The sequence below is a fragment of the Vicia villosa genome, linkage group LG4 (assembly GCF_029867415.1).
Source record: "Vicia villosa cultivar HV-30 ecotype Madison, WI linkage group LG4, Vvil1.0, whole genome shotgun sequence".
Classification (NCBI taxonomy): Eukaryota; Viridiplantae; Streptophyta; class Magnoliopsida; order Fabales; family Fabaceae; genus Vicia; species Vicia villosa.
Window position 1 is genome coordinate 91,615,103 of NC_081183.1, and position 72,089 is coordinate 91,687,191.

The window sequence follows — 72,089 nt, forward strand, 5'->3', positions numbered from 1 at the left end:
GTATCTTGTACATTACCTATCCCCAATCTCTTGTAGATAGATAACGGCATAAGGCTCACACTTGCTCCCAAATCAATTAGAGCTTTCTTGAATGACCTATCCCCAATTGTACAAGGAATAGTCACGGAACCTCGATCTTTCTTCTTCACCGGAATCTTCATACCCTGCAAAATAGCACTACACGTTTCGGTTAGAATAATAGGGTCACGATCGATGATTCTTTTCTTGGAGATGATGTCCTTCATAAATTTTGCATAAGTAGGCATTTGTTCTAATGCCTCCAAGAATGGGATATTAATCTCTAGCTTCTTGAACATCTCCAAGAATTTTTCAAAATTCTTCTCATGTTTTCCTTTTTTCTTGTTCCTTACTGGAAAAGGAAGTTTTACTGCCGGCTTCTGTTTTTGTTCAACCATCTTCTCTTTCGGAGTTGGTTCCATCACCACCACTTCCTCAGCTTCGGACTCATTTTCTCTTATCTCTAAGTCTACCTCCAACAATGGTTCCTCTTCCTCTTCATTATTTTCAACTACACCTTTCCCTTTACCGCTCCTAGTAACAATAGCACTCACATTATTATGATCTTTAGGATTGGTAACTGTGGCACTTGGCAAAGCGCCCGGCTGTTGAGTGTTTGCTAGCTGCTGCGCTATTTGACTCATCTGAATCTCTAGATTTTTAATGGAGGAACCCGTATTCCGGAAATTACTCCTCGTTTCTTCCTGAAACTGAGAGCTTTGAGCTGCCATTTTTTTCGATGGCAATCTCCCAATCTGCTTTCCTGGGGGCTTGTTGCTGAGGTTGTTGATAATGTTGTTGAGGAGGTCTATACTGTTGTTGCGACTGTTGACCTTGATATGGAAGAACCCCTTGTTTAGGAGCACTCCCTGATTGGTCCTTCCATGAAAAATTCGGATGATTTTTCCACCCCGGATTGTAGGTATTTGAGTAGGGGTTGTTTTGTTTCAAGAAGTTTATTTCCTCCACTTGGTGAGCTGTAGCAACACACTGAACAGTAAAATGAGGTCCTCCACATATTTCACACCCTACCGGTTGACTTGCTTGAGCCGGTTGAACTTGTGCTACTGTTTGTTTTTCAAGACCCATCTGTTTCAATCTCCTCTCAACTTCCGCAGCTACCTGATCTTCAATTTTCACAACTTGCATTGACAATTTCATATCCACTAATCCTTCAGGTTGGCTAACACTACGGTCATATAATTCCAAGTGTTCATTTGCCGCAATAGCTTCTATGATTTTTTTAACACCGGTGGCTGTTGCACAGTTGGATGAGCCACCAGCTGCTGTGTCAATCAATTGCTTAGTCTTCATTTTAAGACCATTCAGAAAATTCTGCATTTGTTCAGTGACATCCTTGTTGTGAGTTGGACATGCCACCAATAACCTCTTGAATCTCTTATACGCATCTCCGAGTGATTCTCCTTCCTTCTGTTTAAAGTTAACAATATCATATCTCTTACGAATATAAACAGCAGCCGGAAAAAACTCATTTAGGAAGGTTGACTCCATTTGTTGCCATGTGGTAATACTCCCAGCAGGTAATGAGTAGAACCACTCTTCAGCGTCATCCGCTAATGTGAACGGAAACATAACCAACTTCTTTGCTTCTTCAGAGTGTCCTTCTATCTTCAGAGAAGTTGTCATGGTAAGAAACCTTTGTAAATGCTTGTTAGCATCTTCATTTATTCTTCCCGAAAAGGGTTTCTTCTCCAGCTGTCGAATCGTTGCTAGATGTAGCTGAAAGTGAGCCACGTCCACCGGTTGATTCACAATTGTCATTCGGCCAGCTGGTGCATTCGCTCCACCATAATCACCTAACAACCTTTCTACAGGGTCCACCATCGTTTCTGCCTCTGAATCTGAATGCTCAGAATGAATGGAGAGGATTTCCTCGTTATCAGATTCAGAAGCTGACAGAATTTTTTCTAACGCTTCCAGTCGTTCTTGCTTTGCTTTTCGAAGTCTCGCTCGCAATGATCGTTCTGGCTCTGCGTCAAAAATAAATTATGCTGAGGCCTTACCTCGCATACAAAGATTAGACGATTGTTAGTAATAATCAAATGAAATAACAGAAAAATAATTTTAGTTGCAAAGCAACAAAAATTCAATTGAACTATTCTTCAACTTATAATTTGGCAGTCCCCGGCAACGGCGCCAAAAACTTGACCGGTAAAATAGCAAGTGTACTATTTTTTTACCGATGTAGTTATAAGTGGATAAATTTTCCCAAGTATCGAACTCGCGGACTGCGTAGGAATTATATGTTTCAGAATAGTGCAGTTGAATAAAAAGTCATCTGGGAGTTTGGTTTTTATGTTTAATTTAAAAGAACAACTTATGCAACGAAAGAGTTAAAATAGTTTGATTAATGAAAAAAATTCGGGAACAAGTCAGGACAGATGTATGAATCGCTCTGCAATGAAATAATTACCAAATAACAGATTAACTTTAGAAATTCTCACTATCGACACCGAACATTGATTTTCCCTAATTCCTTAGTGAAAACTTCTTGAGATTAAAACCCTCTTTCAATTCCTTAACAAGATAATTTTATCTCAAGATTCTAAAAGACATAGCCCAGATAATTTGATCGCTACACATTAAACCCTTATTCCTAAGTGATTCTTAATTATAGCGTTATGATTAAAAAGGCGTTGAGGTAGTTTGTCCGACGAACCCTCAACCGTATATCAACACATATATTTTCCAATATAAAGAAGCAATAAGCACTTTTAATCATAAACTGAATTTCATAAAGATAATCCGAAAATTAACGGTAAATTATATTCATTACATCACATGATTCAGGGACATCAATCCTAACAAGTAAAGAGTTTAGCTACTCATGGCAATTATCAAGATAACAATGATTAAAGATGAAGACATTACAATTGGTTGAACCGGAATTGATCTTCAACCGCGGATGCTCTTGAAGATTTCTTTGCTCCAAGCCCTAGTGCTCTCAATCTCTATTTTCACGTTCTTCGACCGTCAAAAAGTAATTTTCTTCTTTCCAAACAGTGACTAAATACCTCACAGCAAATATTCTCATACGAAAAGTCCATCATACCCTTACTTAGGTGACAAATTTCATAAGTTAAAAATCAGAATTTTTCTGCGCACATGTCTGACACGGCCGTGTCATGGGACACGGGTGGCCGTGTCAGACCCCTGACTTCTTGGTTCCAAGATTTCTCAACTTTTTCTCTTCAGCATGTCTGACACGGCCGTGTCATGGGACACGGGTGGCCGTGTCAGATCTCTGACTTGATGCTTTCAAGATTTTCCAATGCCTCCTTTCAGCCAGTGTGACACGGCCATGTCACATGACACGGGTGGCCGTGTCAGACCTCTGGCTTGCCAAAAATCGCCTTTCCTTGACTTGAATCGTGCCCTATTCCTGCAATACTTAAACACTACCTGTACAAGATCAAAAGCAAGAGGAAAAACAACAAAAACTAGAAAAGATAACACAACCAACTCAAACATAAAACTAAGCAAAACTAACAATAACCAGACTAAAATAACTTAAATTACCACCGGATGAAGTGTTTTTCCATTGATCAGAACATAGAAACAAGGTGAAATTGGTGGCCGATCATGGTATAATAATTATTTAATTATTTGATTATGTGTATTGTTGTGTTAATTTGGCTAATTGGGTTGTTATAATTATTGGTGGAATAATGAAATAATAGCTAATGAGCCTAATTAGTGGAGATAGAATAGGTAGCTAAGACCATTAGAGAGAAAGGAGATTGTAGGAGTTGAGTTAGGTCATTTTATAACATTAGCTTGTGGGTAAGAAGAGAAGAGAAAGAGAGAGAGAAAGAACAAATTGGGGGAAATCTTGAAGAAGAAGGATTTTGATTTGAGGTAAGGGGGAGAATTTTCATTATCTTGAATGTATGAGTATGCAATGAGTAGTAGTACGCTAGGTATCTCATTTCTCTTCATTTCATAGATTTTCACATGTTAGGGTTATGTTGAATCCATGGAATTTGTGGTAGTAAACCATGTTAATGATGTTTGTATATAAACCCATGGTTAAAAATATGTTTAGAAACCTTATATGTGTGCTAAATCGCTGTTGGAAAGAGTTTTGTTTGGCTGAAATCGCATTTGGGTTGGTATTCGAGGTGCAGAAAATGCACAAATTTTTCTGTTTCTGGTGTGTTCCGCCATGCAAAGGAATTGTGCCGTCGAGCGAGCGTCCTTCGTGCAAGAGGGGTAAAAATGTGGCCAAGTTTCTGCCTTGGAGCGTCGGGCGAAATAATTGTTCCGCCAGGCGAAAGTGCCATGTTTTGCCAAATTTCTAACGTGCATAACTTTTGATCCGTAACTTCGTTTTATGTACCGTTCAAAGCATTAGGAAGATAATTTAATTATCTATATGATAATATTGGGTTGGTTAGGACTTAATTATCTAATTAAGATATTTTGTGTGAATGACATATGATAATCGTTATGTGTATTTTGATTTGGTGAATTCTGTATAGCATTTGTTTACATGTTATGTGATGTGATATACATGATGTGCGTGAATATGTATATTCTATTTGGATGTGTTTCTTGAGCATGATTGCCTGATGCATTTTGTACAATTGGTGGATAATTCAATGTGTGGAATTGTTGTGGTATGCGGTATGTTAAGATTGTATGGATAATCTTAATTGCATATGCTATGTGATAATTGTACATGCATTCATGGGGAGATTGTACTCTGGTTGACTTGGATCCTTTTGTGGAAACATAAGCGGCTTTGTTCCTTTTGTGGATTAGGAAGCGGTTGACTATATGTGAAGGATAGAAAAACACTTAGAAGGGGGGGGGGGGGGGGTTGAATAAGTGTAGTCTAAAAACTTGCACGATAAAAACAAATTGCACAGTTATTTTTATCCTGGTTCGTTGTTAACTAAAACTACTCCAGTCCACCCCCTTGGAGTGATTTACCTCACCTGAGGATTTAATCCACTAATCTCAACAGATTACAATGGTTTTCCACTTATCCCGCGACTAAGTCTTCTATAGTATCCTGATCACAACCTGATCACTCTAGGAACAACTGCTTAGACACAAGCTAAGACTTTCTAGAGTATCCTGACCACCACGTGATCACTCTAGTTACAACTGCTTAGACACAAGCTAAGACTTCCTAGAGTATCCTGATCACACTTGATCACTCTAGTTACTTACAACTTAATGTAATCAAATTCTAAGAGTATTAAAATGCTTCTTAAAAGCTATAATCACAACAATGATATTTATCTTAAAGTTTAAGCTTAATCTCACTAATATATTACAACAGCAATGTAGTGAGCTTTGATGAAGATGAAGTTTGAGAGCTTTTAATTTGAACAGCGTTTCAGCAAGTTTGTATTCACAGAACTCGTCTTTTTTTGCTTCTCATCAGAACTTCATATATATAGGCACTTGAGAAGATGACCGTTGTGAGCATTTAATGCTTTGCGTATTCCGTACATCATTGCATTTAATGTTTCACTCTTTTGTCAACTACCTCGAGCCTTGTTTACGCTGTGTCTACTGACGTTGCCTTTAATAGCTTCTAACGTTCCTTTTGTCAGTCAGCATAGCCTGCTATCTTGTACTTGCTTCTGATCTGATGTTTGTGTACACAACATTTGAGTATCATCAGAGTCAAACAGCTTGGTTCAGAGCATCTTCTTGTCTTCTGACCTTGAAGTGCTTCTGAGCGTGATACCATGAGAACTTCAGTGCTTCTGCTTCTGATCTCAAGTTCTTCTGATGCTTCCATAGACCCATGTTCTGATTCTGCTTTGACCATCTTCTGATGTCTTGCCAGACCATGATCTAATGTTGCATGCTGAACCTTCTGAGTCAGTGCTTCTTGCGCTGAATTTGTGCATACTCTTTTTATAATTCCTGAAATGGAAATTGCATAGTATTAGAGTACCACATTATCTCATACAAAATTCATATCCTTGTTATCATCAAAACTAAGAATATTGATCAGAACAAATCTTGTTCTAACAATCTCCCCCTTTTTGATGATGACAAAAAACATATATAAATGATATGAATTTGCGATCAGAAAAAGCATACGGCTAAAGACAATTACACAGCTATAGCAAAAGCATATAGATAATGTGTGAATATGTCTCCCCCTGAGATTAACAATCTCCCCCTGAGATGAATAATCTCCCCCTGAAATTAATACTAGAAGAATTTTATAAATATAAGACTTCCCTGAGTATTTCAGTAGAGACGTTCACATATGCTTGATCTTCAAAACATTCATGACTTCTGATTCTTGCTTCCATAGGACAGCTTCAGAACTTGAATTTCTCTGATCTTCAGAACATTCACAGCTTCTGATTATTGCTTCCATCGGACAGCTTCAGAACTTGAATTTCTTTGATCTTCAGAACATTCACAGCTTCTGATTCTTGCTTCCATCGGAGATCTTCAGAACTTGAATTTCTTTGATCTTCAGAACATTCACAGCTTCTGATTCTTGCTTCCATCGGACAGCTTCAGAGCTTGAATTTCTTTGATCTTCAGAACATTCACAGCTTCTGATTCTTGCTTCCATCGGATAGCTTCAGAGCTTGAATTTCTTCTTACATCACTTCATGCTAGATTGTATCAGAACATTGTTGAATGTACCTGAGCGTCATCAGAGCATCTCTACATCCTGAAATGTTACAGAACAAACAAAACGACAAAAGTCAGCATGAATGAATCAGAACATAGAATATGTTTCAGAACACATAATATGTATCAGAGCCACATAATATGTATCAGAACAAATAGACATAATGTTTCAGAGCATATTCTATCATCAGAATATATGAACATTCTTCCTTCTTGCTTTTGATCTTGAAGCTTTCTAGCACTCAGCTTGCTTCAATTTTCAAAAGCTTGATTCTTTATAGAATTGCGTTTCCTCATGGTTGAGCTTTAAAGATGATCTTAAATTCCTACACAACACTTAGAAACACAGAGATCTTGCAAATCCTGTTAGTGGTGTAGGGACTTTCTTCCCGGTAACTGATAATATTAATCAGATCATTTATCACCATTTTCTCCCCCTTTTTGTCATAACATCAAAAACATAAAAGATTCAGATGAAAAGCAAAAGACAATAGGAAAGAAACAGAATTAAACTTTTTCATTGATTTGAAATAGGAAGTACACAAAAAGATGCAGAACAAGCAGATACAACAAGGAAAGAAAACTACAACGACCAAAGACTAACACCCTAGCCTAGACACAATCTGCGCCAGCATGTCATGAATCCTGTCAGTGCTTGTAGTTTACCTTGCCATGAAGGAGCGAAACTCAGCATTGGTTGCTTCTTGCTTGTCCAAACGAGAAGCCAGCATGGCTTGATTCTGATGTAGAGCTTCCAAAGTCTTCATCAGAGCTGAGGGTTCACCAGAACTTCTGCCAACAGGGACAGCAATCTCAGCAGGGCGATCTTCTGGAAGGTCTTCAGCTTCTGCACCTTCCATCTCAACATCTGAGTTTGACTCAGAAGCAGCCTCAGCATATTCTGGTCCAGGCAACTCAGAAGCTCCAACTTCCAACGCCTGAAGAATAGCTGCTAGGTTTGTTGGAGGAGTAGGACCAGCAACTTCTGCAGGATAAACCACTTCTGGAAAGACCATGTGAGGAGCGCTTTCAGAAGGGTTCATTCTGAACCAATTAAACAACCATTGAAAATCTCCAGTTAGCACTGGATTCCTTGGTCTCCTTACCACGATGTCTCTGCAGGGATTTCCTTCTTCCATCTCATCTGCAGGTATCCTCTCTTCAAGAACTCTTCTGTTCCTGATGAGATGGTGATAGCTGCTTTCACCAGCTTCCAAAAGAAGACCACGAGCACCAGGTGCTTCAGTCATGATCTTTCTCTGGACATCCATAGCCCTAACCAGAAAATCCTGGCGAAAGGCTTCCCAGAGGTTGCAGGTAGCAGGCTCATCCAGATGGTTAAGGTGTGCAGCACCCAGAATCTCCAACCAGCTATTTACATCTGAGTGTAAAAGCTCTAGATAGGTATGAGTGGTAGGTGTTGGAGGGTTGACGGTGAATCTGGAATCAGGATACACACAGCTGTAGGGGTTAGGTGTTCTGGTGGGAAAAGGGTGTGAGAGAGATGAGGAGATATCTGTGAGATGGGTTGAGGAGGATGGGATATCAGACGGTGATGATGGTGGTTGCAGAGAGATGAGTGAAGAGGATGAGGTGGTGGAGGTCTGTGAAGAGGGAGGTGATTGAGGGATACCTTCGAGGGGTTCAAACACACGTCTAGAGTAGTTTCTAGACAACATAGCTTCAAATGGATTCACCTTGAGAGGATCGTAGGTGATCCTTGTCCTTTTTGGTTCGTTTTCAGATTCTTCGGTTGCCTTTCTCTTTTGTTTACGATCTGTTGCTTGGTTTGATGAGCTTGACGAAGGATTCATGGTGAAGTTGCAGATAGTGAAGAACCACTAGGGTTTATGATATGAATGTAGAGTGAGAGAGAGCGAAAAATGAAACTGAATGTAAGAGAGAGAAATAAAAGAGGAAAAGAAACGTTTGAAGAATATAAAAGAAAAGAAATAAAAAAGAAATGATGGATAGCATTTAATGTTATGTGACGTGAGGAGAGATAATTATGACAAAAGAAGTGATTAGCACAGTTACCTAAGTAGGCGTCCCCTCAACTGCACGCATGCTTGTCCAGAAATAGTGAATACATGTTCATTTTTTGGAGAGACTGGTGACAGCTGTTTTGCTTTAAAAAAGCTTCTGAACCAACTTAGATAATGACACGTTAGAGATAACAGAATCAGAGTTTCTAATTGATTAGTATCAGAACTTCTTATGGTTGCCTAGTCTTAACACATTTCAGAAGATACTCATACAAAGATCTTCTCATCTTCTCATTCTGGGCACAAGTCCATACTGATATTCTTCAGAATGAACTTAAACCTATCTTCAGCAAGGGATTTTGTAAAGATATCAGCCCATTGATGGTTTGTATCCACAAAGTTTAAAGATATAACACCCTTCTGAACATAGTCCCTTATGAAATGATGTTTAATCTCAATATGTTTAGCTTTTGAATGTAAGATAGGATTCTTTGATAAACATATAGCAGAAGTATTATCACAGAAGATAGGAATGTTACTCTCATATATCTGATAATCTTCTAGCTGACTTCTCATCCAGAGCATTTGTGTGCTACAACCAGCAGCAGCAGCATATTCTGCTTCTGTTGTTGAGAGGGCAATAGTAGCTTGCTTCTTGCTGTACCATGAGATCAGATGACTTCCAAGAAATTGACAACTTCCAGAAGTGCTCTTCCTTTCAATTCTATCTCCAGCATAGTCAGCATCACAGAATCCTACTAAGTTGTATTCTTTGGATCTTCTGTAGACTAAACCAACATTAGTAGTACCTTTCAGATACCTCAGAATTCTCTTAACAGCATTTAAATGAGATTCTATCGGATCTGATTGGAATCTAGCACACAAACAAACACTAAAGAGAATGTCAGGTCTAGAAGCAGTTAGGTATAGAAGAGATCCAATCATACCTCTGTACAACTTCTGATCTACCTTCTTACTTACCTCATCCTTACCTAGGACACATGTTGGATGCATAGGAGTTTTGGCTTCTTTGCTTTCAGAAAGATTAAACCTCTTCAGAAGTTCTTTCACATACTTCGTTTGGTGAACATAGGTTCCATCAGAAGTTTGGTTGATTTGAATCCCAAGGAAATACTTGAGTTCTCCCATCATGCTTATTTCAAATTCAGCCTGCATAGACTCAGCAAACTCCTTTCCAAGTGTAGCATTAGATGTTCCAAAGATGATATCATCAACATATATTTGACAAATTAAAATATCCTTTTTAAAGGTTTTACAAGAGAGAGTAGTGTCCACTTTTCCTCTAGTGAAACCATTTTCCAGAAGGAAAGAACTTAAACGTTCATACCAAGCTCTAGGAGCTTGCTTCAATCCGTATAATGATTTCTTTAATTTAAAAACATGATTTGGAGACTTGGAGTCTTCAAAACTAGGAGGTTGATGGACATAAACTTCTTCATCTATATAACCATTTAAGAAGGCACTCTTGACATCCATCTGATAAAGAGTGATGTTGTGTTGAGTGGCAAAAGAAATTAATAGACGAATAGATTCTAACCTGGCCACTGGTGCAAAGGTTTCTGTGTAGTCAATCCCTTCTTGCTGACTATAGCCCTGAGCAACCAGTCTGGCTTTGTTTCTTACCACTTCTCCCTTCTCGCTTAGCTTGTTTCTGAATACCCACTTAGTGCCGATGATGTTAAATCCTTTTGGTCTAGGAACCAAGTCCCATACATCATTCCTTGTAAACTGATTGAGTTCTTCTTGCATGGCAATTATCCAGTCTGGATCTTCTAGAGCTTGATCAACAGAAGTTGGCTCGATCAAAGAAACAAGACCTAATTGACAATCAGCATTGTTCTTAAGGAATGCCCTTGTTCTGATGGGATCGTCTTTCTTTCCAAGGATCACATCTTCTGAATGAGCTGAAGCAAGTCTAGATGATCTTCTGACTGTTGGCTCTTTAGAAATCCTGAGATTCTCTAAAGAAGCAGCAACTTGATCTTCTGATCCATTGCTTCTGAGACCATCAGCTTCTGGTGCTTTGCTTCTTGGTTCTACAGCTTCTGATATAACAATATCTATATCTGCAAAATTCTCAAGCTGCTTTGGTTTTTCAAGACCAAGCTTATCATCAAACCTGATATTGATTGATTCTTCTACAATCAATGTTTCAGTTTTGTATACTCTGTAGCCTTTAGAGCGTTCAGAATATCCAAGAAGGAAACACTTTTGTGCTTTAGAATCAAACTTACCAAGATGATCTTTAGTATTTAGAATAAAACAGACACATCCAAAAGGATGAAAATATGAAATGTTGGGCTTTCTGTTCTTCCACAATTCATAGGGAGTCTTATTTAGAATAGGTCTTATAGAGATTCTATTCTGAATATAACATGCAGTGTTTATCGCTTCTGCCCAGAAATGCTTAGCCATATTGGTTTCATTGATCATGGTTCTGGCCATTTCTTGTAGAGTCCTATTCTTTCGTTCTACAACTCCATTTTGTTGTGGAGTTCTAGGGCAAGAGAAATCATGGGCAATACCATTTTCTTTGAAGAACTCCTCAAAGAATCTGTTCTCAAATTCGCCACCATGATCACTTCTGACCTTTATGATTTTGCACTCCTTCTCAGATTGGATCTGAGTGCAGAATTCAAAGAACACTGAATGAGACTCATCCTTGTGTTTCAAGAACTTTACCCATGTCCAGCGGCTATAGTCATCTACGATGACTAATCCATATTTCTTCCCTCTGATTGTTGCTGTTTTGACTGGTCCAAACAGATCAATATGCAAGAGTTCTAGCGGCCTTGAGGAACAAACAACATTCTTAGACTTGAATGCAGGTTTGGAGAACTTGCCCTTCTGACATGCTTCATAAAGAGCATCTGATTTGTATTTCAAATTTGGGAGTCCTCTGACCAGATTTAGTTTGTTAATTTGAGAAATATTTCTCAAACTAGCATGTCCTAATCTTCTGTGCCAGACCTATTTCTCTTCAAAAACAGACATAAGACAAGTAACCTTCTGATCCTTAAGATCTTGAAGATCTGTCTTATAAATGTTATTCTTTCTCTTGCCTGTAAATAGGATTGAGCCATCCTTCTGACTTACAGCCTTACAAGACTTTTGATTGAAGATTATATCATAACCATTATCACTTAATTGACTTATGGACAATAAGTTATGCGTTAATCCTTCTACAAGAAGTACATTAGTTATGGAAGGAGAGTTACCAAGACTTATGGTTCCAGAGCCAATGATTTTGCCCTTCTGATCTCCTCCAAACTTGACTTCTCCACCTGGTTTAAGCACCAGGTCTTGGAATGTAGACCTTTTTCCCGTCATGTGTCGCGAGCACCCAGAGTCCAGGTACCATGACATTTTGCTTTTTGTCCTCTTTGCAGCCAATGATATCTCTTCAGAATCTGATTCTGATGTAGATTCTGATCCATCATCTTCTATAGCTATCAGCGCGAAGTTGGCTTGCTCTCCTTCGGAGTCTGATTCTGATTCAGATTCAGAATCATCCCATGTTTCCATAAGACCTTTCTTCTTATGAAACTTCTTCTTGGGATTCTCCTTCTGAAGTTTTGGACATTCATTCTTGAAGTGTCCAGGCTCATTGCACTCATAGTAGACAACCTTCTTCTTGTCAGATCTTCTGTCACCAGAAGATTCTCCTCGTTCAAATCTCTTTGAACTTCTGAAGCCTCTGAACTTCCTTTGCTTGCTTTTCCAGAGTTGGTTTACCCTTCTGGAGATCATGGACAGTTCATCTTCTTCTTCAAATTTTGATTCTTCAGAATCTTCTTCTTTAGCCTGAAAAGCGTTAGGGCATTTTTTAATATTTGATTTTAATGCAGTATACTTACCTTTCTTTTGAGGCTCATTTGCATCCAGCTCTATTTCATGGCTTCTCAAGGCACTGATAAGCTCTTCCAAAGAAACTTCATTCAGATTCTTTGCAATCTTGAATGCTGTTACCATTGGACCCCATCTTCTGGGAAAGCTTCTGATGATCTTCTTTACATGATCAGCCTTGGTGTAGCCTTTATCCAGAACTCTCAATCCAGCAGTTAGCGTTTGAAATCTTGAGAACAACTTCTCAATGTTTTCATCATCCTCCATCTTGAAGGCTTCATATCTCTGGATTAAAGCAAGAGCTTTAGTCTCCTTGACTTGAGCATTTCCCTCATGGGTCATTTTCAATGACTCATATATATCATAGGCCGTTTCCCTGTTAGATATCTTCTCATACTCAGCATGAGAGATAGCATTCAGCAAAACAATTCTACATTTATGATGATTCTTGAAATGCTTCTTTTGATCATCATCCATCTCTTGTCTGGTAAGCCTTACGCCACTAGCTTTCACTGGATGTTTGTAACCATCCATTAGGAGATCCCAAAGTTCACCATCTAGACCAACAAAGTAACTTTCCAGTTTGTCTTTCCAGTATTCAAAGTTTTCACCATCAAATACTGGTGGTCTAGTGTAACCATTGTTACCATTTCCATTGTATTGCTCAGTAGAGCCAGATATACATGTGAGTTCTTCACCAGCCATCTTTTACTGAAGCGTTTTTCTCTTCCTGAATCTTTTCTAGATACGGTTAAGTGCTTGCACCTTAGAACCGGCGCTCTGATGCCAATTGAAGGATAGAAAAACACTTAGAAAGGGGGGGGGGGGGGTTGAATAAGTGTAGTCTAAAAACTTGAACGATAAAAACAAATTGCACAGTTATTTTTATCCTGGTTCGTTGTTAACTAAAACTACTCCAGTCCACCCCCTTGGAGTGATTTACCTCACCTGAGGATTTAATCCACTAATCTCAACAGATTACAATGGTTTTCCACTTAGCCCGCGACTAAGTCTTCTAGAGTATCCTGATCACAACCTGATCACTCTAGGAACAACTGCTTAGACACAAGCTAAGACTTTCTAGAGTATCCTGACCACCACGTGATCACTCTAGTTACAACTTCTTAGACACAAGCTAAGACTTCCTAGAGTATCCTGATCACACTTGATCACTCTAGTTACTTACAACTTAATGTAATCAAATTCTAAGAGTATTACAATGCTTCTTAAAAGCTATAATCACAACAGTGATATTTCTCTTAAAGTTTAAGCTCAATCTCACTAATATATTACAACAGCAATGTAGTGAGCTTTGATGAAGATGAAGTTTGAGAGCTTTTAATTTGAACAGCGTTTCAGCAAGTTTGTATTCACAGAATTCTTCTTTTTTTGCTTCTCATCAGAACTTCATATATATAGGCACTTGAGAAGATGACCTTTGGGAGCATTTAATGCTTTGCGTATTCCGTACAGCATTGCATTTAATGTTTCACTCTTTTGTCAACTACCTCGAGCCTTGTTTACGTTGTGTCTACTGACGTTGCCTTTAATAGCTTCTAATGTTCCTTTTGTCAGTCAGCGTAGCCTACCATCTTGTACTTGCTTCTGATCTGATGTTTGTGTATATAACGTTTGAATATCATCAGAGTCAAACAGCTTGGTGCAGAGCATCTTCTTGTCTTCTGACCTTGAAGTGCTTCTGAGCGTGATACCATGAGAACTTCAGTGCTTCTGCTTCTGAGGTGATCAGTACATGTTTGTATGTATTATTTTGGATTTTCATTGTGATGGAAACAACATGTGACACCCTTTTGTTTATGCATTTATTTTACTCTGTGTATATTTATATTGAATATTTGGGGTTAGAAAAGGGGTGTTACATAATGCGCCAATACTGTCCATGGAGTATATGAATAGAATTTTCAATCCTTATCTAGATCAGTTCGTGGTTGTGTTCATCGACGACATCTTGATATATTCTAAGTTTGATGCAGAGCATGATGAGTATCTTAAAGTTGCATTGGAGGTATTAATAGAGAAGAATCTTTATGCCAAGTTTTCCAAGTGTAAATTCTGGTTAAAGAAGTGAGTTTTCTTGGCCATGTGATTTATAGTGGAGGGATTGTTGTTGATCCGTCAAAAAGTTGATTATGTGTTACAATGGGAGACTCTGAAGTCTGTTAAGGAGATGAGAAGTTTATGGGTTTGGGTGGTTATTATAAGAGGTTCATCGAAGGTTTTTCAAGATTAGTGTTGCCTTTGACTCAGATGACTCGAAAGTTCTAGGATTATGTTTGAGACTTGAAATGTGCGGAAAGTTTCTAAGAATTCAAGAAGAGGTTGACGACTTCCCCAATGTTAATTTTGCCGAACCCAAGTGAGTCATTTATGGTGTATTGTGATGCATTAAATATGGGTCTAGGAAGTGTGTTGATGCAAAATGGCCTGGTTGTTGCTTACGCTTCTAAAAAATTGAAAGTTTATGATAAGAATCATCCTACACATGACTTAGAGTTAGAAGTTGTTGTGTTTATGCTTAAAATTTCGAGGCATTACCTTTTTGTTACCAAATTTTAAATGTTCGATGGTCACAGAGAAGATGGCTCAAATTCTTGAAATATTATGATTTTTCTTTAAATTACCATCCGGGTAAAGCGAACATGGTAGCTGATGCGTTGAGTAGGAAGTTCTTGCACAGGTCAATAATTTTGGTTCAAGAATTATAATTGATCGAACAATTTAGAGATATGAGCTTGGTGTGTGAAGGAACTCCTAATAGTGTTAAATTGGGTATGTTTAAGTTAACTAGTGGTATTCTAGAGGAGATCAGAGAAGGCCAAAAAATTGACTTGGGATTGATGGACCGATTAGAGTTGATTAATCAGGGAAAAATTGGCGAATTTAGAATTGACGAGAATGGCGTAATCCGATTTGGAGACAAAGTTGGCATTCTAGATGTGCCAAAACCTAAAAAGTGTATTCTTAAAAGTCACCGAAGTGGTTTGAGTATTCATCCCGGTGCTACTAAGATGTATCAAGACTTGAAGAAATTGTTTTGGTGGCTAAGTATGAAGAAACAGGTAGTTGGGTTTGTATATGCTTATTTTATTTTCCAGAAATCAAAGCTTGAACATCAGAAGCCGTTTGGTCTGATGCAACTAATGAGAATTCCTAAGTGGAAATGGGATAACATTTTTATGGATTTTGTGATAAGATTTCCTAGGACGAAAAAGAGATGTGACTCCATTTGGGTGATTATGGATAGGATGACTAAATTGGATGATTTGATTCCAATTAAGATTAGTTTCCTTTGCAGAAGTTGTACGAGTTGTATATCAAGAAGATCGTCAGTTTGCATGGTATTCTTTTGAGTATTGTGTCCGATAAGGATCTGGGATTCACTTCAATATTCTGGAAGAGTTTGCAGAAAGCATTGGGTACCAAGGCGAGGTTTATTTCTTCTTATCATCCATAGACAAGTGGTAAAATAGAGAGGACTATCAAGTCTTTGGAGGATTTGTTGAGGGCTTGTGTGCTAGAATAATGAGGTGTTTGGGATAACTACTTGCCATTAATTGAGGACACCTACAATAACAATTTCCATTCTAGTATTGGAATGACACCATTCGAAGCCTTGTATGAGAGAAGATGTAGAACTCCTTTGTGTTGGTACGAGTCAAAAAGAGTGTCGTGCTCGGGCCTAATATTGTGGAACAGACGATTGAGAAGATTAAGTTGATTTAGGAGAAGATGAGATCTTCTCAGAGTCGATAGAAGATCTATCCTGGTAAGAGGAGGAAAGCTCCCGAGTTTGAAGAAGGTGATCACGTGTTTCTTAGATTTACTTCGATAACAGGTGTTGGTCGAGCTTTCAAGTCCAGAAATCTAAATCCGCATTTTGTTGGTCCATACCAATTCTTGCAGAGGATATGAGAAGTGACCTATCAGATTTCTTTGCCATTTCGGCTTTCTAATCTTCATGATGTGTTTCCTGTGTCTCAATTGAGGAGATATATTTCAGATCCATCTCATGTGGTCCAAGTGGATGATGTACAAGTGAGAGATAACTTGACTATTGAGGCATCACTCGTGCGAATAGAAGGCCGAGAAGTGAAGCAGTTGCATAGTAAGAAGATTGCGTTGGTGAAGGTAGTTTGGGGAGGACTGGCTGGTGGGAGCATGACTTAGGAGCAGGAATAGAAGATGGGAGTGTTGTACCCGACTCTATTTGTTTAAAGTAACTTTTGAGGACAAAATTTTTTTAAGTGAGGGAAAGTTGTATTACCCTAATTTTTGTCTAATTTTTTAGCTATACTATTTTAAGTGCTTATAGGATTATATGTGTTTTTATCTAAATCAATTGTTTAATTGCTTAATAATATGCGGGGTGTAGAGAGAATATGTGAAGTGTGTGGAGAATAGGTGGGTTGAGAGAATTATTAGAAAAATTAAAAGTGATAGTATTTTCTGAATAAAATAAAATGAAGATAAAAGTAAAATATTATTATTATATTTTATTTTATTATTAGTAAGATTAAATGATAAGAGTAGAATTTAAATATAATAGAAAATAAAGAAGGAAGGGAAATATTGGGTTGTGAGTAAGGAGAGCAATGGAGTAAGAGTAAAATTAAGGGAATTGTTTTTAGGTTGAATAAATTGAATAGTGGGGGAGTTAGTCAACTATTCAATTTTTGGGAAAAAAGAGAAAACGAAGGTTAGGGCAAGAGACAGAGAAAGAGAAGGCTTAGGGAGAAAAGTTCAAGGAGCTGATCAATTTTTACTAGAAATTCAGGTAAAGGGGGGGAGATTATTCATCTAAGGGTGCCTAAATCATGAAAGGGTAGAGAGGTTTCCCTTAACCTCCAATATGGTTTATGTTTCTCTACTGTTTGATGATAAGTATGATGAATGAGCGATTATAATTATGTTTCTTTACCATGAATTGATGTAATAATTTGTTTGTGTTGCCATGTTATTGTGATGATCATGAATCTATGGTTAAATGATGAATTTGATGTGGAATTGGGTGTATTGGGGTATGAATGATTGGTGTATTTTGATACACGGCCCTCTATATTTATACTTTTACATTTACATGTTTTATTTTGGTTATTTTTCCCTTTTAATGTGTTTTTATAATTTAGTTTATTTTTATAATTATTTGATTTTCATATTTTATTTTCAGCTTTGGCAGCTTTCACGAAAATGATCATACTGGAGTTCCAGGAATCTGATTGAGGCGTTCTAATAATCGCCGGAAAGCTAAGAGAGAGAGAGAGCTACGACTTTCGTGTTGGAGTCAAAGTCAGATTCGGAGTGCATAATTTCCAAGTTTTCGTTTTAAGTTGCAGCCTTAGTTTGTTTGTTTTGGTCAATTGTGGGCCGGGTTCTGGATGTTTTTGACCCAGTTGGCTTATTATGACCCGATTTTACTTTTTTCTTCTCTTGAGTCTACGTCTGGCCGTACACACATTTTTTCACATTTTTCTATTCATGAATTTTTGAGAGCTTGACAATTGTAATGGAGAACTAAACCTCGAGGATCAATTCACTGTAATCAGATGCCGCTTTGAGGTTCTTTTATAATTTTCCATTAATCTGTTCCTTTGAATTCTATCTATAATTACAATTGCTTGCTTAATTTAATTGTTTTTATATGATAGAATTATTTAATTTGATTGGTTTATGTTCTTGAATCAATTTCGTGATTAGTGTAGCTTTTGCATTATCGCGTTCGATCATATTGTGTTTTCTTAATTCACAATAGCTTTTAATCCGTTTTCTTTATTCGGAATTCAGGGACAGACTTCATATAATTGCTGTTGTGCTTGTCAGTAGTTTTTATAGTCGAATAGGATCAGACCCATTTAGGGAATTGGAATTTTATAGGGATTAATGATAAGTCGGAAGTTGATACAGTGGGTTGATTCGTTTCAGTTTATTCAGATAATCACTTTTTCATAATAACTTATTTTCTGCATTTCTATAATTGAACACGAAACAAACCCCCCCTTAATTTGAAATCCAGTCGGTTAGTAATAACTAAGAATCCTTGTGAGACGATATCCGAGTTGTCGTTACCGCTAAACTACGTTTTACAAAATACTCATTTTTGATCCGTGGACGACAGCGGATCAAATTGGCGCCGTTGTCGGGGATTCTTGTTGTTATTAATTGATATTAGAGTCATAGGTTTAGTGTTCTCCCGTTTAGGCCGTAGTTTCCTCACAGTTTTGGCCAATCCGCGTTTAGAGTTGAAAAATTCGCTTTTTGGAAAAATTGTGTTCGATTGTAAAAAATATTTGCCTATCAGAAGCAGAAAAATCGTGCGATCAATACTCCCTTGCTCTAAAGGAGGAAGGGAAATCGACCCAAAATTGCCAAAATTTTCTTTTTCCTATTTTTAATTAATTGTTTACTGTTTTGTCAGTTTCAAAAAAATCCAAAAAAAATTTCAAAATTCTTATTTGTCTTAATTAGATTAAATTTTGTGTTTTTATATTTTTCTGAATCTAGTTTAATCGTTTTTATTCTTTCTATTTGTTTATGCCTGTATGGGACATAATTGGTATTTATGTGTTTGTTGAAACCATGGTTGAACAAAGAACTTTGACGCAGTTGGTTGTCCCTAATGTGAACTACAATGGTTTATGTATTGACTATTCCGCGGCTGATGCACTTTTGAATTGGAAAATTGTTTAACACATTTGTTGCCTAAGTTTAATGGTTTTGCAGGTGAGGATCCGCACAAGCATCTGAAGGAATTTCAGGTTGTGTGCTATGCACCTTCCGAACCTTCACTAGAGGATATTGTCAAACAAATGGCTGCAAATAATCTCCTGTATCAACAGCAAATAGATTCTACTCTTCAGACTTTGCAAACACAGATTGGACAACTTGCCACTTTGATGAATGTCATGCAACAAGCTCAAGGATCAAACAAACAACCCTTGGAAGAGCAATCTATTTTTCAAATAGAGTTGATTTCTGAAAGTGTTGATGATACTTGTATTGATTTTTTTGCAGATGATTTTCCTTCATTGTCTAGTTTTGGTGAGGTTTATTCTTGTGATGTTTGTACTGACACTAAAATTTGCTCTGTTTGTGCTGAAATTGAGGCTGCCTTGCAGGTTGATGTTTCTCATGCAGATAAAGTCATACATGAAGTCATTTATGCGGCTGAAGCTCTTGACACCCCGGCTGCCCCAAACACTCCATCCATCAAGCAGCCCCCGTCCTTAGATCTGAGACAACCCCATGAAAACCTGAAATACGCTTATTTAGAGAGAAATGAAAAACTCCAGGTTATAATTTCTTCTAACCTTGATTTTGATCAAGAAAATAAGCTATTGCAGGTTTTGAAGAAGCATAAGAAGGTGATTGGGTGGACTTTGACTGAAATTTCCTATATTAGCCCATCTATGATTTTGCATAGGGTCTCAATTAAGATGAAACAAAAGTAGTGAGGCAGCCCCTCAATCTTTTGAACTCCGATACAGTGGAAAATAAGATCACGTGTCCATTCGGCACTTTTACTTATCGAAGATTATTTTTTGATCCTGGAATAAAAGGCGAAGGCACTAATAAAAATTTCAAGTTAAATGGACATTACCCAAAGCTAATCCATAAGAGTCCCACTTTGGAAGAAGAGAATGTAGAAGATACCTCACTAGAAAAGGCTGCTTATGTGATCACCTATCCTCCTTGACTACTCGGGGTGTGTTCTTTCCTTTCCCTCCCTCTTACTTTAATAATTATGTCCTTTCATTGAGGACAATGCTTGTTTTAGTGTGGGGGGGGGGGGGATTCTTTGTTTTATTTTCTTTTGTTTTCAGTCAAAAAAATAAAAATAAATATGCATCATTTTGAAAGTTTTAGGCTATAGACTGATTTGAATCGAGTTTGCGGAGACTTGGGAAAAATTCACAAGATCGGTATCGTTTTAACACCGTAAGTCTCCTGCATATGGAAATTGATTTGATTTTTTTATCATGTTTTAGCCTTAAATTCTCATTCTCTGACAGCTCTTGAGTAGTTTATTTCAGGAGTCGGCACCATCTCTCACACACTTTACGCAGGGAAGACGATGAATATAAGTGAGTGTTCCAAAAAAAAGGAAAAGAAAAAGGGAATGCACCTTCTAAGTTTGGTGACCCTCACCCGGTCACTTAACCCAACGGTTGTGGAACCTTCAAAAGAAAAAGTTGAAAATAAGACTCTTTGTTAGTTGGTTCATCGGTTTCTGGTGCTGAACTTGGTAGGGAGGATTACGGTCCAATCCCCTGCAACTATAACTGAGTACACAAAGGGTTATGCCATGTAAGTACCAGAACCCCGTGCAGAAAAGGATCAGAGTCACTAACCGGTCGTCTTGCTATAAGTGTGTGGAGATAACGGGCTTAATGTGATTGCGCCTGAATGAAAAAGAGAAAAAAGGATGAGTAAGTTAGGCTATGGTATAATAATGTGATTTGAATTGGTTTGTGTATTTAGGAGGCTTATGTCTGCATAACTGTGGTTAGTGTTCTTACGATGTCCTTAGTGTGCAATATTAGTACCTATCGATGCAAACTTAACCGAAGATGAGTTGTAGCCTGAATGAGTAACTAATGATGTATTTGTGCATTCTTTGTTTTGTTGTTCAGTTTGCTCGGAGTGCAAAAGTTCAAGTGTGGGGGAATTTGATCAGTGTATTTTAATACACGGTCCTCTATATTTATACTTTTACATTTACATGTTTTATTTTTGTTATTTTTCCTTTTTAATGTGTTTTATAATTTAGTTTATTCTTATACTTATTTGATTTGCGTATTTTATTTTCAGCTTTGGCAGCTTTCACGGAAACGATCATAAATGGATTTCCAGGAATCCGATTGAGGCGTTCTAATAATCTCCGGAAAGCTAAGAGAGAGAACTACGACTTTTGTGTTGGAATCGAAGTCAGATTCGGAGCGCATAATTTCCAAGTTTTCGTTTTAAGTTGCAGCTTTAGTTTGTTTGTTTTGGTCAATTGTGGGTCGGGTTCTGGATGTTTTTGACCCAGTTGGGTTATTATGACCCGGTTTTACTTTTGTCTTCTCTTGAGTCTAGGTCTGGCCGTACATACATTTTTTCCACATTTTTCTATTCATGAATTTCTGAGAGCTTGACAATTGTAATGGAGAACTAAACCTCGAGGATCAATTCACTGTAATCAGATGCCGCTTTGAGGTTCTTTTATAATTTTCCATTAATCTGTTCCTTTGAATTCAATCCATAATTACAATTTCTTACTTAATTTAATTGTTTTTATATGATAGAATTCTTTAATTTGATTGGTTTCTGTTCTTGAATCAATTTCGTGATTAGTGTAGCTTTTGCATTATCGCGTTCGATCATATTGTGTTTGCTTAATTCACAATAGCTTTTAATCCGTTTGCTTTATTCGGAATTCAAGGACAAAATTCATATAATTGCTATTGCGCTTGTCAGTAGTTTTTGTAGTCGAATAGGATCAGACCCATTTAGGGAATTGGAATTTTATAGGGATCAATGATAGGTCGGAAGTTGATACAGTGGGTTGATTCGTTTCAGCTTATTCAGATAATCACTTTTTCATAATAACTTATTTTCTGCATTTCTATAATTGAACACGAAACAAACCCCCCCCCCCCCTTAATTTGAAATCCAGTCGGTTAGTAATAACTAAGAATCCTTGTGAGACGATATCCGAGTTGTCGTTACCGCTAAACTACGTTTTACAAAATACTCGCTTTTGATCCGTGCGCGACAGCGGATCAATGAACATAAGTGATTAATTCATGATAAAATTGATAGATTTATGTGAATTGGTAAGTAATAGTCATGTTATTATTGTTAGGATGTGAATATGTTAAGTTTTGATGGATTAATTGAGACTTGTTTTGAGGTATGAGAGATAGACGAGGAAAAAGACAAGTGATTTGTATCAACTGGGTTTTTTTGGAAATATCAACAATGTCAATCAATTGACAATTGGTAGCAATAGACTGCAGGCCTTTTTTTATGGAAAATTTGCCTATGAAAAACAATTGATATCTTACTACAATAGGTTGCATATGTGTTAATTTAGGAAAGATTTGATATCACAATCGATTGACACTAGATAATAAATGATTTATTATGTGTGTTTTTGGAAAATTAAAATTGTGTCAATTGGTTTTCCACTCATCTCAACTGATTAATTAGTAAAAAATTTGGAACAGAGGCGTAACATTGAGATGACAAACGATTTTCATCCAACTGCAATCGATTGCTGCCTTAAATAGTTTAAATAAAATTTTATTTTACCCTTTGTTACATTGTCCGCTGATTTTGGCCATAACTTTTGATCTGTAAGTTCAAATGAGTTGTCATTCAAATTGTTGGAGAGCTAACGCACTAAACTAACTTGCAACAATACTTGGTGAAAAAATTGAATTGTATATATAGGTCAACTGTAGATATGTTTTTGACGATATATATGGTTGTTTAGGGGGTCGTTGTGATTCTATATTGATGAGTTGAGGATATAATGAATTAATATGAATAAATGATGTGTGATAATCATGTATTGATAATATGCTTGAGTTTATATGTGTAGTTTCAGTGTGGAATATACTTTGTTGTGATACTGTTTCATGTTGTGGAGTTGTTGTGATGATGCATCCATTCATTCATGCATCGTATGTTGTTGTTGTTGGGTAAAGAGGCGGGTTATAAGTATCAGTGAGGGGATTTGTTACTTGTCACAAGCTCAGTGTCACTACTACAAAATTCGCTTTTAGTGACCGAATTAGAGACCGAAAATGTTTAAAAATTGGTCACTAAAACGTTTAGTGACCATTATTTTTCGGTTGAAAAAGTGCTAGTCGCTAAGCATTTGCGACGAATTTAGTGACCGAAATTTAGAGACCGAATTCAGTGACCGATTTAGAGACCGATTTTAGTGTTCTTTTTCATAAAATAAAATCAAAAATTGTGATACCTAGGAATCGAACTTGTGACCTCCGCATATTTTAAGAATAACTTACCACTACACCACTTTACATCTATTGTTATATTTTATATTTAAACATATATACATATAGTTTTTTACAAATATATTATATGTTAAAACAATAAAAAATATGAAAATTTTATTAAAAATTAAAAATTGAAAGAGAATTAAAATCTTTAAAAAATTGGAAAGAAAATAATAATATAATAAAGAGGATTACAAATAAATAAAAAAACAATAAATATTAGTGACCGAAATTTCGGTCTCTAATTTATATATAAATTAAATTGCATAAAAAAAATTTTTTTTGTGACCGATTTAGTGACCTCTTAAAATTTGCTCATGAATATCAAATTTTGGTGGCTAATTCGGTCACTACAGTGACTGAAATTTCGGTCACTACAGTGACTGAAATTTCGGTCACTAAATTTTGGTCTCTAAATCGGTGGCTAATGTATTTTAGTGACCTATTAAAATCGGCTCATGAATATCATATTTCGGTGGCTAATTCGGTCACTACAGTGACCAAAATTTTTTGGTCACTAAATCGGTCACTAAAAGCGAATTTTCTAGTAGTGTGTGGGGCTTGGACCTTTGTGTGTGGCTCAGGGTTCGGGAGATGGAACTCGGTTCATGATAAGAACCATTTTGAGATCGGTACCGCATGCATATCATTTGTTGATGTGTTTTGAGTCGCATTGCATAAATAAATGCATATGATTGTGATGTTAGCGAGTTATGAATACTTGTTGTTGTGGTGCATAATTTACATATGTGTGACTTGATATGTAGTGATCTACTCTGATTGTTTATGCTCCATTTATTATTTGAATGTATTTCTACTCCTTTGTTGTTGTGATCTGTGAGCGGAAGGATGGAACTGGGATGTTCTTATATTATTTTATTTTGCGTCTTTAGAATACATGCTCTGATTTGTAACACTGGGAGAGGTGAGAAATGTTTTTCATTTATGCTTATGCTAATTAGAGAGTTGGATGTTATACTCTTAATGGTTGATTACTTATGATGTTTTTGCGAATATTTTTACCCTATGTTTTTAGTTTGATTAATAATTTTTATGAGTCTTATTTGATTTAGGATGCATGCTTATTGATAAATTCCGCTGTGATGATACCCTAAGTGAAGGTGAGCATGCGATGACAGATGTTAAATGTTTTACTTTAAAATTTTTATGTGTTACTGAACATGATATGAAATGTGACATTCTAATGCGATTAAGTGTTATACCCTTAATTTATTTGTTATAATATACGCGGGGAGGTTAAGGTTTTCGCCTTCAACAGTGCGTTGCAGATATCTTGATGCGATACTCGATAATTTTTATAGTCATCTAGTACCCGAAGAGGCACGAAGTGTGCCAGCGGGCAAGCCATGAGTTAATGCACAAGGCTACATCCAATATTTCTATCGAGTTTCATATACTTGCATGACATTATATGTCACAAGAGCACCTCCTTGACCTATTCATCAGGAGATATTGGAAAAGGAAAGGGATATGGATGACCGCAGAACAAACATGTTGTCGGTTTGTTAGTGTATTGCAATTGTCGCGAGAGATTCCATAGAGTGAACATACATTGCGAAAGGCAGTTCTAGTATGGCCGCCTTATATACCATCTCACTTGAGGCACAAAATGCATTGGGATACATGCGGAAGCAAAGGAGAAGTAGGGGGATTAGAAATACACAATAGTTTTTTTTATTTGTATTTTGGTAATAGTTGTATTTTTGAAAATTTATATATCATGGTAATGTTTTCGACTACTTGATTAATGTTTGGATTTGAATTTATATATGACATGTTTGAATTACGTTAGTACACTTATCAAGGTGTTACTATATTATTATTATTGTAAATGGCCTAAAAAATATCAATTTGAGACACCTGTGTGAAGACAAGTTCATGTTTGAATATAGTTTTGATGAAAATAAATGATTCTCAATGAAGAAAAGATGTTCAAGAATCAAGAACCCTCCAAGTCAAAAATATAACATGCAGAAGTTATGAAAATCAAAAGGATTGGAGCATAAGTTAAAGTACAGTGGCAATTCATACTTGTATAAAGTTTAGGTGCTCAAATATTTCAATCCACATCGTTTGACATTCAATCCACATCTTTTCAAAGGCCAAAATTCAACTTTTTCAATAGAACAATCAATTGATCATTCTCTACAATCGAGTACTTGTTGCCCCTGTTTATCAAAATTGGAATTTTTTATAGGTGAAAATCGATTGATCCATACGTGCAATCAATTTATCCTTGTATTTTGTCAAATTCTTTGAACGTTGGAAGCATAACAATCGATTGATCCATATGTGGTATCGACTGCTTCCTGAAACATTGTGAAAAATCTGAATCACTGTGATTTCTTTTCATTGCAATTGTTCATGTATTTTTTCCATAACATTGCATCAAATAGGCATCATTAGATATATTTAAACCAAATTTTACCAGCTTTTTCATTCACCTCTTTCCATCTAAATTTTTAAACAATTCATATGATTTTCAAAGTGTTCATACATAATCTTCTTAGAAACTTTTACTGCATAACTTTCATTCATCAAAGAAAAAGTTTCTTCATTCATTGAGCACTTAGGGTTTATATTCTCTTGGGTTATTTATTGGGAAGGGGAGATTAAATTTCAGAATTTTGGAAAGCATCCATAATAATTTTTACTCAGGAAAGTCTTGGCATGGGAGGCTCTACAAAGATCTAACATAGTAAAATCCTTCACGAGGTGTAAAGGGACTATATGTATCCTTGATTTTAAGGGGAACTAATAATCCCCTATGTATGTAATGCACTTCTCGACTCTACTCCAATGCATGTGGTACCAAGATTTTGGAAGCTCAGAGGTATGTTAATAAAGTCACCCCATTGCTAGTTACGTCTCTAAATCCGTGACATGCCACTCGTTCCATCTTTGAACCCGACAACATCATCATCTAACTCCGACATATATAATGCATAAATGACAATTAAACATTATAAAAGGTTCATCTCAACCTCCACGTGCATAAACTTAACATGATTCAATCTCTGAACCAAATACACAAGCATGATAGTGCCACAAAACAAGGACACACAATAATCGATTACCTCTCAGAATAAAACACATAAGCACATTAATTATTAAAAACATCAATATACTTTTATCAAGACCCAATATAATAATTAGAAGAATTATTTATAAATTCTCATAAATACCCATTTTAACATCAACACCAATAATCACCAAAAGGCATGTAATCAATCACAACGAGTAAGCTTCTTTCATCATCATTAACCATTCTTAATGTCACTATTGGGTTCCCAATTATTATTGTATGTTATTTTTAAAGGCTTTCTTAGTGTAACAATTTTTTATCCTTTAACCGATGCAATATCTCCACTTGGTATAAAATGTTCGTCTTTAGCGTTATTGTTATTCACCTAATCGAATTCTTCTCCTGGCATCCTTTAACATAAAGGGAAAATATTCCATATTTTAAACACAAAATATGAAAGCTCTTGTACTTCGCCTTGTAGATCTTATATTTTATTCCAAACAAAACTAACAAGGCCTTTGTAAGATCGACCTCTACACAAAACATATCAATATTTACCTCTATATAGGAATATATATCACTATTTTCCATTTTGATTGTAAGTCCATTGTGATTCCCAATAAATTGGATAATTTTAATATCTTAATATTCAATCCAGAGATCTAGAACATACCTAGGCAATTGCTAACATAATGGTTGCATTATTAAGATGAAGTCAGGACCTCTTTCCCTCCCTATGAGATCATGAATGAATACCAAGCACACTTTATCCTCTATCGCCTTCATGAGTGAAATGCACCAAAAAGTACTTCAGACACACTTTAAGCCTATTTTCCAAAGATTTGTTGAATCGTCTTTCAACAATATGATCAAACACTAGCAAACTGTAGTAGCTATTATCAATATTAGAGTTTGAGATACGTAGAGAGTTTATTTTCTTGAATTTAGAAGGGACGAGACATTGAAAAAAATTCTAAGATATGAAAGAATGATATATTTATACTAGTTGAAAATTTTCACTTTCGTTGAACCCAAAGAAATTTGTGCAAGAAAATTTTTCTTTGACTAAGTTAACCACCCAGCGTAGATCCAATGAGAACGCGTCACATATATAGTAGTAATCATTTCCACCTTCATTTAAAACTTTTGGTTAATATATGATTAGAAAATAATTGATTGAGATCCCACGTGCAGTGGGAGATCTTGCCTAAAATATTTGGGGAGCCGTAGATACTAAAGTTTGGATGAATTTTTTTAAAAAAAAAGTTTGGATGAATTTCATCTATAGTCAATTCATTGTTTGGGGAGCTTAAGTACTCGCATCCAAATAAAATTCACCAATATTACAAGTTTACTATTCAATACTTACTTAGATTAATAAGTTATATTTAATGCTTATTCAAAAAACTAGAAAAAAAATACTAGCAATAATACAATTTTATTGATTTGTATTGTTAACAAATCAACTAGGAAAGATGTTTGTATTGTTTTAGGGGTCTGTATTGTTTTGTGTTGGGGTTGGTTAGTATCAGGTTGTTTGCATTTAGCAGTCCTAGTATGGGGGTATATTTTGGAGCATGTATTTTTTCCCGTTATCTACAAGCTGCTTTTTGTTCTCTTTAATAAATTATTATTTTGCTTGTTAAAAAAAAAAACTAAGAAAAATGTCTAGAGTAATACTATGATACTAAAGTAGTTAGAAGTATAATACTATAAATAAAATGATTCTTTTTGACAAAAATAAACTTAACTCATATCATTACTCAAAAGATGTTCAATACAAGGAGGTATCAAATGGAAACTACTACGCTTAGACTAAGAATTGGCCACCTTCGCTAACGAGTGGGCAACCGAATTCGCTTGACGTTTAATAAAATTCACCTAAAAGTTAGGAAAAGAAAGCAACAAGGTTTGTAAAGAAGAAACAATAAGACTAAACTCGGAACTACCCGTGTGCTTTGTTCGAAGGACTTGAACTACCATTTAGGAATCACTTTCAAAAATAACTTGTCTGAGATTCAAGTTTATAGCTCCATGGATTGCTTCTTTTAGTGCAATGACTTTCACTTCTAAGATAGAGTGAGTACCAACATCCCAAGCAACACCTGCAAATATAAAGCAACCAAGATTATCACGAACACACCACCCTCTATTCGTGGTGCCTTTTTGAGAATTGAAACCCGCGTCAACATTACACTTGAACCACCCAACATTCGGTGGTTCCCAATTCGTAGGATGTTGGGGATGGTTTGTGAATACAAGATTACACTCAAAGATGTTTTTGATTCATGGCAAACTCAAATAAGCATTCAAACAACAAGACGGAAGCAGAAAACTTAAAGAAAAGCAAGCATTGATCACTCATAGGTCAACCCATTATGTTTATATGTTTAAAGGTTGACTCAACACAAGCAAAACAAGAAGAATGCAGAAAAGCAGCAGTTAGGTCGACCTACCATCAACCCAGGTCGACCTAAAATGGAGAAAAATTCATATACTCCTGCTAGGTCGACCCACACATCATTTAGGTCGACCTAAATTGATGAATTCTACATACCAGCCTGTTAGGTCGACCTACACATCAACTAGGTCGACCTAATCTGTGAAAATGTCCCCAGAATGCATCAGAAGAGGATTCTGGTCGACCTACTCCTTCAACAGGTCGACCTAACTGGGAGCAAAATTCTGCAAGCTCTGTTAGGTCGACCTAAGCACTACAAGTGGTCGACCTAATTGATCAAGAAAGTTCAAAAATCAGTTTTTCTTGGTTCTAACTGTTATGCAATCATATATATTGTGCAAGGGTAATTATTCAAAACACCAACGACTGAAAGATACACAAACGCTTCTCATCTTCGTTCTTCATCATCTCCAACACAATTACACATAATCATTCTTGCGTTGCGGGTTAGTGATGAGTTCGATAACGTCCATGGAACGAAATTGAAGATTCCTAGTGGGTGAAGGTTTGTGGGGTTTGTTGGTGAGTAAAATCTGTGGGTTTTGTCCTCCACGACGGGTGGTTCTTGGGGGTTTTTATCAAGAGGCGTTCATTGAGGATTCGGCTGAGTGTAACGATTGAGGAACGGGGAGTTCAAGGAATCAAGACACTGCAGAAGGGAATCAAAGTGAAGCTCTTGGATAACCTTGATCTGGTTCAAGATTAAGGGGGAAGAAGATTCAAAGGATCGACATAATTGGTTTATCGTTTATCGCTTTGTTATCTTCTTTGTATATACTACTTTCAACATTAATGAAAGATTACCCAATTTCAATTTGGAATTGGGGGCAGACGTAGTCGTAGCGAGGACGATCGACGAACTGCCTAAACAAATATCGTGTTCTTGTCACTTTTACTTTTTCATTTACATTCTGTTCATAATTGGTATAATTGCTAAATTGATCAATGATTCAAGTGTTAAAATTGTAAATTAAAAGTTCTGCATAAACATCACAATTCACCACATCTTGAATTAGCATCAATTTGAATATTGTCACCAAGTGTTTGTCTATTTGCTTAATTCACCTTACTGCATGGTAAATCAAAGTTTGTCAATCTAGAGGTTAATTGATATTCAGTTGTGACACGTATTGATTCGATAGCATATCTCCTTATCCGGAATTTCGAATATCTTGTGGTTTTGTAACACATATAACTCTTTGCAATAGCGGTCCGGAATAGACGCAAGTCGATTCAGAACCGCTTTCGCTATAGTCTGTAAAAATCCCGGAAAAACTGTGTTGGATCTATTCACCCCCCCTCTAGATCCTTAGGCCAGCGTCTAACAAGTGGCATCAAGAGCTCTGGCTTATTCCGTGCTACGTGAAACACTTATTGGAAAGATGGCTTCCGGACCTAAAGGGGCTCATAATAGAGCTCCAGTTTTCAACGGCGAAAACTACGGCTATTGGAAGGATTGTATGTGTGTCCATATCAATGCAATTGATAGGAACATCTGGACAGCTATTGTCAATGGTCCATTCCAGATCACCATGACAAATGCAGCTGGTGCAGTTGTTCCAAAACCAGAAGATACTTGGAATGCTGAAGATGAAAAGAAATATGCATACGATTGGAAAGCGAGAAACATTCTAATCTCAGCTCTAGGAGTTGATGAATACTATCGCGTTTCCCATTGTAGATCAGCTAAAGCTATGTGGGACACATTGCAAGTTGCCCACGAGGGAACGGATGATGTCAAACTAGCTAGGATCAATACGCTAACTCAAGAGTTCGAACTTTTTCACATGGAAGATGGTGAAACCATCGAAAGCATGCAGAAAAGATTCGTTCACCTGAAAAATCGATTAAATTCTCTTGATAGACCTGTTTCCAATGCAGTTGCTACTAACAAAATCTTAAGGTGTTTGAACAGGGAATGGCAACCCAAAGTTACAGCAATTAAGGAAGCAAATGATCTCAACACTTTAGACATTACAACTCTATTTGGTAAACTAGAGGAACATGAACAACACCTTAAATGCCTTGACATGCATGAGAAAAGGACAAAGAAAGAAAAGAACATGGAGAAAGAGGTAGAGAAGAAGTCAATAGCTCTAAAAGCTTCGAGCTCCAAGACCTCAAAACGAGAGCCAAAGGATAGTGACACAAGTGATGACGAAGACTCCGATGATGAGGAAATGGGACTGTTTGTGCGAAGATACAACAAATATCTAAAGAAAAATGGAGCAAAACATTCCGACAAAGGCAAAAGATCGTATACTCCTTTATATAGTAAATACACTTTTGTACCAAAAGTATCAACTAGCAAAACTCCATATTCTCATCATATTACCTGTCATTATTGTTGCAAAAAGGGACATACCATTGAAAAATGCAAATTTAGGAGAATTTTAGTTCCTAAAGGAGTATTTCAATGGTTGCCTAAGTGCAACAAATTGTGTACTCACTACCAAGGACCCAATGAAAATTGGGGACCTCCCTCTTTAAATTAATCTTGCAGGAAAAGTGTCTTGACATTGCCGAAAGGTTGTGGTTCCTTGATAGGGATGTTCAAGACACATGACTGGAGACCTATCTCTTTTCGTTGAGCTTCAAGCAAAGAAAAAGGGGTATGTCACCTATGGAGATAACAATCGGGGAGCCATACTTGGTAAAGGAAGTGTAGGTAACCCTTCTACCACTACTATAACTGATGTGCTGCTAGTAGAAGGTCTTAAACATAATCTTTTAAGTATAAGTCAATTGTGTGACAAAGATTTTAAAGTAATGTTTACAAATTCTGGCTGCACAATAGAACATACTAAGAAAAGAGACATTATGTTTAAGGGCTTAAGAGTAAACAACATCTACATGCTAAAGTTGATGAGGGCATATTCCTTGGTTACTCTCAATCTAGCAAAGCATATCGAATATATAATAAGAGATCACTTATAGTAGAAGAGTCAGTACACGTTTCTTTTGATGAATCTTATGCAAAATATGTCGAGAAAGGTCTTTCATTTAATGATGCAGGTCCATCCACTGAAGACATTGTCAAGGATAAGGAAGATGAGGATGAAAGTATTGTAAAGAAAGATGCTGAGAGAGAGAAAGATGAGTCTCACAATGAAAATGAAAAAGAAAGCATCTCAAACAATGAAGAACTTCCCAAGGCCTGGACAAACGTGAAAGACCATCCAATTGACAATATAATAGGAGACATCTCAAGGGGCGTTACAACACGCTCAAAGATAAGTAACTTCTGTCATCATTTTGCTTTTGTTTCACAAGTTGAGCCGAAAAACGCTAAGGATGCATTACTTGATGAGCATTGGCTAATGGCCATGCAAGAAGAATTAAACCAATTTAAACGGAATGATGTTTGGGACTTAGTCCCTCATCCGGGAGATCATCAAGTAATAGGCACTAGATGGGTTTTTCGTAACAAACTTGATGAAAATGGTGTTATTACTAGAAACAAAGCTAGATTAGTTGCCCAAGGTTATAATCAAGAGGAAGGTATTGATTATGAAGAGACATACGCTCCTGTAGCACGTCTCGAAGCTATTCGCCTCTTACTTGCTTATGCTTGTTCTAAAGACTTCAAACTATTCCAAATGGATGTTAAGAGTGCCTTTCTAAATGGCTATATTAATGAAGAAGTCTATGTTGCTCAGCCACCCGGCTTTGAGAATTACATGTATCCAACTCATGTCTATAAGCTGAAACGTGCTCTATACGGTCTTAAACAAGCCCCTCGGGCTTGGTATGAACGTTTGAGCAAATTTCTCCTTAGTCAAGGGTACTCTAGAGGTAAAGTTGACACTACTCTCTTTATTAAAAGAAAAGATGAGGATATTCTCTTAGTCCAAATTTATGTAGATGATATTATATTTGGGTCAACTAATGCAAAACTTGTCAAAGACTTTTCTAAGCTTATGCAGAGTGAATTTGAGATGAGTCTCATGGGTGAGCTAAATTTCTTCCTTGGCTTACAAATCAAGCAACTCAGTCATGGAACGTTTGTGAATCAAACTAAATATTGTACGGAGCTGCTCAAAAGATTTGGAATGAGTGAAGCAAAGGAAATTGACACACCTATGGCAACAAATACAAATCTAGACAAAGATGAGAAAGGTAAAGAGGTTGATGTGAAATTATACCGAGGAATGATAGGTTCACTATTGTATCTTACTGCCTCAAGACCAGACATTATGTTTAGTGTGTGTATGTGTGCAAGATATCAATCTTGCCCAAAAGAATCTCACTTGAAAGCTGTCAAAAGAATTCTGCGATACTTACGTGGAACTACTACATATGGCCTATGGTATCCAAAAGGAAATGAGTGTCATTTGGTAGGATTCTCCGATTCAGATTTTGCCGGCTGCAAATCCGATAGAAAAAGCACTAGTGGAACGTGTCATCTATTCTCAAACTCATTGATAAGTTGGCATAGTAAGAAACAAGTATCGGTTGCATTATCCACTGCTGAGGCAGAATATGTAGCTGCTGGAAGCTGCTGTGCACAAATATTATGGCTCAAGCAACAACTTCTTGACTTTGGTATTAAGCTTGATCGCATACCTATCATGTGCGACAACACAAGCGCCATAAACTTGAGTAAAAATCCTGTCTTACACTCACGTACCATACATATTGAAATAAGGCATCACTTTCTACGAGATCATGTAGAGAAAGGAGACGTTACTTTTGAACATGTAGAAAGCAAGAAGCAACTAGCTGACATCTTCACCAAACCTCTAGCAACGGAGCAATACTTCAACATTCGTAGAGAATTAGGGATACTCGATATCTCTAATTTGGGCTAATTACGTTTGTTTTCTCTTAATATTATCTCTTTACTTTATGTATATATATATCTTTCTTGCTAACATTTTTCTTAGCATAAAGGTAGTTCATCATCAAGCCAGGCGTCATATTGAAAAAGCGGTAACGTAATTGTTGTTCACTTCCAAAAATAATATTGATACTATAATATGCTATCAATTAACATGCTTATAGTGACTTCATGCATAAAAACTGCTCTTGCTCACATATGTGTCTCATGCTATCATTAACTAACTTTTATCTACTATACTGTACATGCTAGCATTGTTATCTATGGTCCTCTTGTTACTCTTCTATTCTCTTGTTTTCTCTTTTTGATGTTGACAAAGGGGGAGATAGATGCTGGATGTACGGGGGAGCTTTGTTGAGAGATTGCGCTGTTGAGAGATAGATGCTGGATGTACGGGGGAGCTCTGTTGAGTCTTTATCATTTACTTCCAAAGCTTAGACGAATGGTTTGCCATCATCAAAAAGGGGGAGTATGTGAATACAAGATTACACTCAAAGATGTTTTTGATTCATGGCAAACTCAAATAAGCATTCAAACAACAAGACGGAAGCAGAAAACTTAAAGAAAAGCAAGCATTGATCACTCATAGGTCAACCCATTATGTTTATATGTTTAAAGGTTGACTCAACACAAGCAAAACAAGAAGAATGCAGAAAAGCAGCAGTTAGGTCGACCTACCATCAACCCAGGTCGACCTAAAATGGAGAAAAATTCATATACTCCTGCTAGGTCGACCCACACATCATTTAGGTCGACCTAAATTGATGAATTCTACATACCAGCCTGTTAGGTCGACCTACACATCAACTAGGTCGACCTAATCTGTGAAAATGTCCCCAGAATGCATCAGAAGAGGATTCTGGTCGACCTACTCCTTCAACAGGTCGACCTAACTGGGAGCAAAATTCTGCAAGCTCTGTTAGGTCGACCTAAGCACTACAAGTGGTCGACCTAATTGATCAAGAAAGTTCAAAAATCAGTTTTTCTTGGTTCTAACTGTTATGCAATCATATATATTGTGCAAGGGTAATTATTCAAAACACCAACGACTGAAAGATACACAAACGCTTCTCATCTTCGTTCTTCATCATCTCCAACACAATTACACATAATCATTCTTGCGTTGCGGGTTAGTGATGAGTTCGATAACGTCCATGGAACGGAATTGAAGATTCCTAGTGGGTGAAGGTTTGTGGGGTTTGTTGGTGAGTAAAATCTGCGGGTTTTGTCCTCCACGACGGGTGGTTCTTGGGGGTTTTTATCAAGAGGCGTTCATTGAGGATTCGGCTGAGTGTAACGATTGAGGAACGGGGAGTTCAAGGAATCAAGACACTGCAGAAGGGAATCAAAGTGAAGCTCTTGGATAACCTTGATCTGGTTCAAGATTAAGGGGGAAGAAGATTCAAAGGATCGACATAATTGGTTTATCGTTTATCGCTTTGTTATCTTCTTTGTATATACTACTTTCAACATTAATGAAAGATTACCCAATTTCAATTTGGAATTGGGGGCAGACGTAGTCGTAGCGAGGACGATCGACGAACTGCCTAAACAAATATCGTGTTCTTGTCACTTTTACTTTTTCATTTACATTCTGTTCATAATTGGTATAATTGCTAAATTGATCAATGATTCAAGTGTTAAAATTGTAAATTAAAAGTTCTGCATAAACATCACAATTCACCACATCTTGAATTAGCATCAATTTGAATATTGTCACCAAGTGTTTGTCTATTTGCTTAATTCACCTTACTGCATGGTAAATCAAAGTTTGTCAATCTAGAGGTTAATTGATATTCAGTTGTGACACGTATTGATTCGATAGCATATCTCCTTATCCGGAATTTCGAATATCTTGTGGTTTTGTAACACATATAACTCTTTGCAATAGCGGTCCGGAATAGACGCAAGTCGATTCAGAACCGCTTTCGCTATAGTCTGTAAAAATCCCGGAAAAACTGTGTTGGATCTATTCACCCCCCTCTAGATCCTTAGGCCAGCGTCTAACATGGTTATCTAAAATTTGTTCCTTCTGCGCTACCAACCAAGCCTGCCAATTACTAAGCGCTATTAAACCAAGTGTTGTAGCATCTTCCTGCTCATTATTCCATAATTTATTATTTCTATTTTTCCATATCACCTCTAGCATAACAGCCACTGTCCCGACAATCTTCCTATCCTCCCTACTATAAATACCAAATATAAGAGCTCTAGCATCATCAATGGAAGTTAAACGGGGTTCAATTATGGAATACAAACCTGCTGCCCTCCAACATTGGATAGTAGTGCTACACCCAAACAGAAAATGCCATTCATCTTCATTATTGGCATCACAAAACTGGCACCCTGTCGGACACTAAACTTGATAATTTTGGAGTCTTAGTCGGGTCGGTAAACAGCCCCTATAAATCCTCCACAAAAAGTGCTTAGCCCGTGGGGGTGCCTTGATCTTCCAAAGGCTACACCAATTTTCCTTTTCTCCCCCCTCATATGTTTTACCTGGTCTTTCCTCCATAGTCCATACCTATATTGCACACTATAAATTCCATTCTGCTCCTCCTTCCAAATCAACTTGTCCTCTATCACATCCTCAACCAAAGGGACCTGTAAGATACCTTCTGTAAGTGTATTATCAAAAAGATCTCTTATCAGTCGCACATCCCATTGTTTAACATTAGGAAACATAAGATTTTTAACAATAATATTATACGCACCTTGTCTTTGAGGGCCGTCCACAAACCCCTCTTTCTTCCCTCGAAGCCAAGGTTCTTTCATTGCCTTAATGTGACTCGCATCCCCTATAATCCACATGCAACCAAGCATTAGGAAATTTCTGGCTTTCCAAATACTTCTCCAAACAAAACTTTGGTTACTACCCATGTTGGCATCAAAAAAAGAACATCTAGGAAAGTACCTTGCTTTAAATATTTTGGACACAAGGGACTGTGGTTTATTCAAGATTTGCCAACCCTGTTTAGCCACCATAGCCATATTAAATGATCTAAAGTCTCGAAACCCCAATCTTCCTTTCTTCTTACTACAAGATAATTTATCCCACGCCAACCACTTGATACCCTTATTATTATTACCTCCTCCCCACCAGAAAAAATTCAACATTTTCTCAATTTCTTTTACAACCTTATAAGGAATGATAAAGATATTCATGATGTATGCTAGTATTGATTAAAGAAATGACTTAATCATAACATCTTTACCCTCTTTGGATAATGATCTACCTCGCCAAGAATTAATTCTCTTCCAAATACGATCCTTTAAAAAGCAAAAGTAGCTTTTTTACTCCTCCCAATCATAGAATGAAGGCCCAAATACTTCCATGTGCCTAACACATGATGAACCCCTATAATACTCGCAAGATCCTCCTGGGAAGCCATACTCAGGTTACAGCTGAAATACACTTCTGATTTGGCCAAATTAATTTTCTATCCGGAAGCCTCTGCATAAATATTTAACAACTGCATAAGATGACGCACCTCGTCTAAATTGGACCTGCAAAACAAAAAACAATCGTCAGCAAAAAGCAAATGGGACACCCTAGGTGCCCCTCTGCATATCTTGACTCCATGGATATCTCCCTTTGCCACCACCCCTTTAATGAGGGCTGAAAGGCCTTTAGATATAAGAATAAATAAATAAGGGGACTGTGGGTCCCCTTTCCTCAGTCCCCTTCCTAGTTTAATAGGTCCAACGCTATCCGGATTCACGAGAATAGAATAATACACCGAAGTAACATACATCATCATCCACTGAATCCACTTCTCCGCAAAACCCGTCTTCTTAAGCATACCTCTCAAGAATCCCCAATCCACTCTATCATAAGCCTTACTAATGTCGATCTTGAGGGTTAAGTGAGCGATATTCCCTTTAAGCTTCCTCTTAAATGCATGAATAATCTCAATGGCGATCAGAGCGTCGTTGCACCCCAAAATTTTCCCATCTAATTTCAATTCTAACTGGTTTATGTTTCTCATTTTCATCTACATCTACATCTTAGGTCATAAACAAACTCATGCATTCATTTAATCAATAACTATTATTGAGATCAAGGATATTGGTAATTATTGTTCCCTGTGGTTTTAAGGCTCTCACATTTATTCAAAAATTTAATTAACGAGTCTCTCCGTCAATCATGATTCGTGGAATTGGGGTTTGCGCCATTAGGCATCATGGATCTCTTTCTTCATCCAAATACAAAGGCTATTTCTTGTTTCTATCATTTCAAGAGTTTCCTATCTTCATGACACATCTCAATAAAGTGGATTAAGATTTATGCCTTGAGCTTGTAACATTTATCGTTTTGAAGATCGTGAAATTAGAGCCTTATCATCACCAGAGGAGTTCTTAAGACATTACGATGGTGATATTTGTCATTTATTGAGAAATGTTTGTCGGAGACATGGTATAGAACTTGAGGATTCATTATAATTAAGGCATCATTGTCCTTTCAAAAAGAGTTTGATTGCATAAAGCGCATGTCACTTAAGGGTTGAGAATAGAAGACCGATTTCAATTAACTGAAGATAGAGATTTATTAATGATTACATGGTACTGTGAATCCAAAGTATTCAAAGCACGTAATTACCCGGAAAACAAGTTGCAAGTTACATTTTAATATTCAATCTGATCCAAGTGGGGCATTACAAGTTGAGTCAAAAGGAAAATTCATTAAAGGAATTAAAAATAATAATATTGCTTTGGCCAAAGACCAATGGAAGCTTGAAGGCTTGTTCCCTGTTCCGATTCTCCTGCTCATATTTCAGCCTCCTTTTCTTCCCCATCACTTCAAGCCATCTTGCATCCTCAACTTGTAAACTTGCACCCATATTCAAGATAAGTTATCCTGCACAATACAGAAAAAAATCAATTCAGCATCCTTTCAAATTCAAACCATAAGCCACATTCAATAAGCAAAGTCATTCTACATATATTCACACATCAATTAATGCACACAGTCCATAAACCATACCAAAACAGATTCAACAACAAATCCACATCATAGAAAGAGTTGCAGCCGATCCAAACAGAGATCCCATTCAAAAACCAGTTCAGATAAATGAAAATTTAGCTAACAGATCCTATCTTATTTGTCCATGATAGTCGCATACATTCATTCACAAACCGTATATTCAAATAAACTAATCCCTTTAACCAACAACCAAAATCAATTCATAACAAGCTTTTAAACCTAACTGTTTTGCAACTACTGCTATAATCAATTTCTAATCTCCTAACCAAGTTCTAACAGTTATAACAAACTCTAACCAATCCTAACAACTTCTAACTAGACTCATAACAGAAAACAGAATTCAACTGATTTGTAACTAACCTTTTTCCATCTCTTCTTCTCCTCCAACTGAATTCAACTCTCCTCTATATAACAGACACTCTTCACCATTTGATTCCTCTTCACCACTCTGCTTCCAGAACCTCCACATTCATCAACATACAATCTCTGCATCAGTTCATCACCATTTTCATTCCACCTTCATCTTCTACTTCACATCTTCACATTCTTCATCACTTTCTCCAATCATCATCCCTAAGCCTTTCAATCTTTCTCGTTCATTATGCAGTTCATCACTGATAATGGTCCTCTCTCATGTCAAACCTTCATTCGATCCTCAGAATTCTCTAATCTTCCTTCTCATCGTCATCATCAACCTTCATTGCTCCTACAACTTCAACAACGCAACTCAATATTCGGATTGCCAACAATGATTCAGTTTCAACAACAATTCAACATCAACCTATAAATCGAACAAGAAACAGGGGAAATTGAGAGAGAACTGGGAAATCGGGAGCAAGAAGAAGAAGAAGATAACTGGACGCACCATTATTACCTCATCTCTGGGTTTCTCTTCAGTTCAGCTTCAGCTTCACGATTCAACAAATTCCGGAACAAGCCTCCGTTCCGTAGGTAGGCTTCACCATGATTCTTTACAATCTTCTACCTTTTTCTTCTTTTCTTGATGTTATGACGTTTCCTGAAATCTGTTGAATGTTAATCCCATAACGCTCGATTGAACCCGCACTCTTAGAGCGGTTTTAGATTTAGGGCTTTAAGGTTGAAATAGAGATTAGAGTCTGGATTGGGATAGAAGAGAGACGCGAGATGAGAGCGAATCAGAAAGATGTGGGAGAAGAGACGAGAGCGTATTGCTTGCGGTGGCCGGAAGCTTCGATTTGGTCGGAGAAGATGGATTCTCCGCCACCGCCATTTCGTTCTTTCAGAGTGAGGGAGTTACGAGTGTGAAGAAAGATGAGTCATCACCCCTAAATTAACCCTAGTTCCTATTTTAATTCCATTTTCATTTTATTCAATTATTATTTTTATTATTTTATCTCTGAATGAATAATGAAATGGATTGTAACAATAATATCCTGGGCCTGATCACTAATCACACACCCCCTCGGGCCCATCACCACTTTTTGGTATGACAAAATTCTGCAACAAAAACAACTCTGCTGGGCCATCAATACCCTTGCGCCCAGGTTTCTAATTACACGATTAATTCAGTTTGCACCTCCTGGTTCTAACATTGTTTTTAGGTTACTTAGATTTTTGATGTTTCTCTTAGTGAATAATAAAAATGCTAATTTTCTTCCTAACTTTTAGACCTTGATACATGAATTTTTGACATAAAAAATGTTCATAAAAAAATATTAGTTTAGGTTAATTATTTTATTTCTCTTTTGCTTGGTTTTGAATTCTTTTTCATATAAAAATCATAAAAATAAATAGTATCTTTTAATTCATTTTGTACAATATTTTGAATCAGTTGTTTTCATGTTTTGTGCTATATTTCCAAGTCATTCTCTTAGTCAATTCTGTACTAATTTTATATCATGCTTACTTGTGATTTTTACTTGTAACTTCACTTGTATTTTCCCATAGATTTAGGACCTATAATCTTCATGACTTTTAGGTTAGTCTTCCCTTTTAAACACTTAGGCTAGTTATTCATTTTAGGCTAGTTTTCTCCCCTTTTTCTTTTCAACTTTAAAACATTAATAAAGGACGACGCGAATCATGCTAATGCCTTTTTTTTAGTGTGAAAGAAATGATTGGGGCGTAGGCCCCAATGTATGTTCTTTCCCACTTAGCGGAAGAGAAATGATTGAGGCGTAGGCCTCGGTGTATTTCTTAACCGTTATTTAGAGAAACGATTGTGGCGTAGGCCTCGATGTGCATTCTCTAATTATTCAAAAATTGTATTTCATTTAGAGAAACGATTGTGGCGTAGGCCTCGATGTGCATTCTCTAAATATTCAAAAAAAACTCCTTTTTTATAGCATGATTCAAGTCACAAATTAATTTCCCTTAAAAGACACCTAACCAAAAACACTTCAAAATATCTAATAAAGGCTCAGACCTAAACAAAGTAAGGAAGTGATGCGAAGCCTTGTAGTGGGTTTTCGTCCATCATGGAATTACACCTAAAAAACACAAACCAATCATCTCTCTTCTCTCTCTTGTCTCCGAGGCATTCTTTCTCTTGCCTTCAGGGCACTCTTTCTCCTAATCGGACACGTTATTTCCGCTCTATTCCCAGCTTAAGACTCCAGAGGTCGAGCAGCGGAGTGCAAATGTAACTGTTCAACTAAAAAACACAAAAACAAACAAAAACTAAAGAGCCGAACTACGGTGCTCTGATTCCTGAAAAGGATACGTAGGCATTAGGTCGCGGGGCCTAAGCGAGCACAACTATTTATAAACCTTATTTTCCCCGTGTTTCTTTTCTTTCATTTGCATGCATTCCCTTAGCATTAAGCTTTAGATTTATACACCCTTAGAATAGAACAAACATAAGTGGATCCTGTGGAGTACCACAGACGTGAGGGGTGCTAATACCTTCCCCTCGCGTAACCGACTTCTTACCCGATCTTTGGTCGCAAGACCTTTTCTTATCCTTTCTTTATTCCGGGTTTTCTGATATTCCTTTCCCTCTTTGGGATAAATATATTGGTGGCGACTCTGTCTATTTTCGCGAGCGTGCGACAAGCGTTGTCAAGGATTGACCAACCTTCTATAAATTCCGATTGCTCTTCCGAAACACATCTTGCCAAACAACTTTTCATTCTATTAGCCACAATCTTAGAAACCAGCTTGTATACCACATTGCAAAGTGAAATAGGCCTGAGATTATTCATATCATTAAGTTTAAGAGTCTTTGGAATGAGACAAACATTAGTTTCATTAATCGATGAAGGAAAAAAGCCCCTATCCAACCAATGCGTTACTGCCTCAAATATGTTGTCACTAAACAACGCCCATAATTTTTGGAAGAAAGCCAGATTGAAGCCATCCGGACCCGGAGATTTGTCAGGATGCATCTCAAGTAACGCCGCATGTAATTCCTCCTTCGATACTGGTTTCAATAATTTGTCATTATCTTCCGCCGTAATCGAGGCCTATATAAGATTGTAAATCGGATCATAATTGCCTTCCTTAGCTTTGAACGACTCTGTATATTATTTTTTAGCCACCTCACAAATTCCCATCTGATCTCTGATTTCTTCCATGTTATCGTTTATAAGCATATCAATTTTTTGGGAGTTTTTTCTAGCTCTAGAAGACAAATAGAAAAACTTGGTGTTGAGATCCCCCTCGTGAAGCCATATAATTTTCGCCCTCTACTTCCAGTAGGTGTCTTCATAGATTAGCATTTTTTGTATTCAACTTGAGCATCACAGAACTGTTTAAACGATGCGGGTCGTGGTTGTCGTGATAATTTTCCATTTTTGCCTTATAAACCTCAATATCATCTTTCTGTTTCCTACTACGACTCTTGTTCCATTTCTCCAGCTCCTCCGTACACGACGAGATGCAATGGACTACGTCAAGATTAATCCCATTTGTCCAACCTTGATGCACAACATCTCTGATACCTTCCTCCTGTAGCCAACAATTTTCAAATTTAAACCGGTGTTTCAACCGCATCCGCTGCACCGGATCGCAACAAAGGAGAATTGGACTATGATCCGAGTGGGATACGATAAGATTTCGAAGTCTAACTTTAGGAAAAAGACCTAGCCAATCCGAGTTAGTAAGGGATCTATCCAATCTCTCTTCGATCACATGATCCATGCCTTGGCTTTTTATCCACGTGAATTGGTGTCCTTCTATCGGAATATCAGTAAGATCACAATCATTGACCGCTTGGTGGAACCCAACACATAACCAATTTGGATGCTCATGATTCCCTCTTTTGTCTTGCTGAGATAAAAGATCATTAAAATCGCCAATGACGCACCAAGAAATGTTCGACATATCACGAATATCACGTAACATGTCCCATGCTAGTTTCCTCCTACCTCTCTCAGGAAAACCATAGTAGCAGGTTAAGTGCCAATCTCCCTTCGATTCATCTTTAATTAGAATATTAACAACGTTTCTCATAAAATTTATGACACTATAGCGAGCACTATCTTTCCACATGACCGCTATACCCCTGCTTCTCCCCTCAACATCAATAGATAAATAACCTTCGAATTTTAAAGTCCCTGTAACTTGTTCCAAATTTTGTGATTTAGCAAAAGTTTCAAACAAGAATAAGATATCGGGACGGTGTTCATGAGCCATCTTCCGCAGGTTAGGAATTGTTCTTGGGCTGCTCAGTCCCCGGCAATTCCAGGTGAGTATTTTCAGCAGTCCTGGCTGCCAGGATTTGCCAATAAAAAATTTTGAGATGAACATTTTTCCTCCACTTCAATACTATGGTTTGTCGCTCTTCTTCTCTTCTTCTCCGATTGATCAGTTTCATTATACAAGCTTGCACTGTTCAAGGCATTTGGTAACAGGTTTAACTTGATTTCTTGGCTTTGTGGCATAGGTGTTTGGTTAAGCTTTATGAGGTTTAAGTTGGTATGCAGTAGGTTCTGATTGAGGTTGTTTGTTTTGTGGTTTGTAGATTTTGTTTTAAATTTAAAAGGCTTAGGATTGAGAAAAGAATGTGTTTGGATAGGTTTTGCATTAGTATCGATAGAGTCTTGTTTATTTTGAGTATGAGGCCATGTGGTATGGTTTAGGGGGGGGGGGTTGCATGATTTTGTATTCCTGAGAATGCACGTTTAATTGGGAGGGTAGAAAATTATGTATGGGTTTAGTATTACCTAGTGTGGATCCCCTAAGTGAGCTATTTTCTTGTAACGAGATAGGCATGGTGGGGTTTGTAATTAGGCTCAAAATTGGTTGGCTATGATTTTTATTTAATTGTCTAGGTGTGGTTTGAATGGAATTAAGTTGAGGTATGACGTGGCCACTTCTAACTGGGTCAGTTTGAGTGAAATTATGCTCATTATTATTCATAACGGTACCCTACAGCTTTGACATTAAATTGGCATTATTCTCAATATTCTCCATAATTACTGCGTGAGAAACCTTCCTAACAAGATTTTGTTCCACCTCACCCTTCGATGCTTCAAACTCACGCGTCCCTTTGTGGGATTGTTTTTCACGCGCCTGAAAATTGGCCTTACCACTATCAGTTTCGCCAGCCTCATCCTTCACCCATCTGGATGACGATCCTCCACCTGACCGCCGAAAATCCTCCCTTAGATCATTTTACCATCCTCTTGTACCATCATCTTCTTCAATGGAAAATCTTATTTCACATTTGTTCTCTGAATGTCCCAGAATGCCATAGACAAAGCAAAAAAGGCTGAGTTTTTCATATTAAAATTTGACTATGCACTATTCTCCCCCCTTATTTTTTACCCTTATTTTTTGTTTCAATAGCTGCCTCACATCAATCCTTACTCGCAGCCGCATATACTGTCGCCAAAAGCTAATATTGTTGTTTTTATCATATTCCACAAAGCTTCCAATGAAATTAGCCATTGTTCTTCCCACCTTTTTCATCATCAGACCCGTCGAGAGATTATGGACCTGTACCCAGAAGTCAACATGGAACAGCGGGATATTCTTGATCTGTACCCCCAGCCGTACCCTCTCAAGGATCATAATATAATTGTTGAAAGTCCACGGTCCGCCTTTTATCGCAGCCTCCATATCTAAGTTATGAGCAAAGTGAAATAGGAACAATCCATCCTTAGCCTCTTTGATAGTACACCTTTCACTGGTCTCCACAAATCACCTATCCTCGCCTTCATCGATCTCACGTGTACTGTTGTGTCACAAAAAACCTTCCGATTAGACACCAACGGAAATCAACCGCCTCCTATCCTCAATCTTCTACATCAAAACAAAATCTATCCTCCTCTCCTTCATCGTTGATTGATAAACCCTCTATATTCGAACTTTTAATTCTGATCTAGGAACTAGAAAGTTTGGACTTGTAAACCAGGAAAAAAAATCGAAAGACACTTTTGCTTCTCAGTGGGAGAAGAGACACAAAACCCTAGCAGAGACTAGGAAAAAAGAGCTATATATAAATAAAATGATTTAAAACAACATATATATCAATAATTTAAACAGCTACTGCAATAGATTGGTTAATGTGTATCAGAGAGAGAGAATGATTATTATGGTTAATATGCATCAAAGAGATAATGTTACTGTGCAACAATATTATAAATAGTATTAAAGAAAAATTTGAATTCACGAGGGGTGCAGTGACCCCTACCCATCCCTTATAAGATCTCCCACTTCCCACGTGCATGTAATTATATTTTATTTTACTATTGTGTCATGTTGTAAAAGAAAATCCTAATTTTCCTTCACAAGTATTAATATTGTAAGATATAATCGAAGGAATGTAAAAAAATACTCTACATTATTATATCATAATAATAAAATTTAGAGTTAATAGTGATTTACCCCCTGTAATATAGGCGTGTTTTGATTTACCCCCTTAAATTCTTTAAAAAAATAACCCCCTATAATTTTGGGGTACCCCCTTAGCGTGTAAAAACCAGGGTGGTAAATCAATTTTTTTTTACAGGGGTACCCCCTAAAATTTATAACACAATTCTCATTTTTTTCTTCTATATGTATTATATTTTATGTTCTTATAATATTTTATTGGGTTAATAGTAGTTTACCCCCTGTAATATGAGCGTGTTTCGGTTTACCCCCTACTGTTGCCAAAGGCGGGTTTTGGCAACATTTTTTTTGAAAAAACCGTTGCCTAAAGGTAGGGAGGGGGAAAAACAAAATTCACTAATATTACAGGGGGGAGAATTACTATTAACCATATTTTATTTTATAAAAATTAATAATGATGGAAGGTTAATTTAATTCTGAAAGCCTCACAATAACTTAATAATTCTTTAATTTTTTATCTTTGTTTGAATTTTAGTTCAAGTAATGATAATTAGTTTATGTATTGTCGTGATCATTTTCTATGATGTGGCCGCCCAATTGACCCCTATGTTTATTCCTCTATCTTGCTCGGTGTTAAGAGTTTTCTCTAAGAGATTTGACTTAATTTTGCTGACTTATTGGTACATGTGCTTCAATATTTTTTTGGGAAGATAATTGAATAGTGCATTCCCTTGTCGAACAACGAATATTACTTCTCATGGTCATCATCTTCTTACTTCTACTATGGAAGATTCCATGGACAATGGGACTTTGGTTATACCCTTGACTATCACTTCCCACACATCACTAAATACGTTCAAAATTATGTTATTCTCACCTACACCGAATCTTAGCAGGGCTCATAAGATTTTTTTGTGTCCTTTCATTGGGTCATTTGTCTCTATTATTATATGGAGATCGATTCAAGCAAAAATTCTTACATATGATGATTTTGCATCCCGTTGGTGTTTTAATTTTTGTTTTTGTTTCCTTGCTCAATATGAAAGGTTTTGAGACAACATACCATCAATTTATAAATTTTCCTTTGGCATCAAGTTTGTCTTTGGATGTGGCTAGAATCTTCCATCTAGTATAATTTTACCATGTATGATCCGATTCCTATTCTTCATTGCTTCTCCTCTAGAATTAAGCAGGTTCAAGATATTGTTTTTGCTGTCATGAGTTTCATACCCCAAAATTTGCCCGATCAAATCTACGTATGTTAATCCATCAAGAGTCAAAATTAAGAGTCATGGGGTTTGACATTTCTATTGTCAAACCCGCTCTCTTATAAATCAGGTTGAGTTAAAATAAGAGCGTAATTAACAGGTGTTTAGGACCCAAACGTTGGGCCAAATTATTACAAGGGTTTTATCATTGTTAGGGGTATTTTGGATTACTAACATTTGTTTTGATTATTATTTTTTTATCATGACTAACTATTAGTACTTAGCATTATTAATTTTTATTATTAACGTTAATATTAATAGGATAATTATTAGGTAGTATTAGGATTAGTATTAGGATTAATAATGTTGATTATTTTAATTAGGTTTAGTTAGGGTTATTTTAGGGTAATGATAATCTTATTAGAATTAGTATTAATATTATTATTTAGGGTTAGTATCAATTGATTAGTATTATTATTAATTTTAATAGAATTATCATTATTATTATTGTCAATTATTGTTATTTATCATTACTATTTTATAATTATTTGATTTAAAATGTTGAATAAAATGCATAAACTATAAAATGATAGGAATAAATCACAAGATGCCTTAATCTTTCTAGCAACTAAAAAAATATCTGATTTTTGAGAGAAAGAAATTGTGGGTATTTGATTGGATATAATTCTTGTTTGATTGAGGACTAAAAAGGAAAAGATCAATATCCTTTCCAAATCAAAAAAATAACCATGAAATCATAAAGATTTGGGTTTTTTGTTGTTAACCTAACTAGTGGCTTATAAGTAAAAAAGGAGAGACTGAGATGCAGGGGGATGGTTTTGCGGCAAGGATACCTTAGGCAGAGGTGAAGAAACCGTGAATCAAGAGGGGAGAAAGAAAAAAGTTTGCATGCTGATCCAGATCATTCCAAACATTACCAAACTGAATCCTCATAGTCTTCTGGGCGTGAATTGACCCTTGCCATCAACCAAACGAATCCGCAGCGCATCACTATGTTCATGTTCTGCGTCAAACTTTTTTTATCCGAATTCGTTCATAAACGCATGTTTAATCGTGTTTGAGTGCATAGTTGTGTTCATAAACTTGTTTGCAATCTATCTGGACCATTTAATTGAATCTTTGTTGCAGGACGAAGGATTCACCATAGCTAGGTTTTGGTTTCATGAATTGGGGATATTGAATTAAGGGCGAAATTGGACAAGATTAAGGGTATTATTGGACTCGGGAGGTTATTTATAATTGTTCTGGGTTATTATTTGTTATTTGCTTGAGGATGAATCGCAGGTTTTAAGGAGGAAAGCTGAGGCCACGCAAGAAATTCGTGGCTAAAAGTGTTGCTACATTTCAGAAAAACAAAAGGAAGAAGAAGCTACAGGGGCGCGGGCAAGGTGATTTGAATTTATGTCGTTTCGTTTTATATGTTTTACATATGGCATATTTTTTAAATAGCGAACGTGCATTTCGAATTGGTAAGATGCTCTTACTGGTGAGGGAAAGAACGGGGGTTCGAACCCCACACGCGACAGGGAGTTTTTTTTGATAATCGGTATGTTGTAATCCGCTCATGGATCCGGTGTATACAATAAGCGTACGCCCACCATATACTCTTCAATCATCACCACCGGATCATACCCAAGCCAAATCTAACGCACACAAATCTGAAGGTTCACCATACTCCCTCAAGGCTTCAAGACACCGGATTACTGTCCAGGTTTTTTTTGTTTTTTTTTTTATATTATTTATACAATTGTTTAATTATATATATTAATATGCATATAACTTAATTTTGTTAATTAGGGTTAAATAATAAAATTAGGATTAGACTTGGGTTTAGGATGTTCTCCCGATTATATCGATTTAATTTATTTAATTAGTTTTAACTATTAAATCACAAAAAGCCTTAGAAGTTTATCAATGCATTAGGCTTTGCCAAATCCTACTGGCCATTTGGCAAAACATTAACCCTCAATTAATTTTCTCCTCGATCCGACTATATCTATTGGTCGCATTGGGGAGAAATAAATTTAACCTAATTAATTTATTCGTTAATGTTAATTTAACTAAATCGTGGCTAATTCTCTCCTCGATCCGACTAAATCTATTAGTTGCATTGGCGAGAGATAAAAATAATAAAACATAAATATTGGAATTCATTATCGTGTAGTAACTAAATCTATTGGTTATGAGAGGTAATTATAAAAACTTATAATTTAAATTACAAGATTAAAATACACTTCATTTTCCGTTCGTGATGATCGAATCTATCGGTCAGAATGGTCAGCAATACATTATTTAATTCGTTAACTATAATGATCAAATCTATTGATCATCGCACCTAATGAAAACATATCAAACCAGGGTTGTACGCCAAATTAAAGCACATTCAAAACACTTCAAACCAAATTACGGATTTTCATCACTTCGATCAGGCAACTCAAAATGTCTTGCAAACCAGAAAACTCCAAACTACGATAGGCCATTCAAAAAGCCTTCAAAACAATTTCATAATCAATTCTAAGGCGTACAACCCCGTGCCCCGAACTACGCTGACTCTGATTCTCCCTAAGGAGATACGTAGGCACTTGGTAACAAGGCGAGTCCCCTTCCCTAAAACCTCAATTCAGTTCAAATCTCACTTTTCGTCCTATTCATTTCCTTAGCTATTAAATCTTAATATTTAGCCATTAACCTTTACTTTGAACATAAAACCTTAGGAAAGGGTTGAGGGTGCCTAACACCTTCCCTCGACCTTATTATAATAATCTTACCCCGATCTCTTAACTGCGTAGGGTTTCCTATTCGCCCTGGTAGAATAGGTGGCGACTCTAAAAGGTTAATTTTAGGGCAGGTTGCTACAATGAGTACATGATTCACACAATTTGTTTGGTAAGAAATATTTTCAAAATTAATAATATTTTACCTTCCCTTGATGCTGCCAAATTGAAGATTATCAATTGTTTCTCTCTGCGGTAAGCTAGCTCTAGGTTGTTCTCTTATTAACTCTGATTCGTTGGAATTGTTACAACCTATTGCTGTACCCCAATATTTGCCCGATCAAATCTACGTCTGTTAAATCATCAAGGGTTAGAATTGAGAGCCATGGGGTTTGACATTCCTATTGTCAAACCTGCCCTCTTATAAAATATCCCGAGAAATAAATGGGGTGCGATTAACAGACGTTTCAAGGGTTTCATCATTTGTTAATATTTTTTTCCTTTTACTAACATTTGCATCTTTTTGGATTATTATTAGTAATTTTTATTACTTCTAACTATTAGTATTTAATATTATTAATTTTATTATTAATATTAATATTAATATTAGGTGATATTATTATTAATATTATCTAGTATTATAGAATTTGTATATGTTATTACTAACTATTATTATTCTTACTAATTTTAATTATTAGGAGTTTTTTCATTATTATTATGTTATTTGGGCAATAGGCCCATTAGGAATAAAAAGGAAACCTAATTGGTGCAATATAAAAGAGGTGCATAATCCTATTTACAAGGGGAGGCCAACTCCATTTACCACTAACCCTTCCAAACCTCTCTCACGTTCATACACTAACAATCCTAATTCTAACTTCATTCTCACGTTACTGTTATTGCAAAAATTGAGTCAAAAAGTCAAACATGATCACCTTCCTACCATCCCTCATGAACCGTTTCCTAACCTTTTCAAACCTTACAAATTTCATTAGGCTGCAATAACCCGTATCCAGACTATCAACAACAAAGTATTGAATAAAAAAGGGACAAAAAGAAGGACTGAGGAGCAAATCACGTAACATTTTCATTATTATTTTCTCATTGTTTTTACAGGTTATCAAGAAGGAACACACAAAGAAAAAAATCATTAACCTTAGCACACAAACCATTAGTCTTAGCACAGTAGAATTCAAATCAATATCGATATTTGTACAGTGCTTGTTTTTGCAGAATTCACAGTAGAAGGAAAGAGTTGGACAGAAGCCAAAGATTCCCGCAAGAGCCCAACGCCTCCGATGCCATAGCCATCCTTCACGATACCTCCATCGCCATTCAAACAGCCTGAAAGCGCTAGTAACAAAACACCAACCTACGCCGCTCCGACTTCACCACTGCCGATAACGCATCCGAAGGATTCGCGGTCTCATCCACATCGCGAATGGACGCAAAATAACCGACGTCACCGCCCTCTCTGATCTCGTTCAAACTTCGGAGTTCCGACTATGGATCTCTTCATCCGCGACCACCACCGTGAAGCCATTCGATCTCCAACCGAACCTCCTTCCAAACCACGAACACAACAACCTGCAGCAACCTCCGACGCTGCGAGCTCCGCCGCGAGCTCATCAGCCGAGACACCTCCCTCCGTTGCGGATCTGGAGGTCCAGCCACCACTGTGTTTTCCGATTCATTTCCAAGCACTTTCAATTTTTCGGTCCATAGATTATCCCTGCATATATATTGGGGATGAAGGTAGTCCTTGTGTTTTCGGAAGAGATCTTCACGAGGAAGATGAAGATAGGGACCAGATCTCCTTTTTATCTGAATTCTTTGGCTTTATTTGTGTTAAATTATGTTGGTGTCATAAGTGTAACAGGTTATTATCGTAGCTGGATTGGCAAGAAGGTGCACTGGCAAATAGAAGAGACTGGGTTCGATTCTCCTTAGCTACATTAATTTTCACTAATTGTCTATTTTCGGATCCAGTGTGCCTCTAGTGCGTGATACACGGTGTATCCTCGAAGCAAGGCCCTTGGATGATTCAGGAGTCCAGATCTAACGCACATGAGGTTGAGGATACACCATGGACATTCAAGGGGCAACCATACTGGATTGGTGCCAGGTTCTTATTGCATTTTTATTTATTTAATTTATTGCTTATTTAGATTAATGATAATTATATATTATTTATTTCAATTAATTTGTTTTAAATAGGATTAGGATAATATAACTAGGATTAGGCTAATGATTAGGATTAGAATATTAACTCTCGATTTTTGTCGATTTAATTTATTTAATTATTTTAATTAATATAAAATCATAAAAAACCTAGGAAGGTTTATTCGTCCATTAGGGTTCGCCCAATCCCATTGGCCACATGGCCGGAGTTTTAGGATTTAATTTGTTACTCGTTCCGACTAAACCTATTGGTCGCAATGATTAACAATCGATTAATTTAATTAATCAAATCCAATAATAAAAACAATCAATTCTAACTTCCCCTTTAACAGATATATGGCAGACGAATATCTATTTCATCCCGCCTTCAAATTAGTCGACTTTCTATGTCGTACTGGTCAAATATCTGAACAAAACAACTAAATTACAAATTTAAAATATATTCAATTTGCTGCCCGCGACGATCGAACCTATCGATCAGAGTAACCAGCAATGCCCCATTAATCCGTTAACTATAATGATCAAACCTATTGATCATCGCAACTAACGGTGCCACATTAAATCAGGGTTGTATGCCAAAACACTCAAAAAAAAACACTAAACCACGATACTACGGATTTACATCCCTTCAAACACTACGATGTTCAAACTACGATAAAGTAATTCAAAATACCTTCGAACTTCGTATTTCAAAACAACTTCAAAACAAATTCAAATACATTCAATTCAACTCTAAGGCGTACAATCCTGTGCCCCGAACTACGTAGATGTTAAGTGCCAAATTGTAGTTATTTTGTGTATGTAAATAGTGGCACTTATCAATGCTTTTTGTTAATACCGTTTGAATAATCCCCCGTTTTTGTGTAATTACGTTTACTTTACGAATACTTGTATTTTCATACACGTTTATACCGTTTGATAGCTTTGTTGTATTTTTGTAGGTATTCTTGTGTTTTCGGAGCCTGGAGGAATAAAGTGTCGAAGACACGGCTACGAGAGCAAAGAGGAAATAATTCTGCTGTTCTGGTGCAGGGCGCTTCGCGCGCTACAGGGCGCGTCGCGCCCTCTTTGAGTTTGAAGAACATAGTCTGGCAGAAGATTGGGCGCGTCGCGCCGGATTTGGGCGCGTCGCGCCGGATTTGGGCGCGTCGCGCTCTAGGGCGGTTTGGTATATAAGTGAGATGGCGCGTCGCGCGCTGCATCCGGCGCGTCGCGCGCTGTGCGTATTTCAGTTTTGTATAAATAGCTTAGAACAGATTTTTCTAGGTTTTTTATCACCTCTTCTTGACAAGTTGAGCTCTGATCCATTTTTGGTAGTTTAGAGGTTGAGGAAACATCATTGGATGCTACACCATGTGGATTGATCGTGGATCTGTCTCGATTTCATTGTACCGGTGAGATCTTTCCGATTCATCTTCTCTCTTCCCCTTGTTTCATTCCAATGGTGGGTGTTGTATGTATGTTTCTACTCTTATTGTATGTATATTTGTGGATCTTGGGATCGTTTATATATTCGCTTTACAAATCATCATTGTTGTTGTTCTTGATCTTTTTGCTTAAATGCTCTGGATTTGTGTTGTTGCAGACATGGACATCATAGATCTTGATTAGGAATGATAACTGTTAGTTTCTGGGTTGCAGACATGGATTCAGGACTAACAATCGTAGTGGGTATCGAGTCTAATGCCTCCGTGTTGTTTGATTAGTGGAGAAATCGCTGATGTGAATAGTACGGTTGAGCTTTCGTCGGTGTTGCAGACATGGGCACCGATGTGGCATCTCGAGTGATGCCCGGTGATGTTGATGCGTATTGTGAGTGTCGAGCGATAGATCTTCAGATTTAAGTATTCGACGGGTAGAACGAAATGCAACTCCATAACTCTTTCTTTTAGACTATTGAGATTGTTTATCTGCTTTTATTTACTTTTCCCGCACCCAAATCATGAAACTTAGAACGCGAGATAGTCGAACGGCAGTTCTTCTCACCGATCTCTGTGGACACGATAATTCCCGGATAAATATTTCCAAATCTTTTGTTGCTTGCCGCTATACCGCTCCAACAAAATGGCGCCGTTGCCGGGGATTGGTTGAGATTAATCGCATTGCGATGGTTTTATGTTTTAAGTTTCGTTTGTTAAGTGTTTGTGCAGGACGTTTTCTTTAGGTTGCGTTTGAGGCGAAAGCATTGGCGTACCGCGAGGAAGTTTCTTACCATTCACGAAACAATAAAGGCGTCGAGCTAACGACGTTAAACGAGCGCTTGTTGGGAGGCACCCCAACGGTTTTATTTTTCTGTTTTTCTGTAATTGAGTTGTGTAGGTGTTAAGTGGTGGCTCACTGGAAAATCTGTCTTTTTTGACTGGTCTGGTTTTTCTGGTGTAGCGCGCGTCGCGCGCTCATGGGTGCGTCGCGCGCTGGGTTGCTTTTGGCCAGTGACCTCTTTTTAACGGGTCACTCGGCTCGCCTTTTTCCCACTTACACCAAGGCTTTATAGTATAGTATTTTATCGATTTATTTTTAATTCTTTTGTTTGTGTTTAGACTCAAATTTTGGCCCGATTACTTGGAGTCGCATTTGGTAATTCTCCGATTGTGATAGATTCAACATGCCGGTTGTGCGGTAATGATTGTTCGAATTTGTACATAGCAAGGTACTCGTTTATCGCTTTCTATAGCATAGCAAGTTTTTGAGACTTTTCATTTGTACAAATTTCATACTATTCATTCTTTTTGCATAACTTGCTCATGACTTGAATCACAATTAGTTTCCCCTTTTTACAATTAATGTGAGGTGGCTTTCCATTGTGTATATATGCGAGAGACCGGTATTTCTTGTTTTAACTGGATATTATTATGTTTAATCTTTCGTATGTATTGATTTTGTGAATGCACGAAAGTGATCAAGGCACTTGTTTGATTTTGAGCACAACTACCATAAGCCAAATGTCATTTTACCTTGTGAGTGTGTGACCATTAGTATCCCTTTGAGCCTTTTTGTCATTGTCCATTTTGTTTTTGAACTTGAGACATAGTTCACCCTTTTTGATGGATTTTGATTATCTTTGTTTTCTTGACCTTAACTATGATGTTTAGTTGGATTTTTACCTTGCCTTAGAAAGTAGGGAGTATTCACTTTATGTTATGGTTGAATTTAAGTTGGGGAGAAGGTGTTTGCCTCTTTATGTTGTGATTGATGTGAGGTTAAGAAAAGAAAAAGAAAAAGAAAAAAAAAAAAGTGAGAAAGAAAAAAAGAAAAAGAAAGAAAAAAAGAGAAAAGCTTGAAAAAGAAAAAAACAAAAAGAGTTTTGAATAAGAGTGTGCTAATAAGTTTTGTGTTTGGTGTGAAATTTGTGATGAAGAGAAAAGTTGGATTGAAATTGTATTGTTTGAAACTTTGTGGAAGTAATTACTCCCTTAGGTTTAGGCAAGTTTTTGTTTCGATTAGCTTTAGGACTTATCACTTGTTTGTTAACCGAGCCACATTACAACCTTAAAAGCCCTTGTGATTCGTGTCGTTGCATTTTCAATACTATTTTTAGATGAACGCATAATTTTGTCTTTTGTTTGCAAGTTTGTCGGGTGTGTGTCAAAGTCCTCACCTTCTGGTGTTTTTCATCTATCGATGAGTTTTTGCTAGGCGTGATTCATTATTGAGCTTGTTTTGTTTTAGAATGTTTTATATGATTTTTGTACTTAGGATTCGTTTCATTTACATGTTCGTTGTAGGATAGTGGTAAGTGTTTACTTTGTTCGTACGTTTTTGTTTGAACCGTACAATTGTTTCGTTTTTCCAAATCTTGTTGATTCTTGATTCTTTGGATTTTTACTTTTGATTCTTTGAATGTTTGGCCCTGTTTGAGGACAAACAGATTCTAGTTGGGGAGAGTTGTTAAGTGCCAAATTGTAGTTATTTTGTGTATGTAAATAGTGGCACTTATCAATGCTTTTTGTTAATACCGTTTGAATAATCCCCCGTTTTTGTGTAATTACGTTTACTTTACGAATACTTGTATTTTCATACACGTTTATACCGTTTGATAGCTTTGTTGTATTTTTGTAGGTATTCTTGTGTTTTCGGAGCCTGGAGGAATAAAGTGTCGAAGACACGGCTGCGAGAGCAAAGAGGAAATAATTCTGCTGTTCTGGTGCAGGGCGCTTCGCGCGCTGCAGGGCGCGTCGCGCCCTCTTTGAGTTTGAAGAACATAGTCTGGCAGAAGATTGGGCGCGTCGCGCCGGATTTGGGCGCGTCGCGCTCTAGGGCGGTTTGGTATATAAGTGAGATGGCGCGTCGCGCGCTGCATCCGGCGCGTCGCGCGCTGTGCGTATTTCAGTTTTGTATAAATAGCTTAGAACAGATTTTTCTAGGTTTTTTATCACCTCTTCTTGACAAGTTGAGCTCTGATCCATTTTTGGTAGTTTAGAGGTTGAGGAAACATCATTGGATGCTACACCATGTGGATTGATCGTGGATCTGTCTCGATTTCATTGTACCGGTGAGATCTTTCCGATTCATCTTCTCTCTTCCCCTTGTTTCATTCCAATGGTGGGTGTTGTATGTATGTTTCTACTCTTATTGTATGTATATTTGTGGATCTTGGGATCGTTTATATATTCGCTTTACAAATCATCATTGTTGTTGTTCTTGATCTTTTTGCTTAAATGCTCTGGATTTGTGTTGTTGCAGACATGGACATCATAGATCTTGATTAGGAATGATAACTGTTAGTTTCTGGGTTGCAGACATGGATTCAGGACTAACAATCGTAGTGGGTATCGAGTCTAATGCCTCCGTGTTGTTTGATTAGTGGAGAAATCGCTGATGTGAATAGTACGGTTGAGCTTTCGTCGGTGTTGCAGACATGGGCACCGATGTGGCATCTCGAGTGATGCCCGGTGATGTTGATGCGTATTGTGAGTGTCGAGCGATAGATCTTCAGATTTAAGTATTCGACGGGTAGAACGAAATGCAACTCCATAACTCTTTCTTTTAGACTATTGAGATTGTTTATCTGCTTTTATTTACTTTTCCCGCACCCAAATCATGAAACTTAGAACGCGAGATAGTCGAACGGCAGTTCTTCTCACCGATCTCTGTGGACACGATAATTCCCGGATAAATATTTCCAAATCTTTTGTTGCTTGCCGCTATACCGCTCCAACAGTAGACTCTGATCCTCCATAAGGAGGTACGTAGGCACTTGGCAACAAGGAGAGTCCCCCTCTTCCAAACTCTAATCATGTTCAAATAATTAGCCTTTAACTCTATTTACTGTTTGTCATCTTTCTTTATGTTTTGCCATAACCTTTATCTTTGAAATGTTAGCTTTTAGGAAAGGGTTAAGGGTGCCTAACACCTTCCCTCGACCTGAATATAGTATCTTACCCTGATCTCTAAACTGCGTAGGGTTTCCTATTCGCCTTGGTAGAATAGGTGGCGACTCTAATCTTTAATTTTTAGGGCAGGTTGCTACAGTTGGCGACTCTGCTGGGGAAAACTATAATGGTGAATACTATGCTCCTATAGGTTTTGGCAGGGTTTAGGTTTGGCAAGTTTTTTTAGGGTTTGGCAAACTTGCCATTTTTAGGGTTTGGGGGAGGTTCATCTTTTAATAAATATTAAATTATTTATTTATTTATCTGTTTTTTGTTTTTCTTAAATGTTTATTTATCTACCTTAAAATGTCTACCTATATTATTATATGCATTGTTGTTTTTATGTTATGTTAAACCCTAAGTGTGGGAGTTAACTTTGAGGTCAATAGGGGAGTATGAATCGCCTACGAGTCTCATTGATAACTCCACTCGGAGTGGGTTGAGTATTCGGAAATGTCCAAAACGAGGCTTGACTTTGTTGAGGTCTGGACTGGATACTTGGCTGATCTCTCCGAGAACCTACCCCAAAAATTCGAACCTCATGGATAAAATGAGTCGTTCTAAAATCCGAAGAGACAAGGAGTCTCGGAGGCTACGAACGACCCCATGAGACCTTCTAGAACCCCCCTATAAAAAGGTTGGCTCCCAAGAGCTGCTACGTCGAACCTATGAACCTAGGACTTTTGGGCTTATGTACTTATTATATGTTTGCAATTTATATGCTTCGAGTATCTATGCGTTTCAATTTTGCAGGTACCCCTACGTATTCCCTAGCCTATAGGGATCCTATTCTTAAAATCGTGTCCTTTGTACGAAGGACACCTTTGTTAGCATACGTCGATCGGCCTCTCGATGGCCATGAGATCTAGTGACTGTCTCGAACGGTCACCCCATGCTTACTCCTACGCAGTCCCTAGCCCGTAGGGATTTTCCTTTTACATCTTTGTATTTTTACAACCATGTGTCCTTCCCACGAAGGACATCTTCATTAACGCATGTCGATTGGACTCTCGATGGCCATGAGATCTAGTGATTGTCTAGAACGGTCATCCCGTGCTTATTCCCGTATACCCCTAACTTGTAGGGTTTGGATTTCCGTTTATACATCTTTCATCCCTAGCCTGTAGGGATTTCTCTTCACCCGATATCGTCCTTAGATAGGATGCGTTCCACATAAAGAACCTTCCCACGAGGGACAGTTTCGTAAGTACACGTCGAACGACCTCTCGAAGGTCATGAGACTTGGTGACCGTCTTGAACGGTCATCAGCTGCCACTTCCCACGCACTTCCTAACCTATTCCCATTAACGTGTCATAATATCTAGCTCGCAAATGTTTCATTAGAGTCTAATGTCATCCCTAAATCCGCATAGGTTATCCTTAGGATTATATTTGTCGCACGTCCGCATTGCATTACTTATAAGGATTCATAATATACAAAAAATAAAGGAGTCCTTTGCATACGCGTGCATTCGCATTTTCAGGCATTCATACATTTACATACACATTTGCATTTCCATCTTCACCCGCATCCATACTCACCGTGCTAGCCGGTTTCCTGAAACTCATGGAGAAAAATAAAAGGATCATAAACTATGGAGAAAGGAAGATAAGCTATCACCGTGCCAGCCGCATGTCCATGCCTTGTTGTAACAGGATCATAAATACATCAAAGGTTATCATCGAGCAAGGATTAGTTCAACAAAGGAGTTCCCTCATAGATACACTTAAGAGGTATCTAGTCATAAAGGGGTTCATCTTAGAACATATCAAAGTTACAAGGACGCTCTACGATAACCTGGGGGCAAGGGTTAGTCCAACTGGGGCAACACCCTGAACGAAGATGCTTAACTACGATGGAGGGAAAGCGACATATGGTAACTCCCCACCAAGGGGCAAAAAGGTCATGTGTTTTCTATATCAATCTACAAACTCTGAAGATATCAAATGGTGGGATACTATCCTTAGGAAAAAGCAAAAGAGGTTAAGTCAAAGGAAACTCGTGAAGTTCCGATACAACGAAAACCCACCGCTTACAGTTATTTCCGACAGGTTTGACGTGCCCAAGGAGAATTCAAGATTACCCTTTTACTTCTACAAGTCTAGGAACTAAGGAGTAAAGCAAGGTCAACGGACTCACAAAGGAGATTGCCCTTAGGATTAATAGGTTTATCTTTCTAGTTGTAATTCCTACGATCACAAAGTGTTATTTGATGTAAAACGTTGTACCTATCGAATAGTAATTCAATAAAAAGATCATGCATGTTTTGAAATCAATTCTTTCTCTTCGCTCTTGCATTACTATGATTTTCCATTTCAAATTATCACTCCCAATTATTAACAAACTTGAGGGAGAATGACGAATACAAATAACTAAGTCTCGCTAAACATATGCTTTCAAAGTAAGACCGAGCCGAGGATGTACAAGCATTGTTTCAATTCCCAAACAGTGGAGATATAAGGATGTTAATCCCTCGTTACCCCCTTGAGCCAGGAGTTGGAGCTTGTTTCTACTTTTTCAAATTAAACCTTGATTTCAACCAGGGGCAGGGTAGATTTCGATTAATTCAATGGTGTATTTTGGTTGTCAAGAGAATCAATCAATCCGAATAAGGATCCAAGTAAAGTTCAAGCATAAAAGGTTCAAGCATATCTTCTTCCTCGCGTTCATCCAAGATTGAGGAACAATGGAGATAACATTTACAACATCTGCCTCCTCAATACATCATTTAAGAACAAGGACGTATCAGAATCGAAGCTTACAAATCAAGGTCAACATGGCAGTCACAACATTCGATATCCAAGGACCAATATTTCCAAAGGAGTATTCAAAAAAAGAAAACGCCCGCTAAGCCAAAATGGAAAAAAATTCCATGAAAGAAAACAAAAACGACTTAGGCAAAAATTAGGACATCCCGATGAATCAAATTCAAAGGAATTGGTTCATGCAAAAATAAGGGATAAAAACAAAACAAAGGCAAAATACAAAGTACAATCTTGTGACTGCTAAATCATCGAAGCTTCTCATCTATGCTTGGAACTTTACAACATTTTCATTAATTCCTGATCCCTACTAAGGCCTCTGCGCAACATCAAAACTGATTCTCTTACAAACAAAGCACATCCATTGGATTAAACGAATTCTTAGGATCTGGAGAACATCAAGGAGAAAGGGATGGGTTAAATACATTTTGAGCCTTATATCCATTGTTTCTTAAAACCGCGAACCAGGCCAAGTTACAACATTCAAAAGTCCTAATTGAGGCAAGGATAACTACGAAAGCATATTACGCAGGATTTGTGATACTGACTCCTAGGTTTGTTAAAACTATTTCTAACCACTACGCTTTTTCAAGCATTCATTTCTAACCTCCCAGTCCTAATTCATAATGGACTTCGATTTCAAAACTTGCATATTCATTGCATCAGAGTTACTTCCCAAAGGGTACAACGCCATCTACGAATATACACTTAGCATAAAGGTGATCATTTCTGATAAAGACTCTTCAATGGGGAAACCACGTCCAGAGGGTTTTCCTAAACGGGGGCATACAACCAAACATCCTATTAAATAGGGGCATTCTTCCTAAGGTTCAATTGACTTGGGTCACATCTCGAAGCAATCTCAATCAGGGGCATGTCAAACATGGGAAGAATTCAAACTCAAAAGGATAGAACACCATGGATACTCCTCCATATCTTGGAGATCAAGGGCATACCCTTCAATCGAAACATCGAAACATATGACAAGGCTATTTCCTGGGGCACTTCCCTCATAAGCATCTTTTTCCACAAAAATACTGGGGCAATGGATATCAAATCCGTAAGACGTACAACAAAAGGAAAATGCGTCTTCATACTTTGCAACCTCGAATCAATCTTTCTCCTAACTACGATCTGTAAAAAAAAGGTATTGGAAAATCGTGCTAGCATCCAACAACCTTACAACATTAGCAAACTATATCCGCTTGGTTATCAACAACCTATCAGTGGGGCATCATGCAAATAAATAAATCATGCATTACATACATTGGTCGATACATTACACCATACCTTCTCAGGTAGTCTTCTGTAAGACATTTCCATTCTAAATAGTCTTTTCTAAGACATTCATTAGTCTTTCCAAAAACCTTTTAGGTAGTCTTTTAAGGATATTATTTTTTAGCCTTTCCAGGTAGTTTTCTTCAAGACGTTCTTTTTCTAAGCACCTTTTCAGGTAGTCTTCTTCAAGACATTCCTTTTCTAAGTACCTTTTGAGGTAGTCTTCTTCAAGACATTCTTTTTCTAAAAACCTTTCCAGGTAGTCTTCCTTAAGACATTCTTTTTCCAAAGAACCTTTCTGGGTGGTCTTCTCTAAGACAATTATCGCCAGTTTTAAGAACCTCTTTAGGTAGTCTTTTAAAGACATTTTTTCAGCCTTTCCAAGTAGTCCTCTTTAAAGACAAATTGCTATCATTTCTAAAAATCTTTTCAGATAGTCTTCTTTAAGACAAAATTTTCATATCCATTCCAGAAACCTTTTTAGGTAACCTTATAAAAGACACCATTTCATTCCAATCATTACATCAATCAACATATGCATGAGCATAAGCATTATTCCGTACATCAAAACATCCAATTCAAAACGCTGGTGCTAAGCTACATTGTCCGCATGCTTTCCGGTAACCTTACCGATGACAGTAACCTTACTGTTGGCTTATTTCCAATCACCTGATTGATGCTTCCCGGTAACCTTACCGATGCCAGTAACCTTACTGAGATATTCTTTCCAATCACCTGATTGATGCTTCCCGGTAACCTTACCGATGCCAGTAACCTTACTGAGATATTCTTTCCAATCACCTGATTGATGCTTCCGGTAACCTTACCGATGCCAGTAACCTTACCGATGATAGCAACCTTGTTGTTCATTTCAGTATACATACATACGCATTAGCATACGCATATCATATAGTGCATTCGCATACTACAAAAAGTTTTCCGACCCTCGAGTCGTGAGTTTCCAACCCTCGTGTTGTGGTAGGCGTGTTTTCCGACCCTCGAGTCGTGAGTGTCCGACCCTCGAGTCGTGAGTTTCTAAACATACCGTTTCCTTCCCGACCCTTGAGTCGTGAATATTTGACATGCTATTTTCTCCGACCCTCGAGTCGTGAGTCTCCAAACAGGTGAATCTTTTTCATGCAGGTAAGTTTGCTAGAACTATAGCAAACAATCTTCTATGCAGGTAAACTTGTCCGAACCGAGGCAAGTGGATCCCATGGGTGCAGGTGAGCTTGATCCTTTTGGGATTAGTCAAAACTACGACAGTAAGCAGGTATGGCTAACTGCGACGACTTACTAGAACTATAGTAAGTGGGTCATACCATCTACGATAAGCTTACTCAAACTACGATAGCAAGCAGGTATGGCTAACTGCGAAGACTTACTAGAACAATAGTAAGTGGGCCACACCATCTACGATAAGCTTGCTCCAACTACGATAGTGAGTAGGTACGATCAACCGCGACGACTTACTGAATAGTAAGTGGACCTTACCATCTACGATAAACTCACTCCAACTACGATAGTAAGCAGGTATGGCTAACTGCGACGACTTACTAGACCAATAGTAAGTGGGCCCTACCATCTACGATAAGCTTACTCCAACTACGATAGTAAGTAGGTGTGACCGACCGCGACAACTTACCCGAACAATGGTAAGTGGGCCACACCATCTGCGACAAACTTACTCAAACTACGATAGGGAGTGGGTATACCAACCGCGACGACTTACTAGAACTATAGTAAGTGGGTTACCTACGAACTGCAAACCCTCTAGCACTACAGCAAGTTAATTATCTTCTACACAGCATTCATCACGTTAGTCCCTTGGCAGTGATCTCCTTCAAATCATCTCGCTGATTAATATCACGTTAGTCCCCTGGCAGTGATATAAAGCTACGCCTCTTTGCAAATAGGGATCTATTTTCCTGATCACAAGGTTTCTCAAACAGTTCTTCAATTGGGTTTATCACGTTAGTCCCTCGGCAGTGATCTTCTTCAAAATTTCATCAATAACAAACAAGGTTCTATTTTTCTTTTCCAAAGTTACTAACTGCAACTAACATAACTAACAATCATGCATCATTCAACTAACATACCTCATTCATACATAGTGCATATACATACATCACTCTCATTTATTTTGAGAGACTTATTGCATCATACATTGCATGCATCATAACATTGCATAAATTTCAGGTTGCCTTTTTAGGCTATGCTACAATCAAAATCACCTGGTTCCTTCCAAAAGGTGTTTGCTCCACACTCTGAAAAATGGTATTCACCGCGGGTGGCATCTTCAGCCCATCTCCCACAGCACTTCTGCCTAACAAATGCAAATTTTAGGGCACTTCAGTGTTCAATCATCTTCTACCTTTAGATCACGATAGGCAGACGTGCCTATCTGACTCTTCAAGTTTAAGAAGATTGAACAGGGGCAGCTGTTGTACCCCAAAATTTGCCCGATCAAATCTACATCTGTTAAATCATCAAGGGTTAGAATTGAGAGCCATGGGGTTTGACATTCCTATTGTCAAACCTGCCCTCTTATAAAATATCCCGAGAAATAAATGGGGTGCGATTAACAGACGTTTCAAGGGTTTCATCATTTGTTAATATTTTTTTCCTTTTACTAACATTTGCATCTTTTTGGATTATTATTAGTAATTTTTATTACTTCTAACTATTAGTATTTAATATTATTAATTTTATTATTAATATTAATATTAATATTAATATTAGGTGATATTATTATTAATATTATCTAGTATTATAGAATTTGTATATGTTATTACTAACTATTATTATTCTTACTAATTTTAATTATTAGGAGTTTTTTCATTATTATTATGTTATTTGGGCAATAGGCCTATTAGGAATAAAAAGGAAACCTAATTGGTGCAATATAAAAGAGGTGCATAATCCTATTTACAAGGGGAGGCCAACTCCATTTACCACTAACCCTTCCAAACCTCTCTCACGTTCATACACTAACAATCCTAATTCTAACTTCATTCTCACGTTACTGTTATTGCAAAAATTGAGTCAAAAAGTCAAACATGATCACCTTCCTACCATCCCTCATGAACCGTTTCCTAACCTTTTCAAACCTTACAAATTTCATTAGGCTGCAATAACCCGTATCCAGACTATCAACAACAAAGTATTGAATAAAAAAGGGACAAAAAGAAGGACTGAGGAGCAAATCACGTAACATTTTTCATTATTATTTTCTCATTGTTTTTACAGGTTATCAAGAAGGAACACACAAAGAAAAAAATCATTAACCTTAGCACACAAACCATTAGTCTTAGCACAATAGAATTCAAATCAATATCGATATTTGTACAGTGCTTATTTTTGCAGAATGCACAATAGAAGGAAAGAGTTGGACAGAAGCCAAAGATTCCCGCAAGAGCCCAACGCCTCCGATGCCATAGCCATCCTTCACGATACCTCCATCGCCATTCAAACAGCCTGAAAGCGCCAGTAACAAAACACCAACCTACGCCGCTCCGACTGCACCACTACCGATAACGCATCCGAAGGATTCCCGGTCTCATCCACATCGCGAATGGCCGCAAAATAACCGACGTCACCGCCCTGTCTGATCTCGTTCAAACTTCGGAGCTCCGACTATGGATCTCTTCATCCGCGACCACCACCGTGAAGCCCTTCGATCTCCAACCGAACCTCCTTCCAAACCACGAACATAACAACCTGCAGTAGCCTCCGACGCCGCGAGCTCCGCCGCGAGCTCATCAGCCGAGATACCTCCCTCCGTTGCGGATCTGGAGGTCCAGCCACCCCTGTGTTTTCCGATTCATTTCCAAGCACTTTCAATTTTTCGGTCCATAGATTATCCCTGCATATATATTGGGGATGAAGGTAGTCCTTGTGTTTTCGGAAGAAATCTTCACGAGGAAGATGAAGATAGGGACCAGATCTCCTTTTTATCTGAATTCTTTGGCTTTATTTGTGTTAAATTATGTTGGTGTCATAAGGTTATTATCGTAGCTGAATTGGCAAGAAGGTGCACTGGCAAATAGAAGAGACTGGGTTCGATTCTCCTTAGCTACATTAATTTTCACTAATTGTCTATTTTCGGATCCAGTGTGCCTCCAGTGCGTGATACACGGTGTATCCTCGAAGCAAGGCCCTTGGATGATTCAGGAGTCCAGATCTAACGCACATGAGGTTGAGGATACACCATGGACATTCAAGGGGCAACCATACTGGATTGGTGCCAGGTTCTTATTGCATTTTTATTTATTTAATTTATTGCTTATTTAGATTAATGATAATTATATATTGTTTATTTCAATTAATTTGTTTTAAATAGAATTAGGATAATACAACTAGGATTAGGCTAATGATTAGGATTAGAATATTAACTCTCGATTTTTGTCGATTTAATTTATTTAATTATTTTAATTAATATAAAATCATAAAAAACCTAGGAAGGTTTATTCGTCCATTAGGGTTCGCCCAATCCCATTGGCCACTTGGCCGGAGTTTTAGGATTTAATTTGTTACTCGTTCCGACTAAACCTATTGGTCGCAATGATTAACAATCGATTAATTTAATTAATCAAATCCAATAATAAAAACAATCAATTCTAACGTCCCCTTTAACGGATATATGGCAGATGAATATCTATTTCATCCCGCCTTCGAATTAGTCGACTTTCTATGTCGTACTGGTCAAATATCTGAACAAAACAACTAAATTACAAATTTAAAATATATTCAATTTGCTGCCCGCGACGATCGAACCTATCGATCAGAGTAACCAGCAATGCCCCATTAATCCGTTAACTATAATGATCAAACCTATTGATCATCGCAACTAACGGTGCCACATTAAATCAGGGTTGTACGCCCAAACACTAAAAAAAACACTAAACCACGATACTACGGATTTACATCCCTTCAAACACTACGATGTTCAAACTACGATAAAGTAATTCAAAATACCTTCGAACTTCGTATTTCAAAACAATTTCAAAACAAATTCAAATACATTCAATTCAACTCTAAGGCGTACAATCCTGTGCCCCGAACTACGTAGACTCTGATCCTCCATAAGGAGGTACGTAGGCACTTGGCAACAAGGCGAGTCCCCCTCTTCCAAACTCTAATCATGTTCAAATAATTAGCCTTTAATTCTATTTACTGTCTGTCATCTTTCTTTATGTTTTGCCATAACCTTTATCTTTGAAATGTTAGCCTTTAGGAAAGGGTTGAGGGTGCCTAACACCTTCCCTCGACCTGGATATAGTATCTTACCCTGATCTCTAAACTACGTAGGGTTTCCTATTCGCCTTGGTAGAATAGGTGGCGACTCTAATCTTTAATTTTTAGGGCAGGTTGCTACACCTATTAACTCCCTTATTAAGGTTAATAAAGATGGATCGATGGGTCATGCATACCACATAACCTATGGTGGTTTATTTCGTGAATCTAAGGCCATTTTTCTGAGTGGTTATAAAAGAATTCTTGGTTACCAATGTTTTTTGTTTATAGAGCTCGATGCAATTACTTTACCTGTCGAGTTTGAACATGCTAAAGGTTGGCGTAATATTTGGATTGAAAGTGACTCATCTGTAGCTATTCAAGCTTTTAAAATTTTGAATATTGTTCCTTTGGAGATTCGAAATAGATTGTTCCTATTCGCCCTGGTAGAATAGGTGGCGACTCTAAAAGGTTAATTTTAGGGCAGGTTGCTACAGCTGGCGACTCTGCTGGGGATAACTAAAAATGGTGAATTATTATGCTCCTATAGGTTTTTGCAGGGTTTAGGTTTTGGTGAATCATTTAGGGTTTTGACAAATTTTTTAGGGTTTGGCTAATTTGCCAATTAGGGTTTTGGCGAATTTTTTAGAGTTTGGCTAATTTGCCAAAATTAGGGTTTTGGATTAGGGTTTAGGTTTTATTTATTTTCTTTTTATATTTAAATATCTAAACTTTTATTTATATATTTATTTGCAATTTCCAGGATTTATGGTTTTTATATAAATATTTAAATTTCTTAATTTTATTTATTTATTTATTTGCAATTTAATTTATTTATAGCAATTTAAATTAATGTTTGATTATGTGAATATTTGCTGTTTTATTGCATTTCGGGTTATATAAATTGTGTTAAACCTAAGCGTTAGAATTATATTTGAGACCAGAGGGGAATTATATCGCCTACGAGTCTTATTATAATTCCACTCAGAGTGGGTTGAATATCCGGAAATGTCTGATACGAAGCTTGACTTTGTTGAGGGCAGGACTTGGTATTTGGCTGATCTCTCTGAGAACCTACCCCTAAAACTCAAACCTCATGGATAAATGAGTTGTTCTAAAATCTAGAGAGAAAAAAAAGTCTCGGCGGCTACGAACGACCCCATGAGACCTTCTAGAACATACCAATGAGAAGGGTAGGCACCCTAAGCCGTTACGCCGAACCTATGAACCTAGGGCTTATGTGCTTATGTGCTTATGTGTTTATTATATGTTTGCGGTTTATATACTGCGAATGTCTTGCGTTCTAATTTTGTAGGTTTTTCTACGCGTTCCCTAGCCTGTAGGAATTCTATTTACAAGGTGACGTCCTTCCCACAAAGGACATTTCCATTTATGCACGTCGATTGGCTTCCCGATGGCCATGAGACCTAGTGACAGTTTTGAACTATCACCCCTTGCTTACATCTACGCACTCCCTAGCCTGTAGGGAGTCTCTTTTTACATCCTTGTATTTTTACAACTACGTGTCCTTCCCACGAAGGATGTCTTCGTTTACGCACGTCAATTGGCCTCTCGATGGCCATGAGATCTAGTGACTGTTTTGAACGGTCACCCCGTGCTTGCTCCTACGAACGCCCTAGCCTTTAGGGATTTTCTTCTATGTCTATGTGTTTTTTACAGTGACTTCGCCCTTCCCCAAAAGGACATCCTCATTGGTACAAGTCGAACGACCTCTCGATGGCCATGAGATCTAGTGACTGTCTTGAACGGTCATCCCGTGCCTATTCTCGCGCACCCTCTAACTTGTAGGGTTTGGATTTCCATCTATACATCTTTCATCCCTAGCCTGTAGGGATTCTACTTCGTCTGATATCGTCCTTAGATAGGTTGTGTTCCGCATAGAGAACCTTCCCACAAGGGACAACTTCATTGGTACACGTCGAACGGCCTCTCGATGGCCATGAGATTTGGTGTCTTGAACGGTCACCAGCCGCTACCTTCTGCATACTCCATAATCTAAGGGATTTCCATTGGCGTGTCATAACATCTATCTTGCGAGGATTTCACTAGGGTTTAATGTAGCCTCTAAGGCTATCATTAGGATTACATATGTCGCACGTCTGCATTGCATTGCATATAAGGAGTCACCATATACAAAATAACGGAGTCTTTTGCATATGCATACATTTGCATTCTCATGCATTCATACATTTACATTTGCATTTCTATCTTCGCCCGCATCCTTACTTGCCGTGCTAGCCGATTTCCCGAGACTCGCAAAGAAAAATCAAAAGGATCATAAACTATGGAGAAAGGAGGATAACTTATTTTTACCTTACAAAGAAAAAAAGGATGTCTTTCACCATGCCAGCCACATGTTCAGGTCTTGTTGTAACAGGATTGAAAATACAACAAAGGTTATCATCGAGCAAGAATTAGTTCAACAAAGAAGTTCCCTCATAGATACACTCAAGAGGTGTCTAGTCTTAAAGGGGTTCATCTTAGAACATATCAAAACTTACAAGGACGCTCTATGATAACCTGTGGGCAAGGGTCAGTCCAACTGGGGAAATACCCTAAATAGAGATGCATAATCACGATGGGGGGAAGGCGACGTATGTTAACTCCCCACCAAGGGGCAAAAGGGTCATATGCTTTCTTCACCAATCTACGAATTCTGAAGGTTGCAAACGGTGTGATACTATCCTTAGAAAAAGCAAAAGAGGTTCAGTCAAAGGAAACACATGAAGTTCCGAAACGACAAAAACCCACCGCTAACAATTCATTCCCGACAGGCTTGACGTGCCCAAGGAGAATTCGAGGTTACCCTTTACTTCTACAAGTCCATGAACTAAGGAGTAAAACAAGGTCAACAGATTTACAAAGGAGACTGTCCCTAGGATCAATAGGTTTTGTCATGCTCAGAATTTCAACCCCTACGATCGCTAAGTATTACTCAGGATAAAAGTTGTACCTTCGGATTAACAATTCTAATTTGATAACCATGTAGGTTTTGGAGTCAATTCACTCGCTCACTACTACGACTTTCCACTCGCACACTTATATTCTATTTTAAATTTCAAATTTCGAATTATTAACAAACATAAAGGAGAATGACGGATACAAATAACTAAATCTCGCTAAACATATGCTTTCAAGGTAAGACCGAACCGATAATGTACAGGCATTGTTTCGATTCCTAAACAGTGGAGATATAAGGATGTTAATCCCTCGTCACCCCCTCGAGCCAAGAGTTGGAGTTTGTTTCTACTTTTCAAATAAACCTTGATTTCTACCAGGGGCAGGGTAGATTTCGATTAATTCAATGGTGTATTTTAGTTGTCGAGAGAATCAGTCAATCCAAGCAAGGATTCAAGCAAAGGGTCAATCAAAGGTTCAAGCATAAGGATCAAGCAAAGCAAAGGTTCAAGTATATCTTCTTCCTCGCATTCATCCAAGATTGAGGAAGCAATGGAGATAACATTCAAAACATCTCCTTCCTCAATACATCATTCAAGATCGAGGACATATCAAAGTCGAAGCTTACAAATCAAAGTCAACATAGCAGTCACAACAGTCAATATCCAAGGATCAATAGTTCAAAAGGAGCATTCGGAAAAATTAGGGCATCCCGATGGATCAAATTCAAGGGAATTGGATAATGCAAAATAAGGGATAAAAAACAAACAAAGGCGAAATACATAGGACAATCTTGTGACTGCTAAATCATCGAAGCTTCTCATCAATGCCTGGATCTCTATAAATCGGTGCTTGGACCTCTACTAAGGCTTCTGCTCAACATCAAAACTGAAACGATTCTCTTACAAACAAAGCATATTCATTGGATTAGACGAATTTTTAGGATTTCAAGAACATCAAGGAGAAAAGGGTGGGTTAAATAAATTTTGAGCCTTATATCCGCTGTTTCTTAAAACCGTGAACCAGGCCAAATTACAATATTCAAAAGTCCTAATTGAGGCAAGGTTAACTATGAAAGCATATTGTCATACCCCAATTTTTGACCCTAAGATCCTATATCATTCATATCCCAATCATTAATCAAGAGCTTCATTTGGAAGTTTTGTTTGTGGTGTTGCACTCACCTCATCAATAAGAGGGACCATCAAGCACCAATGATTGTTTATCTTGTATGCATATTATACTAACCTAAATACCAAAAACATTGCTTTGTTTCTTTGTAAGCTTTTGTTTTGTAGGTACCAAGCCAAGACATGCAATAAACAAGGCATTTTTCACATTTTTGATTGATGAAATCGATTTCCCTACTGGGTAAATCGATTTCCCTGCAGCAATCTTCAACAAAATCACATTTTGGACAGCATGAAATCGATTTCCCTCTTGGGTAAATCGATTTCCCTAGTGTATTTTGCGCCAAATTCTCTTCTAGAACAGAGTGAAATCGATTTCACTCCTAGGGAAATCGATTTCCTTAAGGCGAAATTTAAAAAAATATAAGGAGGGAAGCTTGACATCATTTTGGCACCTTTTTATTTGATCATTTTACTAATTTTCCACCTCATCAAAATTAATCCCTTCATTAAACCCACTTAAACCTCATTTTACCATTTCTTACCATTTAAATACCATTTAATTACCAATTAAACACAAGCTAATTACCAAATGCAAAAAGACCAATTTGCCACTACTCTTGCTCCAATTCTATAAATAGAGACCTCTACTCTCTCATTTCTCAAGCTTGGATAGCCAAAAAAAGTTCTTGCAAATTCATTTCACAAGCTTTGTGAGCCAAAAAACCCCTTGCAATTTCTCTCCTCATCCCTACCAAATTCACCAAAGCTCTTTGTTCTTTCATAAAGTTTGTGAGTCACATCTTGAACCTCACAAACTTTGAGCTAAGCCACCACCCATTTCACTCTTTTTTCTTCAATTGTTGAGAGATCAAGATTTGTGTTGGTGATTCTTGAAGTAGATCTAAGTTTTGTTCAAGATTTGGTAATTTTCTTCATCTTTATTCATCCATCATGATGTGATTCTTGTGTGTTTGTGTGTGATGCATCTTTGATGCTATATTGGTCCTATTTGATGGTGAATTGATGGAAAATTCGTGCTCCAATTGATGTGTGATCATAAGGTGTTTGTATGTTTGCTTAAGTCAAGTTTTATGCCTCCTAATGCTGATTTTTTGAATGCTGTGTGCAGGAAATCGATTTCCCTCTATAGGAAATCGATTTCCACCTTATTTTTTTTCAAAATTTGAACTCCGCACTCAGGAAATCGATTTCCTACAGAGGTAAATCGATTTCCTGCTGGCAGAATGTGTTTTTTTTTTCCTTTTTTATGTTTGTTTTGACTTCCTTCTTCCTCCACTTCATTAATATCATTGGATCTAGGGTGTTGATAGGTTTGAAATGACCTAATCCACCAAAATGGATGAATGATATTAATGATAGTGTGAGTTGATTATCTTTTATGCATTTTATTCTTCTTCTCCTTCTTACTTTCTTTTGATCGATGAAAGTCTTAATATCTTGAGAATTCTATGGATTCTTGATGAAGACTAGATCAATTTGTTTTCTTTCTTATCTTTTCATCTTATTTTCTTTTGATCGATGAAAGTCTTGACATCTTGAGAATTCTATGGATTCTTGATGAAGACTAGATCAATTTGTTTTCATTCTTATCTTTTCTTCTTACTTTATTTTGATCGATGAA

At 37.3% G+C, this 72,089-nt stretch overlaps 1 long non-coding RNA gene across 1 annotated transcript; it reads right to left on the minus strand.

Annotated features, from left to right (window-relative positions):
* Positions 1-38,408: 38,408 nt before the first annotated feature.
* On the minus strand, positions 38,409-40,163 carry LOC131599334 (uncharacterized). The gene is made up of 3 exons (XR_009282705.1): positions 39,739-40,163; positions 39,225-39,645; positions 38,409-38,738 (listed from the first exon to the last, which is right to left on the minus strand). It is a non-coding gene; the product is annotated as an uncharacterized LOC131599334 (long non-coding RNA).
* Between the last annotated feature and the right edge of the window lie 31,926 nt (positions 40,164-72,089).